The sequence below is a fragment of the Crassostrea angulata genome, chromosome 7 (assembly GCF_025612915.1).
Source record: "Crassostrea angulata isolate pt1a10 chromosome 7, ASM2561291v2, whole genome shotgun sequence".
Classification (NCBI taxonomy): domain Eukaryota; kingdom Metazoa; phylum Mollusca; class Bivalvia; order Ostreida; family Ostreidae; genus Magallana; species Magallana angulata.
This window is the reverse complement of record NC_069117.1, coordinates 59,553,350-59,618,294: the sequence shown is the minus strand read 5'-3', so window position 1 is coordinate 59,618,294 and position 64,945 is coordinate 59,553,350. Positions and strand designations below refer to the sequence as shown.

General features: G+C 35.0%; 5 protein-coding genes across 11 annotated transcripts; 2 read left to right on the top strand and 3 right to left on the bottom strand.

Annotated features, from left to right (window-relative positions):
- The first annotated feature begins 8,448 nt into the window (after positions 1 to 8,448).
- LOC128156573 (uncharacterized) lies at positions 8,449 to 11,186 on the top strand. The gene is made up of 4 exons (XM_052818748.1): positions 8,449 to 8,579; positions 8,683 to 8,766; positions 9,491 to 9,587; positions 9,871 to 11,186. Exons 1-4 carry the CDS (start codon positions 8,547 to 8,549, stop codon positions 10,686 to 10,688), a joined length of 1,032 nt encoding a protein of 343 aa, XP_052674708.1. The 5' UTR covers positions 8,449 to 8,546; the 3' UTR covers positions 10,689 to 11,186.
- Positions 11,187 to 12,169: 983 nt separating this feature from the next.
- LOC128156572 (beta-hexosaminidase subunit alpha-like) lies at positions 12,170 to 18,629 on the bottom strand. The gene is made up of 13 exons (XM_052818747.1): positions 18,437 to 18,629; positions 16,570 to 16,843; positions 16,414 to 16,476; positions 16,128 to 16,177; positions 15,830 to 15,940; positions 15,643 to 15,744; positions 15,416 to 15,554; positions 15,137 to 15,329; positions 14,531 to 14,687; positions 13,914 to 14,097; positions 13,590 to 13,680; positions 13,358 to 13,462; positions 12,170 to 13,113 (listed from the first exon to the last, which is right to left on the bottom strand). Exons 1-13 carry the CDS (start codon positions 18,539 to 18,541, stop codon positions 12,903 to 12,905), a joined length of 1,785 nt encoding a protein of 594 aa, XP_052674707.1. The 5' UTR covers positions 18,542 to 18,629; the 3' UTR covers positions 12,170 to 12,902.
- Positions 18,630 to 25,226: 6,597 nt separating this feature from the next.
- LOC128156690 (uncharacterized) lies at positions 25,227 to 29,158 on the bottom strand. 5 transcript variants are annotated; one of them, XM_052818921.1, is made up of 2 exons: positions 28,700 to 29,158; positions 25,227 to 26,272 (listed from the first exon to the last, which is right to left on the bottom strand). In XM_052818921.1, the coding sequence occupies exon 2, from the start codon at positions 26,207 to 26,209 to the stop codon at positions 25,439 to 25,441; it is 771 nt and encodes a 256-aa protein (XP_052674881.1). In that variant the 5' UTR covers positions 26,210 to 26,272; positions 28,700 to 29,158; the 3' UTR covers positions 25,227 to 25,438. The 5 variants fall into 5 exon arrangements, with proteins under 5 accessions (XP_052674881.1, XP_052674878.1, XP_052674883.1 ...); XM_052818918.1 differs by having other exon boundaries at positions 28,752 to 29,157; XM_052818923.1 differs by lacking the exon at positions 28,700 to 29,158 and adding an exon at positions 27,727 to 28,675.
- Positions 29,159 to 37,017: 7,859 nt separating this feature from the next.
- LOC128156624 (uncharacterized) lies at positions 37,018 to 48,144 on the bottom strand. Of its 3 annotated transcripts, XM_052818839.1 has the most exons (16): positions 48,010 to 48,144; positions 46,705 to 46,814; positions 44,214 to 44,328; positions 42,806 to 42,885; positions 42,265 to 42,356; positions 41,319 to 41,372; positions 40,568 to 40,646; positions 40,143 to 40,224; positions 39,551 to 39,671; positions 39,342 to 39,424; positions 39,170 to 39,233; positions 38,836 to 39,025; positions 38,604 to 38,724; positions 38,269 to 38,416; positions 38,072 to 38,155; positions 37,018 to 37,858 (listed from the first exon to the last, which is right to left on the bottom strand). In XM_052818839.1, exons 1-16 carry the CDS (start codon positions 48,111 to 48,113, stop codon positions 37,634 to 37,636), a joined length of 1,752 nt encoding a protein of 583 aa, XP_052674799.1. In that variant the 5' UTR covers positions 48,114 to 48,144; the 3' UTR covers positions 37,018 to 37,633. The 3 variants fall into 3 exon arrangements, with proteins under 3 accessions (XP_052674799.1, XP_052674801.1, XP_052674800.1); XM_052818841.1 differs by lacking the exons at positions 46,705 to 46,814; positions 48,010 to 48,144 and adding an exon at positions 45,015 to 45,167; XM_052818840.1 differs by lacking the exons at positions 46,705 to 46,814; positions 48,010 to 48,144 and adding an exon at positions 44,421 to 44,445.
- Positions 48,145 to 56,592: 8,448 nt separating this feature from the next.
- LOC128156970 (uncharacterized) lies at positions 56,593 to 59,732 on the top strand. The gene is made up of 2 exons (XM_052819318.1): positions 56,593 to 57,634; positions 58,245 to 59,732. The coding sequence occupies exon 2, from the start codon at positions 58,310 to 58,312 to the stop codon at positions 59,705 to 59,707; it is 1,398 nt and encodes a 465-aa protein (XP_052675278.1). The 5' UTR covers positions 56,593 to 57,634; positions 58,245 to 58,309; the 3' UTR covers positions 59,708 to 59,732.
- Positions 59,733 to 64,945: the final 5,213 nt, after the last annotated feature.

Here is a 64,945-nt window from a genome sequence, read left to right as displayed (position 1 = left end):
AAAATCCATATAACGAAATACAAATTCAAAGCAGAGCAACACGGACCTCCAAATAGATAGAAGTAGGATCAGGTGCCTAAGAGGAGTAGGCATCCTCTGCTGACCGGTCACACCCACCGTGTGCTCTTTGTCATAATCGGGGAAAAAATAGGAAAAATGCGTAGACAATTAGGTGTTTAATTATAGTCTGTTAATGTTACTTGTAGATCATTAAAGCTAATGTGTTTGTTACATTGTCATATTCAATGGAATTCCTAAACAATAAAAAAAAACATGCTTCGAAATAGCCCTTTCAATAAAATGTTTTTAAAACAGAGTTTTTGGGATTCGTATGACAAAAGCTGAGAAAATCTGCTTTCAACAAGCATTTTAATGATACCTTTTACAGGTGAGATTTCCTCATGCATGTTCTTGCATGTTTGGTTATGTAAATAAGATGGAATGTTGCAATCCGTATTCTTTTGTCGATTTTTAACAGAGACGAGAACTTTTTGAGATGTGTGAACCTCGTATTTATTTAACTTTTTTATTCTATAGAAGTTACAACATGACAGAGCGTTCACAGATACTGCAGTTAACCAAAGTATATTTACTATACTCTTTACCCCTGGCCTTTTCTCTTAATTGTTTTTTTGTTCTTGAATTATTTTTATTCCAATTTTTCTACATTTCTTTTGACATGAATTCGAAATTGCAGGATTTTCTTCTTTTTCTTTTTATACCTTATATTGCATTAATAAAATCATGTATAAAAATGAAAACATCTATTGATTATGGTAGTGTCTGTAAATAAGTCTTTTGAACATCATTTGTGAAGGTTCTGTACTTTGCTATGGGGTAATGACAACCTAGATTATAAAACTAATGTTAGAATTTTCACAGCTGTGCAGAACTTTATAATCAATTCTCGCAGATTTACATAGTAAGTTGCAAGAACTTGTGTTCGAACCCTTTGTATATTATATATACAATAAAATATGTTCAAACCAAGGTTCTGTGTAATTACATTTTTCAGCATTTAATTTAGTTAAAATTCAAATCATATGCGTGCATGACTTGGGTATGAGGCCGGTGTAAAAAAGGGCAAATTTTCCTGTTCAACATTTGCAACGATGGTAGTAAATTTCTTTAAATGCCAAAAGATTACATCTGAAAATAAAGGAAGATTGCTAATATTCAAAACACCGTGACCAAAACATTTTATTAATGACTTTATAATTTGCTCGACTTTTAACTTAACAGATGTCGAAAGTACTGGTGCATATGAACTCGATTCGATAACGTCATTACTCAGGTGAGTTTGTTCTATGCATGTTCTTGCAGGTATTCCAAAGTTAAAGGTTGTAGAAATAGGATGGGATGTTGCAATCAAATTCCTTTGTCGACTTACGACAGATACTTGAACTTGTAGATATATCTAAAATAAGCATTAACTAATAGCTTTATTCTGTGAAAATTACAGCACGACGACGTGTTTAAAATTACTTTTGTTCAAAGTATATTTACTTAACCCCTGACCTCGTTACCATAGCAAAGCAAGTTAATATTCTCGAAATTGTTTTTTTCAAATTAATTTTTATTCCCATTTCTCTAGATCTCTTTTGATATAGAGTTGATTTTCTATTTTACACTTTTGTATAATTAATTTAATAAAAACATGTATCAACACATAACGTCATAGGAAATAGAACACATATTGGTTCAGCACATCCTATTATAACTTCTCATCATGTCGTACTCAGTCCCCCATAACCATATTTGCAAAGCTATTAGGGATGACATCGCTTAGACATAATAAAATCAGATGTTAATGAATGAAAAATATGGTTTTTTGAGTCTTTAATTGTTTCATAAATTATTTCTCAAAGAAATTACGTAAATGTTGAATGCACAAGAACTGTAGAAATCTGTGTTTGTCAAATTACGAAATATTTCGAGAAATTTTGATTTCTTGGACAATGAGTTATAATTCGAAGAGCGTGTAGGTAAGGTACAGATAGTAAGGGCGTTACCAAAATACTAAAAGAGTTTCGACGTACTGGCACTACAAAAGTACTGAGATAAGGTACAGATTGTACTGGCACTACAAAAGTACTAAGTAAGTAAATATTTTATTATAGTGAAATGTGTATGTCATAGGTATACTGCAATACAATATTATACATCATCGAATTATACCCGGCCCTTTGGACCTATGTGTCACTTTGAAATCTACAAGAATATACAAAAGAATATACAAATATAGTATATACATTTGATTGAGCGCATGAGTTTACTTTGATTTGTACAGATAACTTTGTCTAACTGAATAAATCAAATTGAGATATTCGGCAGTTTGACTTTGATTTTTTCCCATAATGATATTTAAGTTGACAGTTTCATCTAGGTTTGTATCTAAGTTTATACTGTGAAAGAAAGAGTTTCTATTATTTTCGTAGAATTTGCATTGAAAAATAAAATGTTTTTCATCTTCAATTGAATTGCTTTTACACAGAACACAATAACGTTCTTGAAGAGGTTCATTTCGATAACGACCAGTTTCGACTCTGAGAAGAAGGATTCCACATCTAAATTGTGCCATCAAAGACCGTTCCTGTTTGGTTATGTTCATCGTTACGTAGGATACTAATATAGTTACGACGTTCTGGCACTACAAAAGCATTGAGACAAGGTACTGATTGTACTGGCACTACAAAAGTACTAAGAGAGTTACCACATATCTACTTTGTTAGGATCGTTCACAAAACAAAGGTGTGAAGTAAAATCTCGAAACCCAGGAAAGTCTCAACTATAAATATTGTGATTTAATTCCAATGTATCAATTATTGTTACAGATATAGGTGTTGATTAGAGGGAAAAGATCTGTACATTCAAATACATGTAGTGGATTGGTAAGAAGTCTTTAAAAGTACAGTCAAAGTTTTTAGAAGCATTCATATAGACATTTTTTACAAGCCCTTGTTATATTTATCTATTTCAGCATATATACCATTATATTAATCAGCTCAGTATTTTTTTCTTTAATTTTAAAGGTAGTACGTGTATATCTGATGTGAATTAAACAGTTTTGATTGATCTGAACCATATCACATCAGAATGACAAACAGTTTCTGGAGAAGGTAGAATGTCATGTCCGCTCTCAATCAAACAATTAAGAAAAAGTTAATTTCTTAAAATGTATACGGTCATTTTTGAGTGGGTTTTGACATTTTTTTAAAGTAAAGGCTAATGCAACTTTTGATCAGGAGATTTGTAAGATAACTTGTACTTAAAGACATTTAAAAGATTATAAGAATTTAATTTATTCCCCCCCCCTTGAACTCCAATGTTAACTTGGGATCAAATTAGCACTATTTTTGTTAATTCTAAGGGCAAATTATGATTATTTAATAAACCCTTCAATTGAAATTACAGTCTATACAATGTACCATAATGTAATGGAAAAAAATCTTCTTTTTTCGTTATTCAAAAGATAAATATATGCTAAAAACGATTACACGTTAATCAAATAAACGAATCTGGTTAGAAATCAATGAAAAAGCTGTAGGACAGGATGAAAAGAAGAAATGTTAAGAAAATTCATTGTGTCCAAAAACAGCCACTTACAAACTAAATCAGAGTCTCACCACGTAGTTTCAATCAGTTTATCCATGGATGAATACACACATTCATTGAACTTTTCTTTCCAGCGTACTTATCGACAAGACCCTGAAGGTCACCTTCATTTACTCCCGTTATATGGATAATTGAAGAGAGGTTCAGGGAAATATGCAGATATAAGAAATAAAATGCTTCCTTTGCTGGTTGATTGGTACGTAAAGGTAGCGATCACTGCAGACAAATTTACATAACCCGCTAACGCCAGATAAGTATTTTTGTGCAACTTCCACATGAACCATCGGAGAATCATCATATGGTTTAACTCATAAACGGAGACGAGCATTTTTACATGTATGTTCCATTAATGATTAAAACAGATAGAATCTGCAAATTAAATTTTTGATACACGTTGGTAGATTTTACTTCTCAAAAATGTTCCTAAACAAGAAGAAATATTGTGCTCTATCTTTCAATTAACAACGTTTACATAATTATACAGATGAGGCATGACAATACACAATTCAACTCTTCCATGCAGATTCGTCCATGAATATCAACCTCACGAAAATGCCGAGAGTAGCCTTTGAGTATTCTTAAACGTCTAATACCTTTTGGTCTACATCAGTTTGGCTGTGTGAAGTTGAGAAATTTCATTTTTCAGGTCATGATTTCTTTGGGTTTGGGGTTCACTGTATTTGAATATGAGTGTCTCATCCTTTTTTTTTTAAAACTCTAGTCGTTTCGATATTTTATCAGTGAAATTTTAAAATATAAAACTGTAAATTATAAAGCTTTTAATCAAGCAGACAAGCTAAGATTCTATTACCATTTAGATATTACTGTTAGAATGTCTTCATTATACTGTAAGTCATACGTGTAATTCTGTGAGGATAATCCTAATCTGCTTTGAACAATCATGATATTTATTCCCTTATCTAGAATCAAATATTGCATATTTCGTGATAAATGTTGTTTTTATTATCAGATAAAAGCTATCAAAAGTTTACAATCATGGTGATAACATTGGCCTAAAAACACATTGAGCTGGTGCACTTAAACAAAATAAACAATGGTTTCAACCTGCCATTCTTCCAATAATTCTTTGGAGTGTTGGAGATCAATTCATTGATCATAGAATCGAGCGAGCCGCTATTATTCAATTGTCACGAGTTCTTCTCATGTTTGTACACTGATTTTAAACCCAGTAAGAAGCATCGAATTTCAATTATTTTTCTGCTTTGATAAAACACAATTTTAACGATCTGAATAAATACATTTTGCCTCCCTCAGACGGGGTTATAATATTTCGGATAATGTATGCTTTCGTTGCAAAAAATAAATTGCTTCAGTTCTTAATTGACGTCACAGTCAGTAATTATTCTATTAATACTTTATGGAAGTAGATTGCAACACACACGCAATATTCATTTTTAAAAATAACGCAAACAGAGCTTATCTTTTAAAATTGCAATACAGAAATTAGCCGAAAAAGCTACAAAAGCATTATATGAAGTGTTAAAAAAGGGGAGATTTCATAATCTATCAGTACAGTGTCAACTAGATTTATTTGACAAAATTGTCCAACCTATACTGTTATATGGATGTGAAGTCTGGGGCTTTTCAAATATTGCAATTATAGAAAGAATTCATCTCAAATTTTGTAAACTTCTACTCCATTTAAAACAATCAACTCCAGATTTCATGATATATGGTGAACTTGGTCGATACCCACTTGAAATTCAAATTAAAACACGCATTATTTCTTATTGGTCAAGAATACTTACCGGAAAAGATACAAAAATTGCAAAGTTAATATATGATCTAGGAATTTGTATGAATCACGAAATTGGGGGGAAAATCCCTTGGTATGAAAATATCAAACATATTCTAAATAATTGCGGTTTATCTAATATATGGATTAATCAAACTATACATAACTCACAATGGCTAAAGGCAAAAATAAAACTCACGTTGGTAGACCAATTCAAACAAAATTGGCAATCTATTCTACAATCATCCCCAAAAGCTCTAAATTATAGAATTTATAAGGAAGAGTTGAAATTTGAACATTATTTTGATACATTATCAAAAAAAGATGCAATTACATTTTGTAGATTTCGAACATGTAATCACCATCTACCCATTGAAAGTGGACGTTGGGCAAATATTCCCAGACATGAAAGATTCTGTGCTCATTGTAATAAGTGTGAAATAGGAGATGAATTTCACTACATACTTAGTTGTAACTCGTTGCAGCAAGAACGCAAGCAATGCTTATCAAATATAAAAATAAAAAATGCTATTAGTTTTAAATTTATAATGGCAAGTACAAAACACTGTTCTTTGAGGAAATTATGTGCTTTTATTAGAAAAATAAATAAAAAATGCTCCCCAGGTTAGAACCCCCATACTTCACATTTGTATTAACGAGTCAGAGTTGTATATGTTTTTTTTTCTCTCTCTCTCTCTCGCTTACGCATGCATTGTTAATTATTAAGAAATACCACATATTGTATTATTATAATCTCTGTGTACCATTGTGCAATGGTGTTGAGATTAAAATAAATGAATGAATGATCCAACTTGAATTGCGCGCTCGAGTGAAGATGAAATAGTATGCACGTACGCGCCTATATGCGTGATAGTATCTCCCTGCTATGTCTATATTTCTGGCATAATCCTACCTGCAGGTCTGTAGCTCCCAGTCTGAAAATTTCGGATGGACGACCTCCATCCGAATTTTTTTCAGACCGGGAGCTACAGACCTGCAGCTAGCATAATTCATATTTATATTATAATATTGCAGTATTGTCCTCATGTACATGTACCATATGTTTGAATGAATGAACGTGAATTTGTACGTCATGCTTAATTTGTAAACAAATCACCTAAAGTAGAAACAGACAATATTCTGACAAACCACGACCCACGGCGTCAACTTACCCTCGTTGACCGTCGCATTTTCTCACCGTAGAAAAATAAATTGGTTTCAAACATTAAAATTTGGAACAATGGCCCTTTATTAAAAAAATTAAAGGATGTTAGCAACTGCGAAACTTTTGACAAAACACATTATTTTTCTTTGGAATATATACTATCATAAGCGTAATTTCCTTTTTACAGAATGACAGTTATGGTAATTTGTATCTATTGAATGTAACTTTTAGATTGTGTGTAAGTATAGAGTTTAAATCAATTGTCAATTATGGTAATTTGTATCTATTGAATGTAACTTTTAGATTGTGTGTAAGTATAGAGTTTAAATCTTATCATTGTTCAAATACAGAATAAACCACGGTCATGCAATCCGAATATTAAACTTGATATAGAGCAAGAGCAGAAATAACTGTATTTATGAAATATTTTAGGCATACTGAGTTTCTTTGAAAACCGCATTCAAAGAAATCCAAACAAACACAAAAAGATCATAAGTTAAGATAAGGTAAGATATTCTTTATTTTCCTCCTCATTATTGGAGGGTATTATGTTGTTTAATATGAAACTAAATAACAAAAAACAATAGGAGAAAAATAAACACAAACATATTTACAATCAGTTTTGAGGAAAACAGTATTCATTTTACATATTTCTACAGTTGATTACAAACACTTCGTTTGAACAGGACATGCATTACATCACGCTGTTAAGATCACCCCTGGTATCACATCTATAATTATGATTAACATACACAATTCGTAGACTGTTACTTTACTGACGTTCTATAACGCAGGCAAATGGTAAGAGGGATAAAGCGCGTGGTCCCCGGTTTACTTCGTTCTTCCCGAGTTGTCATTCTTGGATTCCTCGTCCATTTAATGGATACCAAGGTGTCGCTAGAACATTAATTAGTATCTGTGTTGTCATGTTGTAAATAGAGAGATTCCGAGTTTAATTGATAATTTATTGTTATGTCGCCACTAGATGTAATCCGAGTCATCGGTTCATGACCCCGGGCCCTGTCGTAATTAGCCAGCGATGATGCTCTCTAGGTCAGTTTAATTCAAAACCTATGTCCTCATTTCGGTTCACAAACGTTATGTTCAATTAGTGCTTTTGGTCAATGGTGATACAAGCATTGACACGCATTACGATTCAAATACACAAATATCATCGTGTGAAAACCTGATATACCCATCTGTGTATTGGACATTCTGCAAACATATTTAGCTAAATTATTCCATTGTAGAAACTCTATACATAAGTATAATTTAAGGAGAGTGGATGGTCAACCAATAAACCGTCAGAGCTTCTTAAACTTTTAAGATACGAGTTTTTAAGCTATGAAGTATATGATAAAAATCCATAAATCTAACCTTTGACATTTGGAGATTTTTCCTCCATTTTTTACGGAGCTCTTCTTTTAAAAGAAACCAAAAAATGGACTCGACTATCGAGCCCTCTTAACAGCAGAAATGACTTTACCAAATCAAGACAGGCAAAAAGTTTGTTCTTTATTTTATGAAAATACAAATATATATTGTTTAAGTAAAGCAATGATATGAAAAAATGAAGTGAATATCTGCTTCTGGTTGAAGTAAATAGAAACCAATGCGGTAAAAAAAAAATGATAGTTTGAAATGAATTAATCGCAAAAAGTCAAACATGGAATTAAATCAATCACAAATTGACAGGAAAATAAAAACATGGTCGAGCTGTGTTCATCAATTCGTTTTCAGTTCAGTCAAATAAAAATTGAAATGTCGTCGCAACCTGTATATCATGTAAGAATGCAAGGAACAAGCATCGATGTAAGGTTCCCTGTGATCTGTAACGAGGAAGTGATTGGTCGCCCCAGACAGACCGAGTGAACTCCCCCCAGTCCACCGGCCGTTTTATTATCCTGTTATATCAGGGACATTTATAGACATCGGGCTCGACATTCACGTCGACCTCGCTAGCGGACGGAGCGCCAACGATGTTCATGTGGGAGACCAGAGTGTAATAAGATGGGGTTTGGTGTATTCTGTCGGTGCTTGTGGGTAGGTTAATATTCTATAATGGAAAATTATATTAATCGTCGTTTACAATTAAATTCTATAATTTGAATTGAAATTATAATTTGTTTTCTAATTAATTTTGTAGATTATTGGTTTAATTCAAATTAGTGATGCGCAAATCCGTTTTCGAAATCCATGGATAAATGTTGTTCGCCGTCATTCATGTTCTGTAAGTATTTCTTTTTTCTTTTCATAGTCAACACTTTATATATATCACCCCTTTTTAGAAAGGGGTATATTTTGCATTTGAGCTATCATGTCTAATTAAGTATCAGTGAAATGCATGAGACCATACCTGCAAAATTGAAATGTTCTTTGCAATCGTAAAGTTAACTTTAACACCGATAAAAATCTATACATCAATGATTATACCAATGAAACCAAACGTATACTTAGTAATACATTCGATGAAGAGAGCAGTCGAAGAAGTTTGTTTCAAAATATTCACGAAATATTATATCAGTCTTGACTCTCAAGATCGGAAATTTACCTGGGGCAGACCATGGTAAACCTATGGATTCTAATAAAACCTCGATATACTGTATGAGGAAAATTATCGTCCCATGGCATTAGTCCTTATTGTCATTGGGCGAATTATAGATTGGGCTTGGTTTAATTTGAACCTAATATTTTATTGTATATATACCTTAATATGCAGTGTGTTTGAGCACACGTTCTGACAAATGGAGCTTTTCATAACAAACCTTTCTCAGGATAAATTAAAAACGAGGCAAAATTTTACACAAGATGTTTTTGTGATGATCTTTTAGACAAGAATTTTACAAAATCATATCATATTCATTTATCATAAAATGCACTAAAAAGATTCTGCATGAGATATTATAAAAATGATTACATGTAAATTAAGATGTTCATTTTATGTGTATTCCCAGATCGTGGAGTGTAATTTCGGGGAGACCTGCGACCTTTCCTATCAGAACTGTAGGGAGTCAGGTCCATGTTTTCTGAAGGAGCCATCGTGTGTCAATGGTAAATTCTACTTGTATACAGATTGGGAAGAACTGTTAAAAAGTTTTCAGTATCCATTTCTCTCCTATGAGGACAGCAACTAGTCCTACACTGAGGAACTTTGTAATTGTTCTTCACATTTCATTTAACAACAATAAGTAATCGGAAGCTATGAGGGATACTAACTGTAACTGCCACACACTTAGCATCTATTATTTAAGATCACCAGATTCCTATCATTTTACTGTGTTGTGTCAGACCCAGGGTGTTTTACTGTTTTATCTGTCCTTTGTTCTGGTTTCAGTGTTTGACCTTCCTAGAGAGGGCACCTGCCCTGACCCTCGGGTCAACATGATTCAGCAGTTTTCTGTCGACTGTTTTGACGATGCCGGATGTGACGCACCACAAATCTGCTGCCACAGCTTCACCGGAAGTTACTGCTGGTTTCCAAGAACGCGGCAAACCGTTCGATCCCTTATCCCGCGATTCACCAACCGAAGTGTACAGAGGATTCTAGAGAACGGAACATTCGTGGAGACGCCGCGCGACGACGGAGGTGACTTTTTCCCACCGGAACCACGTTTTATTGGAAACCTTCCCGTTTTTCAGGAGCGACCGACGGAAACAAATGGAAACGATAACACTGTGTTTATACTTAGAGATCCCCAGCTTGGGAACGATAGAATTATCTCCACAGTCAGGGGTCAAGACGGCAATAACGTTCTCAGAAACGGCAACTCTCAGTTCGTCAATAATCGACTTCTTCCGGCATTCCGCGAAACACAACAAGACCTTAACTCCGGTTTCTCCGTGTTTTCAGATCCACCAGGGGGCGCGCTGAATATGATCAACTCGATAGAGACGAGAATTCCGGAGGAATTTACCACTGTGCAGGCCAGTAACCTAATGGTTCCACAGACTAATAGACAGGCCATTCCATTCCGTTCGCCTAACACAGCACTCTCTATACTGAGGAATCGGGGACAGAATCTAGGAGTTAACATGTTCAGTAACCAGTCTCCGGCGGGTATACCCATCCTAATGGAGAGTCAACCTATTGGAACTACACGAACTAATATCAGAACCAGACCCATTTTATTCCGGCAAGGAACAACATTGTGAAATGGATTTATATGATATTATCCTTACCAAGACCAGTTGTGACTTTAAGTATCAACATTGGGACTTGTTTCTTTGTGTTAGCATTCATTTCTTTAAAAGTCATGATGACAAAGCATTCGTTAATAGCACAAGATACAGCATATCTTAAACATAATTTGAATTGATAGCTTGAAAAAAGAAACGATTCTTATATAACAATGTTTATACATGTATAAAATACATACACCGGCCTAATCATGATGTGGTTTGGAAAAAGCCATGTAACTTGAACAATAGGGCATCTACCTAGTCCCCCTGTTTGTCTGTTTATTCATTGTGTAAGTATATTTTAGGTATATATACGTGTTTCCGATCTATCAATCGAAATAAAATATGATTGTTTTCTGGTATGACCATGTGAATAAATTTGTAATAATGGTGTTAAATATAGTCTCCATATTGAAATAAACATCCATTAATTCGGGATCACTCTCTCTCGCCGACCTTGATACCTGTCCAGGTGAGATCAAGCGGCGCGGTTTTATTGTGGTCATCTGCACTGGTCAATATTTCTGCCCAGGAATCGATACCTAACTCTAAAATCTCAATCATCGCCCGATAAATGTCACCGGAATCATCAACATTTAATCAGGGCTTGTCTGATGGGAGGCATTCATAGTCCAACTATCTATACAAAACTTGTACATTCCTTAAGCTGACCAAATGACAAATACTGGTATATGGTAGATCGCATTTTTCTTGGTTTTCAATACTTTGTGATTTTTTTTCTTAAACAATTATTTCAATTTTAAGTTTGTTGGTGCTTCCAGACATAGACAAAGTACATTGTAAATTTATTTCTCTATATGATATGATTGATTTTCTTCAAATTTTGAAACAGATTTTCTGAGATAGATTAATAGGCATATGAACCTGTCTGTGTACCTATGTATACCTTGAGATACCTGTATACCTGGAACAATTACAGGTGTAGAAAGAGTAACTGTGTTGTCACTGGTCAATAAAAAGTCTGCATAAAACAAGATGGCTTACAAATAGCCGACAAAATTATGATGAATTAGAACATCAATTAATGATAGATTAACGATGTTTGATATATAAAAATAAGGCAATGTCTTCGGTACACATAGAGGAAGGGAAGAATTCTAGAATTTCGCCAACTCCGGAATATTAACAAATTGATACGCCTAACAAGATAAAAGAGGTTTTAAATGGATACAACCAAGTAATGGCTATTTGTACAGGTATCTCTACCCAGGTGTGCTATCACTGCGCCACCCAGGTAAATTTATTCGGTACGCACGTGATGTACTGTCTGAAAGATGGCAGGTATTTTAGATTTATTATTACCTTTATGTTAAACTTATAAACAATAATTATACAGCAAAAATGTCTACATGTAAACATACGCAATTTACAATATGTACAAAGAATTTCAATACAATTTCTTGACTTAATAATGATCGCAGATTTATTTTTAAAAATGATAATTTAAAATGCGCACTAAAATAAAAAAGAAATCCCGGTAAAATACCATAAATTCTCTGATAAAATAATTATTTAACATTCCTATTCAATACAATATATTTCAATATAGATATTTTTCAAATATAGACTATTTTATTGAAAAAAAAATGCGTTCTTTCTTCCTCATGTTGAACATGACTTGTTCCGTTATATGAACAATTATATTAAACACATGAAACGACTAAACAAAAAATATCGACAAATTAGTCGTCTTTTCTTTACTTTATTTTTTTTTATTTTGATTTATCATTGTCAACTCAAATATATGCAGGTCTGCCGTCCTTATATATGTACAACCTGAAGAATAAAAACACGACCCACTACTGCAGATAGAGTGATCTGCCCTTTGATAAGAACTAAAATGAACTGAAATCAACTTTGTGCGACACAAATTGTAATCAAATCAATAGTTCTATACATCAAATTAGACCAAGAAAATAAAATTAATATTGTGCATATATTGACCAAATTGATGTACATGTAGGCAGAAGTGATTTCCATTTAGCGATGCTGACTGTCATTTGCCTTGTGATTAAAAAAATACCCTTTTCCTTTGGTAGATACTAGTAGAACATCATTAAAAATTAATTACTGTAGAAATGCTGACTGAGCTTGAGGGAAACATTGGTTATGTTATGAAAATGTTTTGTTATTGATGTACAGTGTTAAATGTTATATATGGTATTTCTACAAATGGTAAAATATGCGGACTATTTTCTGTGCCAAAATCAGCAAAAGAGTAAACGTTAAGGAGGAGCTCGACCAGACAGGTGAACTGGCCGATGTATTGGGATGCTCCTCTTGTGTCTCCTGTTTGTAGATCCCCATACTCTCCGGAAATCCGAATTCATAATCTCCACAGTACCCGTCCAGAATCGGCTTGGCGGGAATTCCCCGTCTACGGAAGAGAGGTAGTACAAAATTTGTACAACAATGTCTATTGAGGAACTTTGACCATCTGATAAAAGTTATAACTCTCACTGGAATGAATTTTGTCATTGAGATATATCTGTTAAATTCTGTTTGGAAAGATAATTCGAAACTATACAGTTTTCTATTAAAAACCTATAAAATTTGTAAATTTGTGTAAATAGCTGCTCACAATGGCCATCCATTGATGAAAAAGACTTTTGATTTCTTACCTCACCATTCGACATCTCTGCTGATCCAACCTGAATTTCGCGCTTTCCACGTCTGTGACGTCACGGCTACTCCACAATCGTTCTGCTACAGCCGACGCACGTGGCCTTGGTTAAAAATAATTACATAAAACTACTGTTGTGACCAATTACTTATCGTGGACAGGTTTCTTCACATTCCAATATTCAATAAGTGCAGGATATGTTAATGATTTATAAACATTGTGGTGTTTACCAGAGCGTGGACAGGATGTTGGTGCCGTCGATGTATTCCGCCCACACACACGCCTCTCCTCCAATCACATTGCTGTGTTGTTCAGCGCTACCTGAGTACAATGTATTTTATTAAAACGCATTTTAATGATTGCAGAGAAAAGCATCGGATTGGTCGAAGCAGTCACGTAAATATGATTTTCTTTAAGGGGAGGGGGGGGGGGGGGTATTTCTTCAAGTAGACACTTACTTCCTGTTTAGTGATGTAGGAAATACACTTAAAACCATTGTGGATATCATACCATTAAAACAATACGTTTTACCAGTAACGTCTCATCACATTCACCTGTAAAGTTTTGGGGTTCGCACTGGTAGTACTTTCTCCAGTCCTGACCGTAGCTGATATAGTTGAGGTACCAGCAGGAGGAGAGAATGGTCTTGTAGCCCTCACTGGCGATCCGGGTCATGTAGTGCTGCCAGGGGACGGTGGAGTTTCCCCGCCACACTTCAACAATAGTGTCAGGCTTAGCCTGTAAAACAGCAGTTACGTAAACCTCAAATTTCTGGCAAGTAGCATGCATCGTTTTTCTCTTTTTATAAAGTGGAAGACCAGTTTCTTTTAATGCTTTTTTTTAAAATTTAGGACTATAGGAAAAACGTTTCGCCAAAAAGTGAAAGAAGCAGCGCACATCCCTCTTGCCCCCTCCCTTGAGTTACTCATGTATATATGTATTTGCAGCCTTTAGTTTTAGTGACGAGAAATATACTTAGTTCAATCGAATAGATAGTTAAATACGCTGGATAATCAAGATAATCAATAAGAGCGTCAATTCTCCAGACGTAAATAAAGCAATTTAAAATTTGAGAAGAATATAATTCAGAATAAGCCACGATTAATTTTGCGACCGAATTTATTTGGAACAACCGTCTTCTGAAACGGGAAGTGACGCACAGTCAGCTGACCTTAGTCCCGTCTTCTATGGGGTCCTGCCAGATGACGTAGCTTTTGTTGGTCCTCTCCACGATATCAAGCACCTTGGTGACGTATAACTCCATCAGCTGGACGTACGTACTGATGTTGTTCTCCTTCATGAACGATGTAATGTTTGGACTCGATTTCCTGGAAAACAAATTGCGATATAAAACTAAAACTTATGTTTACAAATGGTTACCTTTTTATTGGCTGCAAATTAATTTTTTTTTTTCGGAAACAAAGATTTGTAAAGTAACACAGTTATTCGGTACATGTACTTCAATGACAGAAAGTTGTGGTGTTCAAACTTCTGTTATTCATATTTTGGAAGAAAAAAGCTTGTACATACATATAAATGCTTTGTTTAAAGCAACAGTATTACAAAATGGTTTGTCATAAATTCCGAAAGGTAATGATATTTCATATGATAACTTTTAATGCTTTATTTTAATTTTATTTACTCCAATTGCTGAGAAGATAAGAGTAGAATTTTTACAATAGATAGTTTTAAATTATATTACATGTATTAATTGTAATTCTTTCAAACATAACTCAATATGCTTAGAACAATAAAACCAAACAAATATTGGATTTACCAGCATGCCGGGTAAGATTCATCCATTCCTAAATGGAGATATTGGTCGGGAAAAACCTTGACAACCTCCCCAATGAATTTCTCCATGAAAGTAAAGGTCGAGTCCCTTGAGGGATCCATCATTTCGTACGCTCCATGAAAGTTCGGCTTAGCAACTCCCGGCTTGCCGTCCTCCCAACATGGCGTTAATAGAGCTGAAAGGCGGTAAATCGGTTTTGTGTTATTTTGAAATTAGGTGGATACTTAAATGCTTCTGAAATTAAAAAAAAAATCTGCGTACATCTGAACGCTTTTCCCCATGACTGTGTGTGTCCAGGAGTGTCAAACTCAGGAATGACCCTGATTCCCCGTAACCTAGCCTCGTCAATCACATGCTTTACATTTTCCTGCGTGTAAATAAGCTTCGGACCATACGCTCCCTGAAACATGCAAATAAAAAAAACACGGCTCATATATGACAGGATTGGACATATACAAAAGTATCATTTGTAGACTTTTCATACTAACCTTTTCTGTCAACGTCGGAAATTCCACACTTTCGTACGGAAATGACTGGTCGTCCACTATATGCCAATGGAACACGTTGAATTTGTTGTACGCCATTGCATCCTAAAAATATTAACTCATGTACGCTTCATGTATGACAATGAATTTTATTGCATTCAAAAAGTTCGATAAGTTATCCCATACTCACCAGGTTTTTTAAGAGAATCGGCATCGGAAGAAAATGTCTAGCAGTGTCCAACATGATTCCACGGTAGTGAAACCGAGGCTGGTCAATAATCTGTGTTTTGTTTACAAATAGCTGTCAAGAAAGGAAATTAGGATAACCAACTGACGCCTGAATATCGTAAGAAAATGAAAACATTACCAAACATAGATTTAGTTGCACGAAAAGGGAAACATTTGATCATTTGAAATTTACTTTTGAAAATATATCAATTAGTTGATTAGTCAATTTGGGGACACGCAGATGATGATAGATGACGTACCCGGTGTCCCTCTTCTTCTTTGTAAATCAACTGGCTAAATGTTTCTAAACCTGTTGGTTAAAAAGGTAGATTAAGTTTAACCTTTTGTATCAAAACAGTAATGTTTAAGATTCAAGAAGAATTCCTTTCTTTCCTTAGATTTTTTTTTCATAATAATAACCATGATTCGTGATCTGAGTGGCATCAACAGTAAAGTAATATGTAGCCATTATATATAAAATCCTGATCGCAGTCTCTACAAATTTAAAATTTATTAGTTTTAGTCTAAAAAGACTAAAGCGGTTACCTCTCAGTGCGCCCCACACGGTGGCTGAGGTCAAACGAGATGTAGAGCCGATCGTAAGGTTGTCTGAAGAAGAAAAAAATAATAAAAGAAAAGTTGATACCTATTTTGTATCATACGCAATTATGAAAAAGTTGTGCCGTTTTCTTGATTACTCACATGATTCGTCCATGTTAGGGTCGGGGTATCCCGGACATGTTTTGTCGGCGATATCTACACTCAGTGACGTCATAACCTGTTCCGGTCCTGAAAGCGAGGATGCCTTTTCCAATTGGAGTATTCTATAATAGCGATCAAATGCTGTTGTCACAATGTCACAATACGTCATAGATGACGTAAACCGGAAGTTTGTAGGATCCACCATCAGTCGTGTGGTACTTTTGGTCCAGGTTTTCGGTAACGGCCAAGGAGCTCCGGGGGCTGCTTGTTCACCCTGCCCACAAAAACGATAAGCCCATGAGTCCAAAACATTGTAAGTTCTCCTCAGTTTGATCAGTGAACAAAATATACAAATCTTGACAGTTTGATGATTCGTTATAAGTAGTGTGATAGCGAGCGCAGCTCGCCGGCGCGAAGCGAGCTCTACCGGCAAGGCGTGTGTGAATAGAAAATTCGGACTATTTGCACATTCATTCAACAGATTTTTTTGGCGTCAGTAAATCGGACCAGTAATGCCTTAATTGTTTTAATCGTCCCAGTAGTTCCCTGTAATCATGGCAATTTTTATCACTTCACACTCTCACGAGAATCAGCAAGCCAATAAAAACAATAACGATGTGTGAGCCTACTATACGACATACAGTCAGTGCTACCTCTAAAGTTCACGTCAGTACACTCTCAATCAAAAATAATCGAGTGACGTCACAAAGGTTTACACATTGATCCAATAGATTTTTTCGGCGTCAGTAAATTTTGACCCACAAGAAGTTATTGTAAATCTGCTGAAATGACCAAAATCCTCTCAAAATCTTGCAAAGGCTAAGCTAAAGAACAGCTGAAGAATAAGGACATTTCTTCAGATACAGGAAACAGTTGTAAATTGCACTCATTTGGATGAATGCTCACATTTATTTTATTCACTATAAGTACGGTAAATTCCTGGAACGTACACGTAGCATCGCCTTTTTTTAAAAGGGAGTGGATGGGTGGATGGTGGATGGCAGCATCATCATCCAAAAAATCTTTGCAAGCAAAAAGAAAAAAAAATCATGAAAATTCTAATCCTTCAGCTCTTTAGCAGTTCAATGGTTTCTTTATTTACACTTCCATTTATAACATGGGGGGGGGGGGGGCACCATGTTCTTTTAATATGATAAGCAAATATTTTTAAGTGTAAATTAAAAAAATAATAATCAAACATTAATTTTTTTTTAAGTGGAGGGGGCAAATCCATGATAAGTCGATTTTCTATGTGTAAATTGGAAAAAAAATGAAATATTATTTTTTTAACATGGGGGGGGGGGGGGGGCTCTATGATGAGTCAAGTTTTATACGCAGGTTTAAGAAAAAATGTCTTCTGCAAAAAAGGGGATGAACTGACGTTACAATCACTTTAAAAGAGAAGATACAGTGCAATGAATATTCATATATTAAAATCTTTATTATTCAACAACATTGTATCTAAGATTAAACTACTGTTCTACTTATAAATAAATAAATTATAACAAATCTTATAAACTATGAATAATGACAATTTACTGAAAAATAGGTATGTTTTATTTTTTTTTGCATTCAAATTTTACGTTGTTGATTTTATTTTTATTGATTTATTATAATTCATTGTTTGATCACTTGCTGTGCTCGCCCCAACGGTCGCACCGTAAAACATATTACTTTTCCAAGGGTGGGGACTAAATCTTTTGCTAGAAACACCCTAATTTATTAGAACGATCCAACTCACTACCAAAGGTGCAACTGTTTCATTACTGGTAAACATTTCTTTCGTTTCTTTCGTCATGTTTTATAAAATCCAAAATCCAAGTTGACCCCTACGGTCAGAGAGATGTAATGAAATAAACGCACTTACCTTTAGAGGAAGTCGTATAGCTATGTAAGTTAATTTAGCTTCGAGAGCGAGAGGAAACATCCAGAAAAAGCATGCAGTCAAACGGACGACCATGTGGTCGGCCATCTTGTCGCGGAAGCTACTGGTCCTCTAATGAGGAATTTGTGTTAAGAGGGGACGTCTTAGCAACTAAAGAATGTTTTATTGTGTTAAATATTCAACACATATCAAGATAACGAAACCTTTCAATGTTAGCCATATATATCTGATAAAATTCATGTAGTTGCACATTTACAATGCACATAGATAAGATATGCAAGCGATGAAGAAAAAATACTATCAAAGTAAGTCACGCACCTCTTTCATAGTGTACAAAAACCTTATGTTGCACTGAGTGAATTCTTTTACCTTCCTTAATCTTTAGGTACCAAACATCTTTCATTTCTTTTTAATTTGACGAGGATGAGTACAGTTCGAGTGCGCATGAATATGTATCTTTTTATTTTCATGCAGCCATATGTGCAAAGTTATAACATTTCTGTACTGTGTTTGCATGCAAAATTAATACACTATACATGTATGGAACGTTTTTTTTTAGTTTTATGGCTTTGGTAAGGTAAAATGGCCCTTATGCGTCACCATCATTTAAAGCCTGTAACCCACCCACCCCCCCCCCCCCCCCCCCCAAAAAAAAATAAAATTTAAGAACAGGACTTACATTAAAAACATAATGTCAAAAATATGCAAAAATGTTTTTCATGGTTTCATTTACGATTTTGAATGAGCATTACAATTTTTGTTACTATTGATTTATTTTCTATTCTTTTCAATTGAATAAAAATTGGCAAATTAATTAATTTTCAATTGATTAATTTTAAATATCAACGTAGGTTTTACTTTCCTATTTTAACAATTACCAAAAAACAACCTGAAAAACTGGAACAATCTAAGTTGTTTTATATTCCGACTGGCCGTTAAAAATCATAACTAAAGAATAAATATATTAGTAGATTTAAATATAGGAATCTTTAGTGAAAAAAAAAAACTATCCGAAATACCCTCCCACCTCTGGAAAAAAATTCTGGTTCCGTGCATTTCTAATGTTCATGGTATATCAGTGGTCACTAAGAATACATAAAGAGGGAGATTTTTCAATGTTTACCAAAATCATCAGCGGCGCGACAGATTTACATATACAAATAGAAGAGGTTATGGCTTATTGACATTGTCAATCCATTAGAATTGGAATTTCTTTCTTACGACAACTCCCGTGAGATTTCATTCATTTTCAATAGTAACATCAAAGTACATGTAAATTGTTAATTTCAAAAACTATTATAGATAATAAGAAATAAATTCAGGTGAATGTCTTTCATTGCATTTATTTGACATTATTTGGTGATGATTACATATTGTGTAGGAACACAATATCAAACCTTTTTAATTCATCTTATGGTATGTTGAATTATCACACTATCGCAGATTCGTTCCTTTTCCATTGATATCAACGCGAATTCACAAAGAACAATTCACAATACAGGACTATGCATCACTACAATCACCAATGATATACCCACATCTTATCTGGGCGAGGTCGGCTGGTCTGACTCCAGGGACAGAGAATATCTAGGGCGTGCATACCGCTGGGAAACCTTAGTTCGAAATCTATCACAGGAATGCCGGATATCCGGAGGATTGCCGCTCCTGTATCCCTCACGGATCTTCTGTCGGATCACGCTGGACACAGTCGGTAGCTGTGACGTCACAGTTGAACGTTCAAACTTCCTAGAAGTCTTAGACTGTTTAGTGCGTGGGGTGGGGGCTGCCGTAGATTTGTTTCCCGCGTCCCTATTGATGGGGGTGGCGAGCCTGTCCACTATCCGGCTGACGTCACTTTGTGGGAGAGACCTGTAAGCAGGTGCCCGTGGGAGAGGGGAGTTCCACCTGGACCAATACTGGGACTGGCGGATCTGGAACCGTTCCGAGGGGGAGATACACTGATCCTCCTTATTCACCGGTGGGGGGTCACTGGAGACAGATCTCGTGATGGTTCCCGTGGCTGGGTCGCCACTGTAGATGTTCTTCAAGCTGCTGCCCAAGATGTTACTGTAGGTCAAAGAAAACGCCATGGGCCTACATTAAATATACCCCATTCACGAATCACATGGATAATATATAGGAGGAAGTACAAGAGAGGAGAGAATGTTTCTCGCTCTGAAAGGCAGGCAAATAGTAGCGCGACTGGTTTGTCTTTTTACTAAATTTAAAAACCAATTCATCGTTTAACACTATATATCAACAACTTTGATCGCAGTCAAAGAGATAGCTTTGTAAGATTACAACACGGCCGTTCATAAAACAAACAAATCGGGTTTGACCAAGCAATACAATTAATGACTCTGATTACTGAGTGTACCTGGGTACCGACATATTTATTTTTACCCGTGTAATATAGCACACCTTGTCGGTAGAAAAAAAAATGAACATTTATGCGTGTACAAACAACGGGTTTGCACATAAAAAAAATCCCGTGTACTCGAATTTTTTCATCTCGATCACATTGTTTGAGAAAGGATCATAATCGAGAATATTTATTTCTTATATCTATAGAATCAAAATAATAAGATGTTTTTAAAGGGATATCAGCGAGGCAAATCGGCGTTTTAAATAAAGCACATTTTGATGAGTTTAATATAACGAAATTGGTGATGAATTTCATGTTATATTAGAATGCAAGGCATTAAGTAAATTACGAAATCAGTTTTTAGATACATATTACTGTTCTTCTCCTAACACTAAAAAGTTCTATGAAATCATGTCTTCAGTCGATTACATCACATTAAAAATGTTTTTCTCGAGATACAAGTATAAAATCATCTTCGCTAGCCAAGGGTTTTCGGTCCACTTTGCTCCCCATAAACCCTTGGCGGATTTCATTACGAAAACTCGGTGATGTGGTGGCGCTATCTAGCGAGCAACTTGAGTTGCGCCCCTTGCATATTTACATTTTAATCGAATTAAACAACAGGTTATATACACACTACGGCATTAATACAACTTGAAAACATGTTGACTACCGAATATTGGAACATAATTAACGATGCTAATAAATACGAATTAAGTTATAACCTAGGGAAAGCACGGATTGTTTTATTCATAGTGTTTTGTAAGGACCTGTACCGGGAGTGAAAAAGTCGCCGATTTATATGAAAGCTTTCATGCCATAAAATCAGGTATCGTTGTCGTGAATATTGCGGACCAAAGAAATTAAATAAAACAGAGCTCACTGAACCTTTAAAAGCAATAACCATAAGCAGGAACGTATATACTAACGGGATAGGCAACTTCTACATTCGCCATGTTTACTTCCCGTGCTATCACGCGAGCCTTGACAAGTTTGTAGAACTATGGTCAATCCCAGCTGGGTAAAATATATAGGTTTTTAAAGCGATCTGGTTAGACCATCGTTGGGGAGGCACTGTACTCGAGAACTTGTGTCTCAACTTGTTAAAAGCACCGAATGTTTACCAAAGATCACACATGTGTTTTCTTTTAAAGTTTATATTTACAAGCACTGCGATTGGATCAGCTACTCGCAGCTGCAGCCAATCATAAAACGGAGCTTGTCACCGAGTTTTCATAATGAAATCCGCCAAGGGTTTATGGGGAGCAAAGTGGACCGAAAACCCTTGGCTAGCGAAGATGGTATAAAATGAAAAGATTCAATTTTTGAAATGTAAAAGATAATACTTGAATTTCAGGAAACTCAACCAACTCTGCAGTAGAGAGCGATTCTATAGAGGTTAACTCTGGATGCATAAAATATAATGTGGTAATATTACACGTATGAAGACATTATAAGACGAATCAATGCAGTGAAATATTATGAATCACATAGATTATAGTATGCATAAAATGCAATGTACCTGAAAGGATTATATCAAATGCAATAAAAAAATTGATACAGAAAATACAGTATTTTGTAAAGACGCATTATATATTCAATGTGAAGTAACGATGCAATTAAAAGTTGTGGTACCTTTAATTGTATTCTGTTAATCTGCATTGCATAAGTGTTGCTGTGGTATAAAAACTATGATAGAGTAGATTGCGATGGCGCATATTTATAAACAACAACGTTTTAATGTGCGACCGTTGCGGCATGCGCAGTAGTTATTTGGTATATCTCGCATCATTGTCAACAGTCTGTCCGAGGTTCTGGCGTCCGTGCTATTTTGACAATTATTAATAACCATTAGAGGATTTTTGAGAAAAATAAATTTATTTCTTAGTCTTTAAAATTTTCAAAAAATAAAAATACAGCTCCACTCTAATACAGTCCATTACTTTTAACGATAAATATAATGTTTATTTTGTTCATCTAATATTTCAATAATGCATTTAAAACGCGTAGTGACTTCTATATTTGCGCTCATGGCTCAAGAATAAGCAAGTGTATTTCCAATACAAACTTAAGGGGAAATATACACTGAATGTACAACTATCACAATCAAGAGTTTCCGGACTTTTGTTATAGATGAAACATTGTCAAAAACCCTTCCGATCATTTACAGAGTTAACTAAAAATTAGTTCACTAAAAACCATCGAAGTATTTAATTAACCTGCCATAAAAAAGCTAAGACTGCTGACCTCGTGTAATCCATCCAGAAACCTTGTGTATTATGCAGTTCGATACTTGTATCGCAACACGGATATTATCGTTTCGCGTCGGTTGTCATTGGTTTTCTCGGGGATGTCAATTTCACCTGTTACTGAGTACCCTCCCAATCAGACAATATTTATTTAATACCCTACCCACCCCCGCCCACAAAATAAAATTAAAAAAAGAACCACTATAAGCTAAACAAAATCCAACAAACATATACGAAAAAGCAACAAACAAACATAGAGACAAAAAAAACAACAACAACAACAACGTGAAAATCTGTTGAATCATGCGTATTGATAAAAGTATTTAAGCAAAAACTGTATATTGAAGAAGTAGAATTAAGTCTTAATGCAGTGAAATGTAGAATGAAGTAGTCAAAAGATAAACACTGATGCAGCATCAAATATAGGACTTGTAGTCAGTTTCTTGTTGAAACAAAATGTCTGACCATCTAGTCGCTGCTTTGATCGAACAGATTTTAGAACAATCATTTGTTCTTGACACAGATATCGGGGCCTTTTAATTGTCTATGTGCGGGCCCTTATTAATTAAGAAATAAAACGCCTCGCCAAAATACAAGCATGCCCCCATCTGAGCTGTCAGATCTTTAATGATGATATAGTCCAAGTGCCTATGTAGAGTGAAGTTTGAAGAATGTCCAAAACAATAAACATTGTACTGGTGCTTGTTATTTAATTAATGGGCAGTGTAATTAACAAGATTCCGTTCATTTGCCTCGTGCTTTGTGGGTGTAAACTTCCCCGGATTTTTTATATTAATGTGATGATGAACACAATCGCCATGTTTCGGGTACTTGGATGATGTTCTACCGCTCAAGATGGCCTTCCACACAACGCCGCGTTACATCCGGGATAACGATGTGAAATATCTTTACAGTGGGCCCAGGAATGGAGCTGGAATAAAGACAGATTTCCATCGCTCCCAGCTTCCTGGAACACTAGTGGATTTCCTAAAGTATTCCAAAAACCGCGTGAAGAAATTCCCGGCCGCCCCTGCTTTCCGAGAGTATACTTCCGACGAGGTTAACGAGGTGGTTTCCCGGGTACAAGACGACACCAGGTTCAAAAGGCAGGGATGTGCACGAAAAATCAGTGACATATTCAATGACATGCCACCGCTATCTCGCTCACAAACTAACGTCCACGAGATTGACATGAGACTTCTTCAACCCACGGTGTCAAGCAACATTCGGAAATCGATGAGGCGGAACCGGAAGTCGGCTTTTCGTCTTCCAGAGATAAGTTGTTCCTGTGAGAGATTCGGTGTGCCGATGTCTAAGCGGTATCATCCACTTTATCACGGGAAAACTCTCATGTCCTTTAGCAGCATGTTCACGATGCGACTTGCGAGTCGTCGGTCGGACAGGTCGTCACGGTCGACAGGAAGTGATGTCACCAAGTCAGCCACACCCTGCTCCCAGTGTAAACAGCTCATCAAGGAACATAACTATATCAGAGAAACTTGATGATATTTTTCTTTTACTTGAAATTATAAATTCATTCGGAACGCCAATTATGATTTTGCTTAAGTTCACTCTTTCTTTTTTGTACATGCACGCTTTCTTTTCGATCAAACACGTAAAGTTTATACCTGAGTAGTGATCGCTAACAACAAGGATGTTATCATTCAATGAATTTCAATGCATTGGTCTGTAATAAGAATTACGAGTGTGAAATCATCCATCGTCTTCCAGTGTCACTGCTTATATGTAATAACAAGTTCCAGAAAGTTGCAGTTGTCTCCCGATCTAAATAGACAGTGAATTTTACTTTTGGATATTATTTCCACATGTTCAAGTGGATTTTTTTTACCAAAATGTCCAGTAACTAAGGCTGCGGTTGTAAATACATCAGTGATCATTTACAAGAACACGGATGTTAATTTGAAGTAAAGGTGATAATTTTTTTTCGAATTGAAGTTGCGGTGAAAGTAAATTTGTGTAAAGATATTCAGAGTAAAAACACAACAGGATTCCGTTCTTAATATTGTCAAAGTTAAATTACGATTTATTTTTTTTACTCTGAAGAACAAAACGTTACTTAGGTACTTGAATTGTGTTTTAATATAACTTACGTGTTAAGTGATGACCATTTGTTTTTAGATAAAAACTTAACAATGGGTATAAAAACCAAATTTTTCTTTTATGAAACATAGCACCAATGATTTTGTCGTATTACATGTACAGCATGATAATATCGTGGAATACATTTTGAAATCAAACATAATGTCAAACGTCAAAAGTATTAATAAATCGTTGTTAAAACATGATAAATATAAAATATCACAAATATATCACAAATTGTTGCGTAAATCTGGAACTGATCTGATCATTTTATGCTTGAGACATTGAGATCATGGCTTTTGAGGTTTGGACGGGTGGTAGTTTTAACACCCTCCGCTTGTCACTGCTTGTTCCGTCTTTTTTGTTTAATTCCACTTTCTCCTTACCCTCTGGTTCAAGCAAAACAACATCCTTGTTTTCCACATCACTCTCCTTACTTTTGACATCATCCTCTTCTTCGTCGTCAAGTGTAAATTTGTGAAAGTTATTAACAAGACCACGAATGGGAGGAATTGATTTGTTTTTGAACGTCTTTCCTCCAGTCTCTAAGTTCAACAAAAAGTTCGTGTGTTTCGACGATTCCTGAGCTTTCTTCTCCTTCCAACTGCTGAAGAATTTGTCCATTCTCTTTGGGATCTCGTCTGGAGGCAGGATTTTGCCGTGTTCGATACTCTCCAGCAGTGCTTGTTTCACTTTTCGCTGCCGCCGTTTTTTCGGGTGATTGTCTGTTATAAATTTATCCATTTCTCGGGAGAATGCGTACAACGGTTTCCCACCATAGGAGCCGTATCGACACGCGCTGCTGTTGACCAAGCTTTCCCGCCTCATCTTCAGACACTGCTGCAGAACTCTCTGCTGCACGTGCTTCCGGCGCCACAGAGTTCCCGCCTTTTCCAGTTTCACGCCCATCTCGTTTTGTTCTCGATCTAAGCTATCGGCAACTATGTCCCATCTTGATTTGACCATGTGATTAAGGATGCACATGAACTTCCGGTTTTTGTTTTCGTGCCGCCGGACATCCCCCAGACGGCCGGTGTCCATTACTGCTCTGTAAGGGAATGATCTGCGGTGTAGATTTACGGTGAAGGGTAAGCTTTAACTCTCCTGTAATGAGACGTAAGAGCGTGCACAAATCTTGTTTATTGAATTTCGAATCGTTAAATGACCAATTAAGCTGTTTTCGTTTACATGTTTTTGAAAGGGATTAGCGTAATTACTGATTACGTCAGTAGACATGAGACAAATAAGATAATCCAAGGCCATGTCAGATTATGAAAAAAGCTCTCAATGACAACTCTGTGTACAAGGGTACACGATAGAACGAGAATTGCTTAAGTGATAAAGACAATTCAAAATAGGTTTCAGACAGTAGGAATGTACTAAAGCTGTCCACTCTACTGTTAAAGTAATTACTATTATTTATACGGTAAAATAACCCAAAACGACCAAAAAAAATTCGTTTGAAAAAGCTAAAAAAAATTATATATATGATGCTTAACTATCAACTGCACATATATGTCTTGATAAATAAGTTAAAGTTTATCATTACATGTGCTTTATTTTCATTTTAATCTGTTTGTATTATTTTAAATATGATTCAAACGCAATAAGTCCAAAATTTCAATATTCATTCTTCGGTTAAAAGTTAAATGTAAATAAACAGGAAGCGTTATCTTTTATCATATTTTGATTGAAATGTTAATTACTGGAAAATTTTATATTTTAGTTTTGATGAAAATAAACATAAATTAAATCGTTTGGTTTTTGAACAGAATCTTTCAACTTACCTCGTTACTTCCAAGTGACACTAGTGGAAAAATTTAGCACAAACACACCCTTGTAATTAAACTGTGTGAAGTTGGAGTATCAGGTAATGGTATAGAGGCACGAAAGCCGCTAATGTATCCTCCATTAGCGTGAATTTCTCTAAATCACTTACCTAGTACCAACACGTTGTTGCATGTTTATAAAATTCTGATACAAGACATTAAACCTCTTTTCTAACTGTAAAGAAATGCTAATCAAACAGACAGATTATTTCCTCGATGGTCCCACAATTTTATGCGAATCTGATATTTTAATAACAGACACTTTAATGTGTTTCTATTCACTGCCAAAAAATTATAAAACATAAATGGCATTTAAACGATTGGAACCCCCCTTTTATTGCATTGTAAACAAATCTTCCCTGCTGTTTTACTGGGCTTTGGATGTTTTTCTTAGGAATCTGTGTCAAGCTGTTTGTATCCAATTGTACGGTATTCGTGCATGGCAGTTACAGGTGGAATTAAATAAAACCTACATTCTGAATAATTGTTTTCTTACCCTTTCGGTTGTTTAACTTGTAAATATTGTCACTACAAGCTTCAACAAAAAGAATAAAGAGAAACACGACCTGGGATGACCCATCAATAGCCTTAAATCTTATTTTTATATCAAAGTTTACTTCATTCTTATATTTTACATCAGGAATAATTGGAACGGGGTCAAATCTTATAATACAGAATACCCCTTTTTCCAATAACTTAAATCATCCATCTGAGACTGATACCGGATACCTTGGAATGTACAGGACATAAATCCCGAAATCTTGCCGTATATGGCCGTTAATCCCTGGGTACTACCGTCATTGAGTTGTGGCCCTCGATGACAAAAGGCAGTCGTTCTCTCTGAGGGATTGTCAGCAGAAAAGAAGTCATTCCATTGTATTTAACGACACAGGAACGTGCTGATTTATCTTCAGTGATTCTAAATCTTTAAACTGCAAAAGTTTTATTTCTGTTCGAGTGTTTTGTATTGTTTGAACTTCTTTTATAATTTCGAGGACAACAAACGCGTAATTAAAGGACGCGGACACGAACTGGAGGATCTATAAAATAATGAAATGAAATCGAAATCGAAGTAACAATACCCGAGATTCTAGGGGAAGGAGCATTCTAAAAAGATCAAAAACACCGGACGTTATACAGGGTTGATGGAGAACCCTTGTAATTCATATATTGATTCTGAAACATTTACAAAACGCTCTACTTACAAAGATGTTTTTTTTTTCATTCGTGACTTTGAATTTTTCGAATCAATACATAAACTATAGAAATGTAATCCAAAACTATCTGGCTTTATCTACAAGTCGTGCTGTTGCGTAAACCGAAGTACGCTCAAAATAACGTTTTCGGATAAATTATTACAATTGTCATTTGATACAACTTGCATATACATGTATACAATGCTGCTAGTCAATTGAGTGAAGGTAATCACATTCAAAAATGAAATTAGGTTGATGTAAATGATGTTCAAATATTCCTCATTCTATGAATGAACTGACCGTAAGATGAGGCAGATCGACTGCCAATTTTCCACTCATTGTCCCGAGCCAGGAACTGAGGCTCCCGATAATTTTAAGGTTCAAGGCGTAATACGTATATTACCTATAGTTAATCCCGGGGAGTTCGTGGATTTTGCCATGGTCATTAACGTTAATATTAGTGATCATAACTATATCATCAGTATTCCCGTGAATTCTGGACTTACCTCAACTCCTGAGTCCTCGATACATTCAGTAAAACTTTACTTTCTGACTTACCCGGATCAGACCAATCCCAGTGCACTGTCCCCCTTCCTCCTCGAATTAACTTCCCCCTGTAACTAGATCTGACAGTGATCCGGCAAATTTATCGTAAGCGGTTTCGATTTTGAAGCGAACAAAAAAAAACACATTTAATTAAATCTCAATTGTGCATAGACATTTCGGTAGGTGGCATGTGGCTTTGCACCCAAGAGTCGAAATTACTGCACTGCCATGTTTACTTAAAGCGTGTAAGATCACTACTGCCCATGGTTCTGCCAATTTAGTTCCGACACCGCCAACTCAGGGCACCTGTCTTAATGCCGAGTGTGTCAAAAAGTCCGGAGCCTTCCGAAGGGATTACCGGAGCTTTGTGAACTAGATAATTTAGTGTGTAGTGTCGGGTAGAATCCTCGGGATCAATATAGCTCTGGCTGGGACGGCTTAGCATGGAGTACATCCTCGTGTCTTAATAAGTCACCACACGCCGAGACGGGGGTCTCACGAACAAGTTCATATCTCAGACAATTGCTGCAAATTTATTAACTAGTGTCACCAGTAGAATAAGTCATGTCAGAACCAACGGAAATCAAAACTATACTTCACTTTTTATTCAAACGTTTAGCAACAGTTCAATATTAGTAAAATTTGAAATATCTTTTTTTATCTTTATTTGAATTTTTTAAAACAATCCTTTGATAAGGGAATATCAGTTTGGGTAGAAATATCTAGGGAGTATATATATATAGAAATGAAATGTCGATATAAATTGTATACATGCTAGGAGAGCGAGAGAGAGAGAGAGAGAGAGAGAGAGAGAGAGAGAGAGAGAGAGAGAGAGAGGACGGACTTATTTAGACAGATTTATTATATGTAGAAATTCCTGGATGTGCGGTTTAAAGATTTAAATGTATTTTCATGGCCGACCCGATTACTTGCACATTAAATATATTGGTTTTCTTGTGAAATCTTAAACATTAATTTTGTTAAAAGTGCTGGATTGTCGTGGCAATTTTTAGGCTTTATTAATCTCCTTGAGATGAAGAGCTTTATGACAAGATACAGGAAAATGTTCAAATTGTAAAGCTGAATGTTTTGGATTTTTGCTTCACTTAGTTAAAGTTTATCATGTTCAATATTTTAAGGTAGACATGATTTGCGTTTTCGTCTTTGATCTCTGTTTCCGTTGCAACGGATACCCCTATATAAATAGTGCCTGTTTGGGAGGGTAACAGTTGAAATTGACACCCCGAGGAAACCATTGTCAACCGACGCGAAGCTGTTTCAACTGTTACCCTCCTAAACAGGCACTATTTGTTTTATTATGCTGAATGTCTTAATATTAGAGATTTGTTTTACTGCTTTTATATAGAAATGAAGTGAGTTCCACGGCGAATCGTACGCGCATAATTTACGCGCATGTAACAATTCGTTGTGTTACCAATTACTAAGTGTGTTGCTAACGCTGAGGGTAATAGAACGGATTATCAACTGCGTCTAAACCAATCAGATTTCAGTATTTAACATGAAAGTATAATAATAGCATTTAGCATCCAGCATACTGCTGTTAACACCAATGTACACAAATAAAAATAAGCGAACAGATAAATGCCATAGAACTATCTGATATCGGCATGATAAGGTGCCCCAGTTTACAAGATGTCATGGTGGTTCATGTGCAAATGGAAATAAAATGGAATAAAATTGTCACATACATAAGATGTAAGAAATGCAAATTAATGGTACCCCATAATGGAATTAATGAACACTGCCTAATTAGCACTTGCATCCAATAGAAACGCGTATATATGCATGTGAACAGTGACGTACAGAGTCGGTAACCTTAAAGCGTCAGAAGACGCTTTGTAGCAAAGTCTAATTATAATATGATCCATTTGTCATTCAAATCAATGTTATACTATATTAAGTTATTCAAAGTTACCATTTCTTTCGCAGTAATCATGTACATGTGCCAATCACCAGTTTGCGTTAGAGAGTTACATCCGGAGTTGTATTTCTTGGTATATAATTATATCCTAAGAATGGAGTAATTACAGTTGGAAAATTAAATGCTAAATAGACGCGATTTAAGCTATAGAAGAAAAACTTATTTTTTCCAGGGTGTTTAAAACATCTAAAATGATTAATTTTGCCATTTTATAATGCTTGACTTAAAAAGTTCGTGTCATTTGTTTTGTTTACAAATAATGTATTTTAAAGAAAAAACTCTAAACAATAGACGCGTTACAAACAAGATAAACTGTTTAACTCTGTTTATATGCTAGATAACTTGTAAAAAAAAAAAGGCTTTAGTTTTGTTTACAAAACTAAACAAGAGGCTCAGGGGCTCAGCTGAGCAACAATAGCCACAATTCTGATATCCCTCATGAATCACCAAAGAAAGAATTTTATTTTTTAAATTTATACTAACTTTTAATCATTATTCACCTATAAGTCGGTTTGCTTTTTGTTTTGGTTTACAAGTGACTGTTCAACACGCGGGGGTGTTAAGGAAGCATATGGACAATTTAGCGTCTTATTTTGACTGTTATATTCAAAATCGTGAAATTAAATAAACATTTTGAATAAGATAAAAAACTTAGTATTATCCTTTAAAACAGATGTCCGTGCAATAATATCGGGTAGTACATTACTGCCACATTGGTGCATTATCACGTGACAACTATAAATAGCTGACGTATATTCCTTAACGTAAAATGTGATAGAACAACACTACCCGCGGTTTCTAAAATAAAATAAACTTACCAAGTGAAGGCAAATCATCTCAGTTTAATCAAAACCGCTGCTAGAATTCTATGTTCTTCTTAATTAAATAGTTATTCATCCGGCTCTCGTAAAACCTTCCCAACTTTTATTAAGTTTGCACGGAAAACGGTATGTCCCATCAAAACAACACAAAACATGGGATACTAGCAGCACTTTTCAAATAAAGCATTGATCAAACTAACGATACGTATAAAATTTCAAGTTCAATATATACGGGGTAGTGTTGTTCTAGGCGGATTTTTATATCGTAAACAACGACAGAGGAAAGCCTGGCCGATAAATAATAGCAAATTTACATACCTTTTAGCGAATGATTGATAAAACTAACTTCTTTCCCAGCATTCTAATGTTCAATTCTCAATAAATCACACCACAATACTTTATTAGAGTTCTTAGATAAGTTATATTTTGACTCTGTTTACAATGCTTTCCGATCAAATTCACACGACATTCAACTTTTAGTCATGACGTCATCAATGTGTAAATCTACGTAATACAAACTAATTTCTGAAAAAAAATTGTCTTCAGTATTTTTTATTAGTTTTTGGTCTACGTTTCGTTGCTTAGTTATTTGAATGTGTACATAATTAGTAAGATTTGTGATTTCACGGAATAACATGTAACTCAGATTCCATATGCTTCCTTAACACCCCCGCGCATTGATTTTGGTACCGACTTATAATGAGGTCAGATACAAAACCTTTTGGAATCAAGCTGAAAAAGGCAGCCGACCTACTAACCAAGGCGAGCAAACTGATAGGCGAGTATATACCCGGTATTTTTAAGTATGGTATCATCTATAGTTTCTGAATAGTATTTTTTAAAAGTGGTATACGAAATTATCATACGGATTTTTCAAACCATCCATGTAGTATTTTTCATGTGATCATGTTCGGTAGACATCTACAAGTCGTTATAAAACTGTATATCGTTGCTTTGCATTATCTAATTAACAATACAGGAGGCATTGCTCTCTTGTCATGCACGAGAGCATTAACGATGCTCTAAATCAAAAGTAAAAATCAAAAGTTAAAGAGGCAAGCATTTTGCAATTATGCACTTTAAACAAAACAAATGCTATGTTTAATGAGAGATTGTGAATGATTTATGAATAAATCATAAACATGATGGATAATCACATTCATGATATCACTGCTTTATAGCATACCGTGATTTCGGTAATTTAATTGTTTGTGTATCTAGTTTCCTGGTTATTTAACGGTTGTCCTCTCAAGCAATTGGTTGTCATAACTATTCTGGATCATTCTAATTACAACTTAACAGAATTTGAGGATGTGTAAGTTACAGAAGTCGAGTCGAGTGAGTTACGAAAGCGATGGACAATTTATATTTAACACTTGCCAAGAGAATTATAACAAACCATTAACTGATATCCGAATTAAGGATGACGTTCACTCAGAATAAAAAAAAAATCCACTGATGATAATGAAAAACCATCTACTGTGTGTTATAAACCTTTGCTTGTATTGTTATTTTTCACTTTCAGAAAAGAAGGTCAATGACCTAGCGAAGCGAAGCGAGCTCTAAGAACCAGTGTGCGCGGGAAAAAGAACGAGCTAAACCTACAGTTCATCAAACAAAATTTTTTGTCTACGTCCCATAATGCTCTCTAATGTTTTCACCCGTGGTGCTATGCCAAAAATGGCCGACTTTAAACTCGTAATTTACAGTGACTTAAAGTTTGAAGACACGTTTTGAGTACCGCATATGCTTTGGCGAGAGTCAAAAGATTTGTTACATGTTTCCATACCTCCGTATTGAGTGGAGAAACGTAAACAAAGACGAACAAATTCATGGATGACGTCACAGTGCACTCGCGCTATATTTCCCGCGATAAATTTAGAGGTGGATCAAACATCTGTAATGAGTGTACTGGCTATATCAGTATAGACTGCGATGCCTGCCTCATTGACATATGATTTGTTTTTATTTTTTTTTAATATAGAGATTTTATGTATATATACTAGCAAGAGCCATACTTTACTGTCATATTGATCCATTTTTAAGCTAATTGTGCATGCATGTACAGTATGCAGGTAAGTATATGAGTAGGGAGGAAATAAACAATAGGACATTTTGAACTAAATAAAAAGAAATAAAATGAAAAAATAAAATAAACAATTAAAAACATTATGTAGATATTGCATATAGTCAGACCATCAAATTTAAAAGTGGGAAATTACACACCAACAAACAGGAACCGGGCTCTCTCTCTCTCTCTCTCTCTCTCTCTCTCTCTCTCTCTCTCTCTCTCTCTCTCTCTCTCTCTCGTGGTTGGGGGTTGCGCTGTATGTATCATAACCATTAAAATTAGTACCTTTGGCATACTTATTGTAGAGCAATATACTCTCTCAAAAATTCTTTGACGTTCGTTGATACCTAAATAAAACTATATATAAGTTGACAATGATGCAAGGTGTGTGTAATTCTTGCTGCGCTCGCCAGAACGGTAGCACCGTAAAACATATTAATTCATTTCATAAATACTTTTTGTGTTTAGAACAAATTTTACTCATTACATTGAACTTTATAACAATCGGAATTTGAGAACTCAAACCCTGAGTAAATAACACCCTTAACTTAAGCACTAGTTTCTACGTGTAAATGGGATAACCAATGACTGTTTGCGTTAGTTATAACGTGTAGATACTGATAACCAATGACTATTTGCATTAGTAACTATGTGTAGATATTGATAATCAATTACTATTTGTATTATTTACTACGTGTAGATATTGATAATCAATGACTATTTGCATTAGTTATTACCTGTAGATACTGATAATTAATAAATATTTGCATTTGTTACTACACTTAGACATTGATGACCAATGAATATTTGAATTAGTTAATACGTGTAGATACTGATGACCAATGACTATTTGCAGTACGTGTAGATATAGATAGCCAATTGCAATGACTATCTGTATTAATTAGTTACTAGTGAAGATACTGATAACCAACGACTATGTGCATTAGTTACTACGTGTAGATACATGTACTGATAATTAATAAATATTTGCATTTGTTACTACACTTAGACACTGATGACCAGTGACTATTTGAATTAGTTACTAAATGTACATGTAGGCATTGATTACTAATGACTATTTACATTAGTTACTACATGTAGACACTGGTAACTAATGATTATTTGCATTAGTTACTACACGTAAATTCTGATAACCAATGACTATTTGAATTAGTTACTACATGTAGACACTGATAACAAATGACTATTTGCAGTATATGTAGATACTGATAACCAATGACTATTTGAATTAGTTACTACACGTAGAGACTGATAACCAATTACTATTTGAATTAGTTACTACACGTAGACACTGATGACCAATTACTATTTGAATTAGTTACTACACGTAGAGACTGATAACCAATTACTATTTGAATTAGTTACTACACGTAGAGACTGATAACCAATTACTATTTGAATTAGTTACTACACGTAGACACTGATAACCAATGACTATTTGAATTAGTTACTACACGTAGACACTGATGACCAATTACTATTTGAATTAGTTACTACACGTAGAGACTGATAACCAATGACTATTTGAATTAGTTACTACACGTAGACACTGATAACCAATGACTATTTGAATTAGTTACTACATGTAGACACTGATAACAAATGACTATTTACAGTACATGTAGACACTGATTACCAATGACTATTTGCATTAGGTACTACGTGTAGATACTGATAACCAATGACTATTTGAATTAGTTACTACATGTAGACACTGATAACAAATGACTATTCGCTGCCATCATTTGACTGATATTGGTTATCACTAATTAGATAAACTTACAACTGCTTAGACAATTAGAGCGAATTTCTAGCTGATGTTGGGATTAACTAGTCATTACTAATCTTTCGATCTAGACTTTTTTAATACATGTAGTTTAGCGTTAATTTTTTTTAAGAGTTGTATTATTTGTGGAAACATCTTTACTTTGGGAAACATATCATATTCTCCAACTTGCTTTTTCATTCTCCAACTGTTTTTTAAAACTAAAATTTTAAAAAAAGAAAGAAAAAAAATCACAAAACAAAAAACGAAGTTGCCCATAGAACACTAGTGTAACATCAAAGATTTTCCAAGTATTCAAAAATTCCACCAACCTAACGAAATCAAAAAAATATCACGAGGAAGGGGGAAGCAAGAGTCTTTACAAAAATAACAACACTTCAATAAAGAATTAAGTAAAATTTTAAGAATACAGTAAGTTTTATCGTATCATGAGAAATGACAGCAGGGGAATGGTAAATCCATTATAAAAGATCATAGTTAGGACTTAAGAAATAAAACTCTTTTTTTTAAATTTACATTTGAAAAACCTGAAATGATTTCTTATATATGTATTTACGTTAAAGAAGTCGGGTCATATACGTACGTAAGTTTGTTTTTACTGTGCGTAATGTGATGATAATGAGCGATCATTGTGACGCTATAAAATATGACTTTTGCCCCCTTTAATAATTTGTTCTATACTATATCTATAAATTATATGGATAATATTTTAAATCTAAATATTCAGTAATCAGTGAATGGTTATAGATGTTGAAAATCAATATTGATTGATTGCCTATCGACAGTTAAGGTTAACAATTGTACATTTTGTTATGATATATGCTTACACATAAAAATTCTATGCCTTACAGATATAACTTTCAATTTGGTTCAACGAAATTTATATAAAAATTTAATATATGATCAAATTTTTCATCGGTAGAAGTGTTAAACTTGTTTTTATCATGTTACCACAAATTACTTTTTATCAATTCATTCAAGTCAGCTGATCAAGTCGTCATAGAACCAGAACCCTCCATAAGCGTGGTCACAATTGGTTAAACATCGGTGGGGTTAAACAGGGCGTTGTACTTTGCCCTTTGTTCTTTATACTATTGTTGAACGCGAGTGATGCACATTAACTTCTTCCGTTTAAGCTTATTTGAAAATCTTACGATTCTTTGTATTAACAAAAAACCAAAGCCATTTAGCAACAAGAGAGCACTAAAAAATTAAAAAAAAGCATTTATGACCTGTCAAAAATCATGTCATTTCCTATTTTTCTTTACCACATTTCTTCATAATTGATAAAGCATAGTAATCAATTGATTTCTATTTCATAATTGAATATCTGTTAATCTTTTCAAAATCTTCATTAAGATACAATGATATGCAAAACAACCCACCATAAAGTGAAACGTCACTAAATGTCTGCAAATCGGTGAAACAGCGAGGAAGACTTTGGAGTGGTGAATACATTATCTGACTAAGTGTGTCACTGACTAGAGGCTTTGTCTATTGTATTCCAATCACAATCACCTCGTTAGCTATTGTATTATATATTGTATTGGGGGAGGTATGGAAATGTGATCAAGTTCTCTTTATTAGATCACTTCCGGTACCTTCTGAGTTATCTTACAAATCAAAAACAAAACGGATGAGTAAATCAAAATAGCTTTTTATTCTATCAACACAACGTACAGTAAAACATTAGTCACTTCCTGAGCAAGATAAAATGATATAAAGAATAAAAGAAAGAAAAACAAAAAATGGTTCCTTACAATTTTGCCTGAAATAACAGAAATGAAACAAGAGCTGACAAAGAAACACTAAAATACAAAGACCCGTTTTGTTAGTGGATTTATAGAATGGACAGTCTACGTCTACTGTAGAAATCAACAGTTTATTACCTACTTCTATACCAAGAGTAGCTTCCCTTTAATGATTCTCTATATTTCTGTTTTCCCTACTTAGTAACAGATAAGACTGTGAGAGAGAGAGAGGTAGATTTAGTCTCGTTTCTACTGGACATCGTGAGATGTGATAGTCCAATCAGAGAAGAACCGATAGAGAAACATTCATGCAGCTGGCACTGACTTCTGGTATACACAACGACAGTTTTAGTCCTTTGTCTGGTTCAGAAGTGCTCCATGCGCCGTAAGCTACGTGGGTTACAACAAGATGGCCGCAGAAGCAGCGGCGACAGAGTGTTATACACACTCACGGAATGAGGGGTTGATCCCTGGGGTGGGGAATCGAAGATTACACAAGTCTCTACAATGTGGGATTACGCATTTTTACAGGGGTGTTCGGGCGGGAGATTTTCTGAGGGGTGCCCGCTCGGGACACAGGTGTGACGGAGCACCTCTCAGGTAAACTGTCTATGGCACACTCAACGGCTTCGCTGATGTCCTCAAACAGCTGGACGCCCTCCCGACTGGCGAGGTCGATCAAATAGGAGCGCCCTCTATTGTAGTCGTCAGCGGCCGCCTTGGTTATCTGTAGATAAGTAAGAGTCAATCAGTCACTTTCATTTACCTTCACCCCCAGTAGATAGCGAAGCTTAATCTCGTCATAACAACTGATTATCATATTTACATTCATTATCTTATTTACATCAATATGTTTACCTAGATAAGTAATGATAGTGAAAGTAGTTTATCTAGACAGCTGATAAGTTTATGTAAATCATTATAGGGAGACAACTGTTACCTTTTCTCCTCCTATGTACGTATCGGGCACCATCTTCTGGACACAGAGAACAACTTTACAACCTTTCCCAATGTAATACCCAGCCTAGAAAAAAAAAAAAATTTAATGGAAACTTCGAATCACTTATTTAAATTATTTCACTGAGAACATTACCAATGATCTTTTACAATAGCGTTTGATCTAGTTTTTTGGCTTACCTCAATCATGGAGGACAGGGAGCGTGTTTTTCCTGTGATGACGTACAGAAGAACCCGACACTTTTCGCGGTTTGCGACCTGCATCGGGATGAACTTGTATTTCCACTCAGTACGCACATTTGGATTGGTGTAAGACAAGCCGTACTTCCTGTGAACACAAAATAAAAAGTTATTTTCATCAATTCATTAATCATCATGGATGATGCAATTGTTGACATTAATATTCATAAGTATTGAAGTAAAACACGTGTTCTAAACGACAAAAACAAAACAAGTTACGTAATTCAGGCCTGATTAATTAATATAAATCTTAATCAATAAAGTTTATAATTTACCTTATCATGGGGATGGCGATGTTATCTCTCCATTCTGAATCCCCACAGCTTCCTCCCAAGTAGATGTCAAAGGTCGAATCATATTCTTTGTTGCAGTCAAACATGGAATTATGGGACACACCTAAAACAGCAAGAGAATTTCAACATAAGCAAATTGCCTCTCTATCCCAATCAATGACCCTGATCAGGCTACATCTACAAATCTTTAACAGAGAAGGTCCGGGGTCTTTACCTGATGGAAGCACATTCCTGGCTATGTCTAGGAGCCTCTTCCAGACTGACTTTTTCTGGGAGTGGTACTCGGCAAGGATGCAGCAGAATTCCTCGAAGCTATAGGTGTCATTGTCGTCCCAGTGGCCACACTTCCTGAGCCAGTTCACATCCAGGGTGTAGCCCATACAGCTACGGTGAGCAAGGCAAATCTGTCAGGAAAAGACACTGATATAAAACACCATTCCCACTGATTAAAAATTGTCATGATAGATAGAATTCTAATTTAGATAATTGTTCAGTTTCTGTTTCTCAAATAACTACAATAATTCTCTGAGGGTACTTTTTTTACTTACATCTGAGAGAGTGAGTCTACCGTCACTAGAGGTATTCATGGAGTTGAAAGCTTCTCTAAGTTGTCTGTCATAAACAAAAAAAGAATCAGTTATAACATTGTATACACAAAAGATTAAGAATCTAAAACAAACTTTAGATCAGTGGGTACTGAAGATGTTGTTTTTTACTCACAAGAGAATTTCTCCCACTTTAAGGAAGCCATATTTGGTTGGGACTGCCCCCTGTTCTTTTCCAAGCTCAGAAACAGGAACATTCTAAAAATAGAAAATAAAGTTTGTAAATTACAAAACAGTGCATAATTACATAATTAATTGTCTCAGCTATTTGCAGTACAGGTTTAACAAGTTGTTTGACACTGACAAAAAACGAGTGCTGCGTACCTTTTGTAACACATGTGCTGAACACTTCAGGGCCGTGTTAATGTCCTTGAAGACGGGGAGGGCATTTCTCTCGATCAGATCCACAAGAATTTGTCGCCCTCTCATTATGTCGTCAAGCTCTCTAAAACAAACAACGATAGATCTGTTATGACACGCATATATTATAACAAATATGAAAGTCATGGTGTGTTTCTATCAATCTTTTACTGATTTTTCTTTTAAGTTATATGACACGCAATATTAAAAAACGATGTATCGCTTTGGAGAATTAATATTTCTCCAATGATTGAAACACCTGTCAATTTTCTTTTTGATATCTTTAATAAATTATTCATTACTCTCATAAATAATTCACAATTTTGATTTATTATCAATAGTGCAATAAGAAAGAGTATAAAATCTGGGACGGTGTTTCCAAAATTAGAAATAATACATGGAAAAACTAGCTATAGGTTGCATATAGAAAATTGAAACCTTCATTAAAAAAACCTATACGTAAAAGGTTTCAAGTATCATGGAAAACCCCTAGGTAAGGGAAGCCCCTAGGTAAGAATTATCTAACTGGCCGACTGTAACGTATAAATGTCCTTACTTTGAGGTGACCTTTTCTCGGTGAAAGTAGACCTCTGTAGAATTGTAATCATCCATCACAGTTATCACCTGTCTGCCGCGTGCTGACAAAATTAGAAAAAGGTTGTTAAGATACAAAAAAACAGTCATCAACTCAAAACAACAACAATATTTTAACACCCTTCTAATAGCTTTACAGTCTCGTATAAAACTTCTACTGGTGCCTGCAGAATGAATGATTACATGTATTTCCTTTGCAGGCCCTTATTCTAAACATTTATTTTCTTACTAAACACTAAGTTCTTAAATATTTCACCTTTTTGGGTCACTTGGTGGTTTTGACAGTTGTAGTGGTGATGAATTTAAAATAATGGGTTTGAAACATCACAAAGAGGGAGAATGGGGCTATAATACAGGTGTTTGCTGAACTACACAATGAATTCTTACCAGTTAAGTATGCCGTCTCAATCATGGAAGACACGGCCCTTGTTCTGTTGTCAATCACAAACAGTAGCAGCTCAGCACTCTGAAAACAAAAGAAGATAAATTCCATGAAATCCTCGCCCTGTCAGGTCAGCTAGCTGCTACGATACAGCTGGGAATAAAAGCCCTACTGTGCTCCCATCTTATTATGCATGTGTGACCCTGGGGTCAACATAAAAATTCATTGATTAACTCTTGAGGGTCTGTACATATCAATCAGGCTTCAATTTTAAACTTCCTTATCAACTTTCTTTATTAATTTGAACCCTTCTCAGAAATCTATCATCACTTGCATGCTTGTGAATTAATTAATGTTTCCTTCACAAGTACATACAAATGGCCACACGAACTTTATGAATGAGTTTTTCTTAGGATATCAAGAATTTGTGACTTCATTGATAAATGATAATTGTGCACTATGGTTAAATTCATGAATCAAAATTTGAATGAATCTATTCACAAAGTCGGATGACCCAATGACAAAAAAATCACGCAACTTCATCAGTTTAAATAAATGTCATTATAAAGGATTGGTATATACCAGATGTATAAATAAAACCATTTTTCAAAAATTATTACCGTATTTAACGTCTATATGATCGTGAACCATGATAAATTTGCAGTGGTTAAGATTTCCCTTGCATATTGAAGTTTAGTGCTTTAATATTTCATATTTGTTTAAAGGTATATTGAACAATATTGTCCCCTTACTCACCTCTTTAGCTTGAGCTTCTAACTCCATTAGCTCTGGGCGCCATGTTTGAACTTGCTAGAAGCAGAAAAAATTCATAAAACTTAAAATAAAACGCAAAAAAAGATCATAATGGTTAAAAAGCAGTGTTTTAATTGAGTAACAACATACACAATGTTTTAAGCTTAAAATTTCATGCAAGTTTAACAATGAAGAACAATGATAGTTAAAAACAATGGAAAGAAATTAATGAAAGTTTACAATAAATTTTGAGATATATATGAAGTGAATGAACCTAAGGTCAAATTCCAATTAAAAAAATTGTATTTTCTGAATACCAAATTAAACAATTCAAGATTTCAAGATTAAATTTGCATTTGCTTTGAATTCATTTGAAAATTCATTTGTAATTTAGATTGAGTTCATCTACCAATAAACAAGTGCTAGATTTTTATTTTTTTACTGTCAAGAGAAAATAAGCCCTGAACGTTTCCTTATTTTTTGACATTAGTATTCCGTCCATGTTGGTGAGGGGCTAGTTGAATTGTGATTTAACACTGCATGGTAAGGAATGTGACACGAGGTCACTTCTCAACCAAAACACTGGATAATAATAAAACCTAACGACAGGCTTCTTTGACTAAATTGTAGGAGTACAACTCAAAAAACACTAAAGTACTCTGTTGGAAATCCCCATAATGGCACAGTTACAGGGTCTAGCGTGAATATAACAGGATTTAGCTTAAATATCAAGATTTAAATTGTCCCAAATATTCCCACAAGTGTTACAAATGTTTCACAATTTTCATTTAACATTTCCTTGTTTGCCTCCATAAACATGACCATGCCATGTACATACTACAGTTTGAGAAAATGTGAACATTTATGCGGAAAACTCCTTTCTAAAATCATTGACCTCAATTAATTTCATTAACTCTATTTCTTAAAAGAAGGAGGTAAATTTACTTACTGGATTATAAAATGTAATTCCTTTTTTCTTATAGAATGGAATGGCAGCCTCCTGCCTCCATGTCGTGGGGTTACAGGAACCACCAAGAAACACTGAAACAAACGATCGCCGTATTAACAGGGGGATCTGAGAAAAACAGGGGAGGATCAATGATAACACAAACTAAATCAATAAAAGGGGATCAGAGAAAACAACAGAGATACTATCCATTGGATCAAACAATTCATACTGTCAGAGCATTTAATTTACACAGGGAAGAAATGAAGTTTAAAGAGGAAGAAAAACTGAATAAAGTTCTATAAGGCAATTGTTGGCCTATAGGAATATAATGTATTCTCAGTTCTCCTATCATTGTTCCAAAATAGGTTGGAAGATTTTTAAAATTTAAACATTATTTTTATTTCCCTTCCTTTAGTAACAAACTATAACTTAACAATTAACTTAAAATTCAAAATCAAACTAGATTGACAAAACTTCAAATAAAAGATAAATTAGCACATCTGACAAGAGACTGTGCAGTGCTACAAAATAATTTGCTGACCTTTTCGTTTCCACTTTGAGCATTCCATCGTATCCCTCGACTTCTCCTTGTACAGAGATTTAGGGACGGGAGCTGTGAGTCTGAAAGATAGGAGCACCAGTTTAAACGCTGGGGACAAACAAACTGTGTAATCTGGGTACACACTCGCCAATGGGCCAACCCTGACATAAAGTAATCATGTCATTTTCACTGGCTTTATAAAGTTCAGCGGCCACGCATGTTTCATGCTCTATATCATGCATAGTGATATCACCCTTATCTGCCTTTGTTAATTACACAATGTCTGTTTAATTTTGATTTCGTAGTCACCTTCACTTGTGACCCTGTTTACAAGATTAAATGTCAAAAAAGATGTATTGTCTGATAAAACATTGTTAGATTTAAAATTTAGTCCAGCCTATATATAATTTTAAAACATTAAAACAATATTACTATCTTATTGATTTATTCAAACTACCGGTACACCAAAAGTGAAAACAAAAATCTTAATAAGTTCTCATGAATTACAATTAAATATCAAATTTTTAACACTTATTCCTTGTTATTTCATAGTTTGTTTTGAAAGAGTAAACAAAATAATTAAGAAATTTACGTTTCAAGACAAACACAGTACTTACAAAGACTTTATGTGAACCATTGTTACAGTTCGCGAGTTTCCAGTATTATGACAGTGAGAGTAAGAGGGACGATATATATAAACATATTCTGTGACACATGGTTGATTCTTGATGTCACACAGCGATAGATTAATTTAACCACATAAAAACGCTGCCTCCTTCTTGATTAATGACAAATTACGTCGACATGTCTCATTTTCTACTCAAGGTATTTATGGGGACAAGCTTTTTACTTTGTGGATGAAAGTTTCAGCGTCAGAATACACATGAAATCCTTTGGGGTGAATTATACAAAGTGCAAATAGCTGTTTACTTAAATTACACTATTATAAAAAATTAAGACTCAAAGCAATGTCAGAAATCAAAATATTATTTGCACTTCATAATGAATATATAAGAAAAAAAATGAAAGAAAACAGAAAAATGAGATGACAGCATTTATCTGCACCCCATTATAACAGTTTCTGATGCATGGTACGAGTAGCGCTTCTAAAATAAACTGTATTTGTATTTTGAAATTATTCAAAAATATTATGTAAATAAGTTTTGTCTTCTGATCTCCATTATAAACTTTATTATAAAATAAAATTCTATATTCTGTATGATATAATTACTATGCTTTTAATCTTTAAAACTGTTTGCATTAAATTGAGCATGCTTTATAATTTCCTCTCCGATATTTTTTTGCTATAGCCCCACTTTTATTTATTTTTTATTTTTTTTGCTTTTTAGTCCCACCTTCAGTCTCTTTTTGATAAAGCCTGATCCCCTCCTATAAACCATAAACCCACCTTTTGCTGTAGTAGTTCTGGAGCTCAGTGACCAGTATACTGAACTCGCCGAATGTTATGTGATCAGGCTCACAGGGGCTGCCATACTCTACCGCACACTGCACCATCTCAAAGACTGAAAAACACAAACAAAAACACGTACAGGTACAATGTCGGGATACATAAAAAAACAATAACAAAAACAGTGGGCTCTGACCAGGCCCCTACCTGCAGTCATGCCCGTCTGTACAGATTTACTGTACAAGCAGGCCGGCGGGGAATTTATACCGAGAAAGTGGGTCTAACACCAGTTGTAATAGCATTATCACGTAGAACTCTGACACGATAAGTGATTCCAAATTCCTGAATTCTCAATGAGACAAGCACCTGTCAAAATCGTTTTTACCTTTCACAGGTAACTCTGCAGTTATTCTTAGCATCCAATCCCACGACTGAGATGGTTAGAGAATGGTCTAATTGACCAACAGTAAGTATTGTAATTCTTGATGACTCTGGTAACTAATCAGAGCAGTTATAGAATTCATAAATACTATGGTCCGCTTCTCCTCTTATCACAATTTTACTACTAAATTACAGCATTTACAACTCTCTTGAATAAAAAATTTACGATCATTCTAATAAATTTCTAGAGTTATTTATAGCTCGAATACACATTTAAAAGTTTTTTTATTCCATTGTTCATTTGCATCATTACGAAATATTAAACAGCTATTTTACAATTCATTGAAAGCCTGATTAAAAGCACCTGTAAGAATAAGAAAACATAAAAACCCCGCAGACCTGTTCACCGTTGGGACCTACCGTAGATTTTTCCATCGTGTAAAATTATCACATGTCGACCACACCGCAGATCATTTTATACCTGGCTGTTCGCCGCCAACACAAGTGAGAGGCTCCGAGACAAATCTCGGACTTGTAAACCTTATAGCTAACTTCAATAAATGCCCCCAAACAAAGTAAACCCCTTCAGTGGCCCCACACAGATCACATACAACCCAACAACTGGTCTTGGACAGATCAATAACATATCCAACAAGTTAAAGTTAACACCATTAACTGGCTCTAAAACAGTAGTGAGCAAATTCATGATGTAAAATTAATAGTCCTTATAAGAACATTGTAAATGTGCTAGTGACTTTTAAATACATGTAACAAGCTTCAATGCTCAGACAAAACATTTCGAAGTAAACTCAAGCAGGAATGGTTTCTGATTTTGTGACAGAATTTTTGTAACAAAAATTGGTGCAGGTCTTTTAAGTTTTAGTCATTGAATATGTGTTCTAGCAAGTGCTATTGCAACCAACGTATCACACACAGCTAGTGAAATGTGTTTAGTCAACATTCAATGTATTTATTATATGTAAATGCTAAATTTGTAATAAATCATAAAATAAAATTAGTTAAACATTATGTCAGTGAGCTAAAGGTTTTAAATGAACATGAAAATGGTGATTTTCCTTCAAAACTAAGTCAAGGTGACAGGTGACATCCACCCTGGTTCTTACGAACTGCAGTATGAAGGCTCCTACACAGTTTATACAAATGTAAATAAAAAGGGATTCATAACAGACAAGATTTCGAGCAGTGCTGAGAAGGAATGCCTTCTATAAATACTTCTGTTGGTCTCAACGATCAAACAAACATCCCATTAAATACTTACTTCACTATCTTTTACTGAGCTTTAAACAAGACATTTATCAATGTAAAGAGCATATTCTAAAGTGCATTCAATTTTCTCCCTACAAACATTCTATAGGTACACAGGTACTAAGATATTTTTCCATCACTTAACAAAGTGTAGAAAACATAGTTGTTTGACAATCTTGCTACCATGATAAATGCCACGGCAGATCTCTTGCACTAGATGGTAGGGATATAGACAAAAAAATTCCTCATATCAAAAAGTATTATTGAATTGACGTATTGACATTTATGGGTTCGGTTGATGGAGAGTTTAAGGTGCTTTGGCCTCTTTTAACCTTGCTGACCTCTAACCTTCCACGTAAACAACCCTCTCCCCTACCTTGTCTTCGTAATTCTTCTCACCTACGAAAATACATAAACGACATACAACCTACACTGTCATAAATCTATCAACAACTGACCCGACATTTGAATTGCAGATATGTGTTGGTATTACACTAGGAAAACACTGCAAAAACTCCAGGAATATAGAATAATACGTACTTAATAGGGCAGCACTCTTATATCATATTTCATAAAAATTTGCTGCAATATCTAATCTTGTGTAAAATTTAAGTACCAGGTAAAAAATAATGCATGTATATAGATGAGGTGAAGGCTGTTTTGCTTGTTAGTTTTATGATAAATCTAAGCCTAAGGCAAAAAGCTGTAGGACTGGGGCGTATGATAATGAGGTCTGCGCTGCAGTCTGTGGACGGGGATGAAAGCTGACAATGCGCCGAGAGGACATCCATCAGATTCCCACTCAGCACCTTCTGATTCTGAGTCAGTGGTCAGGCGGTGTTACCTTGAGAGTTGGATGGATACAGGCCAATGCTGTTGAACACATCGCGGATAAGATGGATTGGAAGTCGCTCATTGCCATCTTGGAATTTGTTGAAGACACGCAAGAGATCCCTACAATAAATCAAGAACCACAGAGTGTTTGGAATTCATTGCCTGAAATCTTTTCATCTGTCTTTTGTGGAACAACTAAACAACAGGTACTGCTATGTATGTTGATTAAAAACATTGTATCCACATCGGTTTTTTATGCATGTTAACCACTTTGGGTTTCAAAGATCAAACACAAAAATATCAGACCCCAGTGGAGAAGAGCCCAGAAATGTCAGACAAGGTTTAACCAGTGATGAATGATTATCATGGTCTCTTGAATGTACTTTCCAATTAGCCTATTGGTTGTGGAAATTTCAAATCTTCAAAATACACACCAATGAAAATATATATACTAATCATGATTAATTAAAACAAACCAATGGCGATATGGTACATAGTAATTTTTGCTAAGCGTTGTGATGGTTGATCCATTACACAGGTTTTAACTTCTCTCACCAAATAAACAACTTCTGAATACATTATAAAGCAAGGCCCAAGTGACATTTATTTTACTGTGCACTTAATTCTTACACGGAAACATAACCGCAATTCAGCAAACTTACATTTCTATTTTGACACTTCTTCGCTGAATTTTTAAATTTAAATTCATTAACAAATTACTATTTCAGCATAAATATTCAAAAGAATGGTAAAAACAAATTATTTCTTAAAATTGGAGCAATAAAAATAATCCACTATACAAAGCACACTGACATCCAGATTGATTGATTTGCATAAACAAATTTCCATGCCATCGATTAGTAACAATGCTTTCCATAAAGAGGCTGTGTGCTTTTAACTGCGCAAGGCCTATAAATTTTTTCGGTACAAACCTCAACCAAACATTTACAGACATATAATCAAGTTTCCCTTAACCAAGTTTATAGAACAGTAAGGATGCAATTACATACTTTTTAGCCATACTGATCTAGCTTTGTAATCTGCACAAAGAAACCTATACATGTACCTGTGTTGTCCGCTTACGCATTGTACCTGTAACATTGTAACTATGCATCTAATTTCACGTGAAAGATAGCACAAAAACTACACATCATGAGCCTAAATTGTACTGATATATTTACATTAAAACAAAAACATTGCCCCGCTTTGCACCAGTAACAATAACCTGATACAGTGGTAACCTAGTTCGGCTAGGACCGCGTAGAAAGACTGGATTTATCCGGCAAGCAGCACGTACAGATTTAAATGCACGTACCTGGTGGTTTTCCCCCACACTCGATGAGTACCGTTACACGTGTCAGAATGGTCCCTGTCGTCCTCAGAAAATATGCTGAGAACAAACGCAACCAAACTGGACATATCCCTGTCCTACTTTCACTTTGCCTCTCATGTGTGAAGTTAATTCGTCCCTTTTTTATTCGTACCTAACCACCCCCGGAAACTGAAATATCGGACATCCCTAGAAATATGTTTTGGAGCCACGCATGTAGTGGTCTACTGTCTACTTAGAAGGGGGGTGGGGTGGGGTTGGGGAGAACCCCCCCCCTTCCGCAGCGCAGACACGGGGTGGGGGGGGGGGGGGGGGGGGGTTACGGTTATCTCGCAGCAAACATTTTTCTTAAAATTTGAAGGCACGATGACATGGTCCTATGAATTAATTAATTTCTTATGCGGAAGTTTTGGCATTAGATCTTTTCGCATATATAAAAAGTAATATAAAAAGACACGGTATATATATACGTATAAATTTTTAAATGTTTAGCTCGCCATGGAGTTTGGCTCTGATCCCATGGGGAACCTACTGCGAGTACTGCCTGAACGAAAACATTCCTTGTTTAATGTGTTGGGTCCGACCCTGAGTAATGCCTGAGTACTTTCTAACCAGTCTAATTTAAAAAAATGTGTTTATAAAAACCAAACAATTAGGGCAGAGCTTTATTAACCTTACACACACTTGGGTGACTGGAACAGCCCGGATTCCCAGAATATACATGCCCGATCATTTTATTGATTTATCATACTCAGGGCCTGACGTGCAAAGCACGTGGAAAAACATCTCAAGTATTTATCAAAGACACTGGGTTCACATAAATCACATGTAGGGCCCCGAGAAGTCAGAACCCTCATATATAACCAGGAATGTATACTACATGTAGGTACCATGTGGTTACACGTCCTCTGGAGAGTGCTCTTCTAAAATCATGCAAAGTAATTTCACTTATACATAAAAACACGCACGTAACATCCTTTTCAAATTTTCAAAATGGACGGACCAGACCTACCCCAAAATAACAATACAAGCCTCCGCAAAAATGGATCAATAGATAATAATGAATATAAGTAAAAATAGAAAGCTTTATACCTTGTCGAACCTCAAATTTCAAATCCATTCGTCATCCATCTTATATAAATTATTTTACTTTTATTTTTTACCATATACATGTGTATGAATATAAGAGAAAAGTTCTGTTGCAAACCCCCCCCCCCCCCCCCCGTTGCCATATATGTATCACATATGTTTTATGACTCCTAATCACAAGTAGATCACTGGCACCTTTAACATTGTTTATAATATTAGTCACTAATATCATGGAATTGTTTTTCTGAAGTAAAAACAAACTATTTAGCATTATTTCAGTTACTCAGAGAAGAAATGCATCTTCGATAAAATGCCAGTAAATAAACTTGATGGATCCATTTAAGGTTACAAAACCTTGAGAGTTGAAAAAAATCTGAGGACGTCGATCTGGTTCCATTTACATACGTCATAATTCATATGAATATTTAATGAAGATGTGTGTGTAATTCCAGGGATTGGTATCCCCCACCCCCGATCATTCCTCAGTAAGCTCTTATTCACCACTGCCGCGTAATTCTGGAGTGGATTGAATCAAAGCATTAAATACACGTGAAATGCAATCCATTCATATCAGTTCAAGTAGAGGGGGGTGTGTGAAATTATAATATCATATATTTATATCGAATGAAAATATTTTTATTCATCAAGAATCTAAACAAGCAGACAAGAACTTAAAAAAACCCATATATATACTGTATTCTTTGGTGTACACAGCTATAGAATGATATAATTTTTCTTAAAATTCCGAAAGGAAAATCTCAAATTCCAGTTATTCAAATTTGCATAGCTCCCCTTTTTTATTATAAATATATACATTGTAATGTGTTTATGAACTAAAGAGCAAAGGTCTTCCTCATTAATATTAAAAAGAAAGACGTGTAATTTATACGAGAAGAATCACCAAATCACCGCCTTAATCACGTTCGTAAATGAAGTAGAAAAATCACATAGAGACAAAAATGTACCCCTCCTGAAATAAAATAATAATTGATAAAGTTTTTAAAAAACTTTCAAAAACAAAAATAAACCCCACCTCACCAAAATCAAAATGATAAAAACCATGCATACAACAAAAATAACGTACCCCCCCCCCACCCCTCCTTCGAATGGACTCATTAACATTGGTTGGAGAATGAAGTGTGTGGGTGAGGATCCACTCGTTCCAGCATTTCAAAAACGAAACTTTCATTCTAAATATTATACATAAAGGTGCATATTATAAAGAATTAAATGTGCATAGTTTTTGCTTCAGTTTTGTTTGAAATCCACATCAGTAAAAATAATCGAAGTTAGACTATGGTATGGTCAGGAGTTGTAGTTAGAGAGGCCTACAGCTCTGAAATTTAATATTATATAGATTCCTTTTGTGTTACAAATAACATTAGCCAAGAAAATATCTAACGTAACATCATCTTTAGATAAACATGTTAAAATATCGAGTTTAGACTGCCATTTCCAATGAAATGTTATGAAAAAAATTTACAAATGTGAAAGTATTTTTTTCACTTCAGACAAATAATGAAACCATGTTGCCTACATGTACAGTCTCCGAGAGGAAATGTTATATTTACTGTATGCACATGCATATGCATCTGATGCTAATATAATTAAACTGAACATTTTATGTGAAGACGTTTCCTACATGTTTAAAGGGACATAGACCCAGCATGAGCTCAAACTATTCTTTTTATTTTTCCATTTTTGATATCTAAAATGATTAATATGAGTAATTTTAATGCATCGTCAAAATTTGAATGTCAAATACCAAGTTACAAACTAGACACAAAGTTTGAAATTCTTTGTTTTGTAAACAAAGCTCGAGTCTTGTTATTGTTTACATATGTATTGTATTGGTATAAGTTTCAATCAAATGTTACTTTCTTTTGTTATCATTATAATAATGAAAGCATTGAATCGGTTCATCTTGTTTGCCACGAGTCATATTGGCATAGAAATGGCAATTTCTTTCCTTTACACTTATATAACACTCGAGCTTCGTATACACAACAATGATTTCTTGACTGTATCTAGCTTGGAACTTGACTTCTAATACTAGTATTCAAATTTTATCAAATTATATTTTAAAAATAAAATATTACAAACACAATTTTGAGCTCAAATCGTGTCTAGGTCCCTTTATTAAAATCCTAGTTTTAGCATTTGGCACCTGTCCAAAGAATTACAATGAATAAGAATAGAACAATGCGATAATATGATTAACATGCACTAAATTGTAAAAACTGATGATAACAATAAAAGTTGTGGAAAATGTGTAAATTTCACAAATCAAAGCTTGCCTTTCATAGTTATAATATAGAAATTTAATGCACAAATCATATATCATGAACTAAACAAATCTGTGTGAAACTTAAGGACGGAGTGAATAAATGTACAATGTCATGTCTCAGTAAACAATTGGATTTTAAATGGTTAGTTTTGGTATGCATTGAATGACAAATCAATTTTTTTTTTGCAATATGAATAAAAAATGAGCTGTATGTTAATCATCAAGTTGTCGCTTAAACATTAGATTATCTAGTTCACAGTAAATAGGCTTTGAAGATAACTGAAAAATCAATTAATAGAAAATAATTTTTTGACATTTCCTTGGAAACCCTTCAAATCGAATCTTAAAAATCTTTTGATTTCAATCGACAAGATTTGATCTATCATAATTGGATCTCATTACGTAGTCTCTAAAAATAGAAACATCTATAAAGATTTTGAAAAATAATATTATATCCTAGGAAACCAAATTGATTCTAACAAACGTTTCGTCAATTAATTAATCGATACTGGACCTTTGAAGTGATACAAAGGTATGAACTTAAAAAACCTAACGAAAAACAAAAAATGAAATCATATTTGAGGAATCGGATTTGAAGTCTCCTCAACGAGTATCTAAGTACCCTTTTGTTCATCCTGGTTTGTCTTATTTTCAGCATCATCAGTTATTGAGACTATTGTCTAAAAGAGTATGTCCTGTTATGTTATTGAGACTATTGTCTATTAAGTATGTCCTGTTATGTTATTGAGACTCTATTGCCTATAAGAGTTTGCCTTATTTTGTTATAGAGACTTATTTTCTGTAAGAGTATGCTAGAATTTCCAATTCAAGTTTCCCATCTGTATGTGAAACCACAGCAATGAACAGGCATTTTGCAAAGGTCTTCAGGGAATTTCTTTTTCAATTTCGTCGGACATGAATAATTTAGCAATAATTAACATTTGCTTAAATGTGTAGTTCTTATCATATTATTTTGTGTTTCATAAAGTATTTTTAGTCAAAAGCCGTTCAAACACAGATACTCAGTATTCGCTATTCGGCCGCTGCAATTCTCAACCCCTGGTGCTTTTTCGGACTCTGTGTGTTTTCCTTATTTGTACACAAATGTTTTTAAAGCATTCAATGTCAGCATAGGTACATCAGTATTGACAAATACTTTCTTATTTTCACTTTTGCTTAAAATATACTTAAACACCTAATTGGAAGGTTCGTTGCATCGAAAAATCCCACAAAACAGTCAACTTAAAACATAAAATGTGAATACTAAAACTGATTTATGAATTCAGTCTCAGAACGCTTCCATTCTTAAATCAATTAACACATCTTAACATCTGAATGTGGTTATTATTCTACCGTGTGGTCTTTCAAAAGTCTTTGATAATACAAGAAGTGTTTAAACCCCTTATCAATTAACATTAAAATTCCTTGACATAAGAAAATATGCAGATTTAAATCTACACGACATTTTATTATCTATTGTTATATAATTCAATTTTATTAAGTAAAATTTTCTTTGTTATATATTTCAAACTCAAATTTAAGAATACGGACATACATGTACCGAGGGAATGTTGGTTCACGCAGTCATAACCAGCACTCTGGAATCAGTTTGTCGTCACTTTATATCACGTAGAAAAATATACTACAAACCTTTGAAACAAACATTTTTTTGCAAAGCCAGTGATAATAATGTTTGGTTTTTTTAACAAAAAAGCTCCCACTCCACCCTAATATCATTGAAATCTAGAATGTTTCATCGTAATATATAAAAAGAGCCAAATACATACTTTGTCCAAAACGCATGAACCTACAAAATAAACGAATGCTAAACAACATTTAAAAACCATGAAGGTAACAAAATAAGGAAAATCAAATTTCGAAAATAAAGTATTGGAAAAACTACTTTATTAACGTATAGGACGTGAATCTATTAACCTTTATAAGTTTATAAAAAAAGTCAGTCTAGCATTTGTCTCAATAAAATAATTTCTATGCTGGCATTGTAATCAGTAGGGAGCACCCAGGGACGTCGTGTAAAGAAGTCGTATGTTTTCTCCAACAACCTCTAGTAACAGAAGCGTCAAAGCGTAAATTTAACAGTATAATCACCAAAATAAGCAAATCGTGTCTTTCAGTGAAAAACTTACGAGCCCGATTGATTAATTGATTCAGGAAGATCTGTCTTACTTTCTCACAAAAATATAGTATCATTACTGATTTTCTTCTACTTACTTAATAAAATACCTAATTACTACTATTTATGATGAATCAAAATAAAATATAAACACATAACTGGAAAATTGATTGAGTAAAAAATTATATATTTAACTTACTAATATTAGTAAGCTCACACACAAACACACACAGTCTTACAAAATACTTAGATTAATAACTGATTATTTATTATTTATTTATCTATATTTATCAGCCGCTTATACAAATACTGAAAAATATCGTCTGTCGTCACTTGAACTAACTACACAGATTACTAGTTTACTCAGATGTAGTTTTAAAGATTCATATTTCTTTCCAATTGATATAAAATACTACAAAATAATAGACTAAACATTACTTTTTTGGAAACGTGTAACTAGCTATATTTCAAAATTCCTCCACCTCGTTCTAAATTACTTAACTTTTCTATCAGACTACTGACAAACTTACTAATTATCAACTACATGTCAGTAGTTACCAATGATTTCACTGATCGATATAAGCTAAATTTCTCACAAACGTACTACTAGTTTCGAATTTCTTTAGAAACTATTAAAGGACTGGAGAACGATTGTCACATTTTATTTCAAATTTCACTTGTTTCAATTTTTTTTATTAAGTCTGAATGTAACTTCTAAAACTTTAAAGGAGTAACAAAGACCTAAACTCTAAAGAAGATACCATTTCTTAAAATTTAATTCTGCTTTTATTTAGCTTTAAAACTGCTTTATTTTTGTCATTCTTTTCTTGAACTTTAATACTGTCTCAAGCCGCTGATCACACAGATATATATGTATGTAGCCGACCGTCTACATCTCTATATTCATATAGATATACATGCATCTATATTTTGGCATTTATAGAAATGTTGTATTTGTAAGAAGAAAACTAAGTTTTGGGAGATGTACGTGTTTAATCCTTATGAATGGCTAAATGTCAATAAAATATGTTCAGTTTACTTGGAATATTCTTTCAATAGAGAGAAGGTACAGGTATATGTATAAGGCAACTTTCTTGAGAAAAGGGCACCTTTTTTTTTTACTATTTTTATTTTCAATATTTTTATATTCTTTTAAATTTTCACTTTTTATTATATAATCAATGCAAGGAAATTGCAAAAAAAAATTGCACAATCATAATAACTTTTTTCTACTAATTTTACAGTGTTAATTTGTATACAATAAGATATGCCCTTGCATCGACAATTCTGTTATGGTACAGTTGGTTTGTTCGAGATGTAATTGCTGTGCATGTAATTATCGTTCAACTTGTGATGTCTCCAGAATACTAATGCTGAGGTGAGGTTTCATTATAAATTTACTCTTTACTTGTCATATGACATGCTTATAAAATATTACTACACTAATTAAAGCTTGTTTTAATGTTCTTGAGATGCAAAGGCCAAATTGAAATGAGGTTAAATGGAAATAAATGCCACTTTGTAATAAATTACAGTTAATTACAGGTAAAAAAATGTATTCTTCGTCCAGCTTAATTTTACTGGTTTCAGCATATCGTTGTTTTATTTTTTGATGATTTTAAACATTTTATTTTATTGTTTTTTTTTTTGGAGAGGAAATAAAAATAAATAAATAAATGAAACAGGAATAATCGGAAATATTCCCCGAATTCATGTGTATTAATAAGCTAAATATTTTACCATACTTATACGTCCAAAGATCACCGAATTGTTGTCTTAAGTCTTCAAACTTCGGTCTATTTTAAATAACATTAGCAATTAATCAAGGATTTTATATAAGTAGCTTGTTTTTTTACTGAAACATTAGCGAACAGAAATATGTTTAGTAACAGATGAAAAATTAGAAAAATATGGTGCGGTTTTTATAAAAAAAAAAAAAAAAAAAGGTATCTCAATCATAAAGTTATTCTTTCATTTTTGTTATTTCGAAATGCAACCTAGTCTCTTTAAATGACTAAAGTTAGGTTGACATGTAACATTCGAGAATGTTTGTGGTTTACGTTAGAAAAAAGTCTGAATTATCTCGAGCTCGTCAGTGAAAATGAATAAGATGAATATTTTCTTAATTGAGTTTACTGTAAAAACAAACTGCATGTCAACATATACAATTTTTATGTTGACACGCAGTACTACGTTGTTTGTACTTTTGATACGATAAGGGATGATATTTGACATTTTTAAAGAAGTATTTCAATATTTCTAGTTGATTACAATTTCCCTTTTAACGCATTTATCTCGCATGCTGATATATGCATGTTACATGTTGACATTCTTATCTTGCATTGCAAAACAAACTATAAAACACATTGCATATCGGGACAGTTATATGCAGTCATAGAAGAGCGGACATTATTTTGTGTAATGTATTTTCTCCCTTTGTTCCTAAATATTCAAATACAAGTAGCTTTAACTGAACAATGCATTTGTCATTAGGCTTGACTTTGTTGTTAGGAAAACACGACAGACAACTTTATTTTTTTTTTTTATAATTTTAGCTTGAAATAATATTCATATCGATAAATTATAAATGACTGATAATAAATGAATTTAATGAAAGTGAAAAGTAAATCATAAAGAGAAATTAATAAGGCATACATTTATTAGCACACATGTGATAAAGGGAACGACATTGTATCCCAGTAAACCAAATAAATCACTTGTACACTTATATAATAAATAATAATTTTATTAATTAAGATTTGAAATAAATGATAGAATATACTGAGATATTTCTGCCATATTGTAAATTTTGATACCACTAGTAGGGTGTACAATGATACAAAATTTTAAATTTAAACCCACCAGTGAACTCAAAATTTACAACATTGAACATTGATTGGGATTACTATCATCAGGTCTAATCGACCCTCTTCTATATTTTATAATAAATTTGATATAAAAATAAATTATTTATTCTATCTTAAAATTTGCAATTTCAATCTAACATCGTCAAGAAAATTCCTAAAGTAATCCTTTCTTTATCACAGAATAATGATTAACACGTATTTTAGCTTAAAGCCAAAAAGTTAAGAAGTTAGGTACATATTCACACATTTTGATTGCACGTTAAATTCCATTTTATTTATCAACAAATAACCTTTACGCGAAGCCACGCAATGCGATTAACAAATTCTTTTGATGTCCTCTTGACTCAATTAGTGTCAGGTCATCGGATTAAGTTTCTTTGTTAGACCTGCTCTTTTAGGTATCTTTTCTGTGAGAGGCCCCCGATAGGTAATTTGGGTATATGTATCTGTATATGTTTTTGTTGTTCTGATAATTCCCCCTTTGTTGAACCCTACCTCGACCAGGCTGATTTTTGTATCCAGTGCCCAGCGCGTCACTTTTTGCTGGACACTCAAGAATAAACTACGTAAACTTTATTAAAGAAGCCTTGGTCATTATTACAGGTAGGAAACTATATTTTTATTTTTATGTATACCATTTATAAATATGCAACTTACAATTTTATATTTTGATTTATTTGTGTTTATTTTGTTCCATGCACTTTGTACAATATTTTCATAGAAAGCATATGAATATACATTGTTTATTCAGGTTGCTTAATTTGTCACAAAATGTTAATAAGGTCTTTGTTAAAATGCATTCAACGATTCATTTTAACTATCATTAACAAAATTACTTTTGATTCGGTAAATCTATTTTATTCTGTTAATTTCAAAATTAGTAAGTTAAAATCTTAATTTATTTTCTTTGTTAATTTTATTTCCGGAAAAACGCGCAGGATGTGATAAGTCTTAAATTAACTAACTAATCATTTTAAATGATAATTCAAGGATAGGATATTGATTATTATTCAATTACAACTCTTGTGTCTTTTTGAGATTCAGAAAGCTAATTTACTCAACATTTGTAAAATTGCTATTTCACATTCCGGATATTGTCATGTGACCGGTTTAGAGTTTATATAATGTGTTTATGTTTCCGCACAAATGGAAAGTTGTACGCTGACAGGATATTTTCCTCGAGATATGTGTTTTTCAATTATTTGCATTGACCGATTGTTCCCAGAACAATGTGTAAGTGTTGATATGTCTTTTAATACTATGTTTTAGCATTTTTGTAGCAATCGTTGTAGTTTTGTTTGTTTTTATAGTCAGGTACATGTGCACTTATGTCTTTGACTACTGAAACTTGTATACTTCTAGGTGTTATTTGCATAGATAGGTTTTCTATTTCCTTAGTCCCATTCCATGATTATTACAAGGCTCCAACAGATAATTATTCTCATTATTAAGGATCTAGATTGCTTATTTGTTCATGTTGATTGGTACTTATCAAATGTTTGTCAAAACACCCTAGCTTTGTTCTTCATAAATAGTGTACCTCATCATGGTCAAGCGAGTTCTCCATTTAAGTTAATTTCCCCCATTTTTGTAGTGATTGTTTAGTGTATTGAAACATCTATTGTCATTTGATATTATGTGCACATGTGAATCATAGGTTCTAATTGATGTGGTCAGTAAATAACTTAACTTTAAGATTTTGTTGCATATTGTTTTCAGTGCAAAGACTCATTGTTTTACTACTTATGTTTTTATATGTCTTATAATAACTTATGACTTTTTGCTGGACACTCAAGAATAAACTACGTAAACTTTATTAAAGAAGCCTTGGTCATTATTACAGTTGTCACCAGATAAGCAAAGAAAATCCCGGGTGACAAGTTGGTGGAGAAAGGCTCAAGATCCCACATGAAGACAAAGCCAATCAACTACTACCTGCGATCAACAGAGAACCAGCATCAAGACGAAACAGTACCACCACAAGTGCAAACCTCCGAGTCAAACGAACAACATTACCAATCAACACTAGAAATAGCACCATCTGATTCAGAGGAACAACATCCCCAATCAACAACCGAAGCACCAGCATCTGAATCAGAGGATCAACACTTCCAGTCAATACCAGCATCTGAATCAGAGAATCAAGAAATTGAAACTTTAGATGAGGAACAAATCCCTGAGGATCACATAACACAATCGTCAACAGATCATCAACCACTAGAAGAACAACAGATTAGAAATAGAATTATGGCCACAGGAATTAATTTGAAAAAATTTGATGGCAGTGAAAATGTACATCTTTGGATAACTGTACTCGAAAACTGGCAGAAATTCCACAATGTTTCCGATTCAGAAGCCCTCCTTGCCATAGGGTGTAATTTTGAAGGCCAAGCAGCCACATGGCTCCAAACCTTATCACCAGCCCAGAAAAACAACCTTACAACATTCAAAGACTGCTTGAAAAGTCGCTTTGCAAATAAGGAAACAAATTCCCTTCTAGGACTTAGACAGTACCCTGGAGAGTCAACCAATGACTACCTCTCAAGAGCAGAAAAAACGTCTTTAGGACATGACCTCCCAGAAATATACAAAGTCCAATTCACAACAAATGGATTAATCCACACTATAAAAAAATGTGTCATCTCGAAAGAGCCCAAAACTTTCCAGGAATTACGTCATGCTGTTGACCTGGCAAAACAAGAACTAGAATGTGACAACAAACAGGACTTTGACATTCAATCTCTCACATCTCAAATAAGGGAGACACTTAAGAGTGAAATTAGTGCTCTAACAGCCACACAAGAGAGACCATTCCAAAATCAAAAGAGGAAGCAACACAACCCTGGACGTGAATCCTTCTCCCAAACACCCCAGGCCCAGGCACCTTGGAACCAACCCGGCCAGTCCTTCAGCCACCCCGCCCAGTCCTTCAGCCAACCAAACCAGTCCTTCAGCCACCCCGCCCAGTTCAACCAACCCGGTCAGTCCTTCAACCAACCCGGTCAACCCTTCCAATGGATGGTACCACCTTCACCTTGGCCCCAGCAGCAATGGTTTCAACCGATGAACCAACCCACGAATAGGAGAGGGAGAAAGACATGCAGCGGATGTGGTAAGTTCTGTTTTTCCAGATCAGCTTGCCCTGCATTTAATGTTAAATGTTCCAACTGCGGAAATTGGCGTCATTTTGCCTCAGTCTGTCGCACAAATCCAACACCACCACATACATCTCAACATGTGACAACTAATCACCAGCAATCTAACAGCCACTCTAACCAGCCCACCTTCCAAAACTCGTCATACTAGGGGCACGCGCCTATCCTTCTTGAGGATAGGCACCAAGCTAACAATGACTCATCCCTGCTAACAGCTCATACTAAGCATGCTTCGAATATCCATTCTAATGATTCCAAACCTCACCATCCTCCAAGATCTAACCAAAAACCTACCCCAAAACCTACCCCAAAACCCAAAACCAAATCAAAACGTAAGAAATCATTCAGCAATGTCAATTTGATCATGCCTATTATGAAAAATACTGTTAGCATTGAAATCTATGGACATCCCATAAGAGCATTGGTCGACACGGGTGCAAGTATCTCTTGTGTAGCAGCGTCTGTCTTAGCTAGATTAGGTATAGATAGGAACGAGCTACAGTCGATGGATGCAACTGATGCTGTCGCTGTTGGTGGTGAGAAACACCACAGTCTTGGTGCTTTGTCCCTACCTGTCTCTTTTGAAAATTGTATTATTTCTCACACTTTCCAAGTTTTTGAAAAATTTCAACATCCCATCATTCTAGGACTAGATTTTCTAACACTCAACAAAGCTGTCTTAGATGTTAATCAAAACACTCTTTCTCTCAAAGACCCCATTTCAGAGCAAGTCCTTTCCCTTCAAATTAACACAGGTATTGCCCGTGTGTCCCATTCTATCAAAATCAATCCAAAGTCAATCACATCTGTAGAGGTGTTCATTTCAAACCTCCCCAATGACCAATCAGTTCTCCTTGAACCATCACCAGACTTACCAGAACTTGGACTTGTTGGTGCTAAATGCTTGATAGACACAATCAACAATGACACTCATTTTATTCAGATCATCAACCCAACCGATGACCCTGTTACTCTTTCAGCAGATACATGTGTTGCATCAGCTTGTTGTATCAATTCAAACATGGTAGCATCTCTTGACACCCCCACTAGTGCCAAACCCCTTTCAGAAAAGCAGGACATTAAGGAACCTATCTCCTTTGACCTATCCTCTTCGGACTTAACAGGTGATCAAAAACAAATTCTCCATGCCTTTCTCCAAAAACATAGGTCAGTCTTTGCATCAGATCTTAAAGAATTGGGTAAGTGTTCTCTTCAGCCACACAGAATTGAAACAGGTGATGCTCATCCAATCCGTCAGCGTTTTTACCGCCAATCCCCACAGGTAAATGCAGAAACAAACCGACAACTGGAAGAAATGTTAGATGCAGACATTATAGAGGAATCAACTTCCATGTGGCAGAGCCCTGTAGTTATGGTCAAGAAAAAGAACGGACAACTTCGTTTTGCTGTTGACTACAGGAAACTCAATGCTGTAACAAAACAACACACCTTTCCTCTCCCCAGACTTGAAGATGTCTTTGATACTATCGGCATTTCTAAAGCCAATATTTTCTCTACTTTAGATCTTGCATCAGGCTTCTGGCAGATTCCTATGGACCCTGAAACTGCTCATAAGTCAGCCTTTGTGACCCCCACAGGAATCTATCAGTGGAAAAGAATGCCTTTTGGTCTTGTTAATGCCCCAGCTAGTTTCCAAGCTCTCATGACCCAAGTCCTTAAAGGTCTTAATTGGAAAACGTGTCTTGTGTATGTTGATGACATATTAGTCTTCTCAAATTCCTTTCAACAACACATACAACATCTTCATGACATTTTTACTCGCCTCGAATCTGCAGGACTTACTTTGAAACCAAGTAAATGTTCCTTTGCCCTAAAGGAAGTCCACTATTTGGGTCATGTTATTACAAAAACTGGAGTGAAAGCTGATGTTGCAAAAACAGATGCAGTGAAAACTTTCCCAACCCCTAAGTCTACCAAAGATGTTCGGTCATTCCTTGGTCTTTGCAATTATTATCGGAAGTTTATCCAGGGTTATAGCTCTCTCATTAGCCCCCTTACTGCTCTGCTGCGGAAAGATGTTAAGTTCAAATGGTCTGAAGAATGTCAAGCTGCTTTTGACCAATTAAAAACAGCTCTAACATCCCCACCTGTCTTAGCTTATCCTGACAATTCAAAACCTTTTGTTCTTACTACTGATGCTTCAGGTACAGCACTAGGTTTCATTCTCGGACAGTTTGATGACAATGGTGTTGAAAGGGTCATAGCTTTCGGCGGTCGCTCCCTTAACAAATTTGAACGAAATTACACTATATCAGAGCGAGAATGTTTAGCTATTATTGAGGGTATCAAAACTTATCATGTGTATCTTGCTGACAAACCCTTTACAGTCTTCACTGATCACTCTGCTCTTAAGTGGCTACAATCTGTCAAACATGACACAGGTCGCTTAGCTCGTTGGTCCATTCTCCTTCAAAGTTACAACTTTCAAGTTGTTCATAAAAAGGGAAAGAAAAATGAGGTTGCTGATGCACTTTCAAGACGCACTTACCCTGACCAACCAGCAAATGCACCTGACCCAGAGGATGTAATCCCGAGCACTTCTATCTCTGCGCTATCAACTTCTCAAGAACATAATCAAGTCACATTTTTCTACAAAAATGAAAAGCAACAAGTTCTGATGTCAGACACACCTCATGTATGTCCCATATCTACTGTTGATGATGTCGGACAGTTACAAAGTGAATGCCCAGACTTTGCAGCAATGTACGCATATTTGTCGAATGGCACAGTACCTTCTACAAAACTGGAAAGAGATAAATTAATTTCAGAAAGTAATCACTTTGTCTTGTTAGATGGCACTCTCTTTCATTTCTATGAGCCCCGTTCTAAGAAAGTTTCTCAAGTACAACCCGTCCTGAAACAACTAGCTGTCCCACGATGTCTACGGGATGACGTCCTTCGTTCATACCATGACAGCATTGCGGGAGGAGCCCATCTTGGTTTGGATAGAACTTACAGAGCAATCCAGTTGAAGTATTTCTGGCCCAAAATGTACCAAAATGTAGCAGATTACATTCGTACTTGCGATTCTTGTCAACATTCTAAGAAAAGCACAAATCCTCATAGAGCCCCTTTAGTCAATATGCCTGTAGAGGACACTTTCGTTCGCCTTCACATGGACATTCTTGGTCCACTTACAACTTCAAATGAAGGGTACAAGTACATATTGTTAATTGTCGACTCATTCAGCAAATTTCCTGAGGCCTTTCCCTTAAAAACACAAGACTCAAAAGAAATTGCTAATGTTCTGTTTTCTGAAATCTTTGCTAGATATGGTGCCCCAAAAGTTATCGTCAGCGATAGAGGACAAAACTTTCTTAGTAAACTTGTCACAGCTGTTTGTGAAATTTTCCAAGTAACGAGACACTTTACTAGCTCCTATCATCCTCAAACCAATTCAACTTGTGAGAGAATGAATAGCACAATCGCCCAATGTCTGAGAACTTATGTCAACTCCACACAAACCAATTGGTCTAAGCTATTACCAGGAGTCATGATGGCCATAAGGATGAGACCATGTACACAAGCTTCAAACTTTTCCCCTTACCATCTTGTCTTTGGAAAGGAAATGAATCTTCCCTTTGATACCTCACTCATTCCAAGAAATGGTCTCAATAAAGATGCAAAATCTCATGTGACTGATCTTATGTCCCACTTGAAAATCGTTAAGGATATAGCGAAAGAGAACATAAAACAAGCACAAATCAAGCAAAAGCAACAGTATGACAAGAAATCTACAGATGTGCCAGACTTTCGTGTTGGACAGTCCGTACTTCTCCATTCAACAAAAGTACCAGTAGGTCTATCTCCCAAACTTCACGATCCTTGGGATGGCCCATTCTACATAACAGCTTTTGGGCCTAACAACACATTCAAATTGCGAAGATGCTCCAACCACAAAGAGCTGAAATCCTTCATCCATGCCAACAGACTAAAAAGGTATGAAAACCCAGATGACCGACCAAGTCTCGACCCCCCACCCCCCACTGAACCCATCATTGATAACCATCTGCCCCCTGAAGATGCAGATCCCGGACAACCCCCAACCATGATTGAGCCAACTTTGTCTCAACCGAATACACTGGATGAAAATCTAACTTTAGATGCACGGTCAGAGCCAACTTTGTCTCAACCAAATCCAGCACTCAATGAGGATCTAACTTTAGATGACAAATCAACCCCTACGCCCACAACGCCAACTGCAGACACACCCAACCCCACCCAACCCAATGACTCGAGTGAAACCTTCTTTGTCGAGAAACTCCTACGATACAAATTTCACAAAGGCAAGAAACTGTTCCGAGTAAAATGGCTCGGACACGCGGAACGAACATGGGAACCTGAGGAAACTCTTCCTCCTTCTATGGTACGCAAGTTTCACATCACCAAGACACAAAAAGGGACTTCCCGAAAGAAGAACAAAAGGCTGACTTGCTTCAACAAGTAGATTTGACATCGACTAGTCCAAGACTCTTTACCTAACCTTTCCTATAATCCTATTTCTATCTCTGCTCCCTGAGCCACTCGTTATGGACCATTGTTAGTATTTTTATATGTATCTCATGCCATAAACATGTTGCCTATAAGTGCTAACAAAGTGTACAGAACATAATCCTGAATCTTGCTTCCTTCCCAAAGGTACTCCTGGACTATCCAACGTCTTCCTCATCATGAGTCTTTTGTCTCTCCTTTGTTTTGTGTCCACCGGTGATGCTGCTGCAGTCCAACGACTGAATTATGGAGTCCTCTTTGAACCAACCCATCAACTTTACCTGGGACAGGAATATTGGGCCCACACATTCCAGATCCCACTACCGAAAGCGGTTTACTTAAACCGAGAACTGTACTGTAACAACGCCCCACAGTGCAAGTACAGCAAACATATTATTAAAACACTTAATACTTTAAGAACCCAAACGATGGCAAGTGTCAATTCCACTGTCCGGGAAATCCACGCCCTTATACCCCAATCCCAAATCCCCCATCGAAATCAATTCATAGGCTCTTCCAGATCTAAGCGTGCAATATTTGACTTTGTCGGCCAAATCTCCAAATCTCTTTTTGGCACTGCTACTTCAGACGATATTAATACTTTACAGCGTCATATGCAACTCCTTAATCGTAACAATGTTAAAATTGCTAAAGCTATGGCTGTTCAAGAAAAACATTTATCTTCTTTCATTTCTACTGTTGATGCGCGATTTAACAATGTTATGGGTGCAATTAAGAAAAATCATGATGACACAGTTGCCCTCACTGACCTACTTCATCGTTCTGTAGATTCTGTGGAAAATGAGTTTGCTCTTTTAGAACAGTTAATTTTGAAACAAACAAATGCTACAGCTACTTTAAACCTTGCATTAGAACA

Bases quoted from the DNA above. Each gene is read 5' to 3' on its own strand.
- LOC128156573 (XM_052818748.1), top strand. From the start codon at position 8,547: ATGGGGTTTGGTGTATTCTGTCGGTGCTTGTGG. The intron at 8,767-9,490 runs GTAAGTATTTCT...GTGTATTCCCAG, and splicing joins TTCGCCGTCATTCATGTTCT to ATCGTGGAGTGTAATTTCGG. The intron at 9,588-9,870 runs GTAAATTCTACT...TTCTGGTTTCAG, and splicing joins GGAGCCATCGTGTGTCAATG to TGTTTGACCTTCCTAGAGAG.
- LOC128156572 (XM_052818747.1), bottom strand. From the start codon at position 18,541: ATGGCCGACCACATGGTCGTCCGTTTGACTGCATGCTTTTTCTGGATG. The intron at 15,941-16,127 runs GTACGTCATCTA...CTTTCTTGACAG, and splicing joins AAGAAGAAGAGGGACACCGG to CTATTTGTAAACAAAACACA. The intron at 14,688-15,136 runs GTAAATCCAATA...TTTGTTTTCCAG, and splicing joins GAATCTTACCCGGCATGCTG to GAAATCGAGTCCAAACATTA.
- LOC128156970 (XM_052819318.1), top strand. From the start codon at position 58,310: ATGAAGACAAAGCCAATCAACTACTACCTGCGATCAACAGAGAACCAG.
- LOC128156624 (XM_052818839.1), bottom strand. From the start codon at position 48,113: ATGTCCAGTTTGGTTGCGTTTGTTCTCAGCATATTTTCTGAGGACGAC. The intron at 42,886-44,213 runs GTGGGTTTATGG...CCTATCTTTCAG, and splicing joins CAGAACTACTACAGCAAAAG to ACTCACAGCTCCCGTCCCTA. The intron at 40,225-40,567 runs GTAAGAATTCAT...TAATTTTGTCAG, and splicing joins TGAGACGGCATACTTAACTG to CACGCGGCAGACAGGTGATA.
- LOC128156690 (XM_052818921.1), bottom strand. From the start codon at position 26,209: ATGGACACCGGCCGTCTGGGGGATGTCCGGCGGCACGAAAACAAAAAC.